The following is a 72,089-nucleotide window of genomic DNA, read 5'->3' on the forward strand; positions in this document are numbered from 1 at the left end:
ATCAAATTTAATTAACTTTCTTATATATGAATGTACCCATCCATATTTACTGTCTTTTTTTTTTTTTTTAAGAAATACCAAAAGTTATAGAGATAATGAGGAGTGATAGATATATTTTGAAATTTTTAAATTGAAATTATTATTTTTATTTATTAAAATATTCATCTATGGCTCGTAAATGTTCCGAAAAATATAATTATAAGGGTAAAATATTTTAGCATTAATGAGAATACTGATAAAAATTTAACCTAGTCATTTTCTTTTAATATATATATATGCAGTATTACTATTCATTAGTTAGTGGTTTACAACTAGCTGCACATTGGAAGATAGTTCATTTGAGATGTCTATTAGAGAGATCTTGGACTTAAAACTAAAAGAAACACTTTTTACATGACAAACCCGTGAGACCTGTGGTTTAAAGTAAACAATATGAGTTGGATCCAAAACCATTACACCATCTCATATTCTCATGCCTCTTCTTCCTTTCCCTTCTGTTAAAATTAGAATCTTATATGTCCAAATCAATTGCATTTAGCACATTTGAATATATGAAACTAAGTTCAACTCTAGCTATTCCGAATTCTCAAACACTAAACCTACATTTGGAAACATATGGAATGAAGAATTTAATTAAAATATAATGCAAAATTATACTAAACTTCTTCCAACAAATGTGAAGCATTACATGAGCATTGATGGGATGGAATAAATGCCTAGAGCACTTTCTCTCGAGGAAGCACAAAACACATCACATGGGAGAATGGCGGAGTGTACATAATGAATGGGGAGTCAGCAGTGACGTGCATGGGAAGGAATTAATTAAGCGGTACTACTATGCTGTACGTGATCCGGCAATCACAATTAGTTCCCTCATCATGCTGCACAAAAGGGACAACTGTGCTTTCGCACAGCAAGCGGGGACAAATTGGGTAATTCACATCATGGCCGGACAAGCAGGGACTATCCCTCCAAGAAACATAAAATAAGACCATTATGCTCAGCCCTCCCACCAAAAGGTGAATTAATTACCATTATTTAATTGCCCTAATTAATCACAAAGAAACTCATTAATCATCGTATCAATAAATTAAGCATATTTCTCACCGTATGATCTTGATCTTTCAAGGAGAATCTGCTTCTCCTATATCCAATATAGCTAGGAGAGAGAGAGAGAGAGAGAGAGAGAGAGAGAGAGAGAGAGAGAGAGAGAGAGAGAGAGAGAGAGAGAGAGAGAGAGAGAGAGCAGGAGTACTAGTGTACCAAATCAAATCCAATCATAAGAAATTAAGGTGAGCTAGGAAGAAATGCGTATAGAGGAGAAGCACCCACACCATGCACTGTTCTTCTCACCTTCTACTATTGTGTTTGGGTGAATTGAAGTTGAGTAAATTAGGGCTGCACTTACCCCTTCATAGAATAGCTCAACAATGATTTAAGTTGATAGAAGTTGCAAGCCATGTCAAAGGGCCATTAATTAATACAATATTTATCACTCTTCACTCAATAACTCATGATAAACATATATTTTTTTACAAATATTTTATATATATATTTTTTTATAAAATAAAAATTTTTAATTTATATTTTTTTTACTTGCCTCATAACTAATACGAACAAGGGAATTCTTTTATAATTTTCTTTTCCTTTCCTAATATTTCTCAAGTTCTAATCTGATTTACAGTTTGAAACATAGTTGCTAATCCATTTACAATTCAATTTTTCTTTTTTAATTTTAAAAAATAAAAATAAAAAGCAGAGAGAGGGAGATGCACTTGAAATAGCAAAACGTGTCCACCACAGAGGAAAAGGAAGACAACCCCCAATACAGAGAGTTGACAGTAATTAATGGTGAGAATTTAAACAAAAAAAAATTATGAAGACAAAAAATAATGCAGGATTTTTGCAATTACAAATCCTTTAATCTTTGCTTAAAATCAGGTACTTTATGGACCACTGAACAAAGGTGGTCTCACCCCAATCATAGTTCCGAGGTGTGCTGAAAAAGCTTCACACTTTGACCCATCAAAGGGCTGATAAGCCGAGGAACACCAGATTAAGGTGTGGGCATGCAACACCAGATAATATGCAGAATCCCCCCTTATAAGACTATATATGTGGGGTTCCTCCACCACTGCTGGTGCCTTAAATTAAGAAAAATTGCAGCAGCAGCAGCAGCAGCATACATCCTCATGAAAGGAACACTGAGATACTTGGCAGGCATTGCAGGCCCAAGTGGCTTTGGCTCAAATTCAACTGCAGAGCAGGTCACTCAACACTGTCCTTGCCCTTCTCCTGCCCACCTCACTGCTATCATCACTGGTAATTGCTCTCAAATCAAGAGAAGCTTAACTTCATCAATGGCAGAAAACAAAAGGAGAAAAAAAAGTTTGCTGTTTTCAGAAAACAGTATGAATTTTCTTTGAGTTTATGTCTTGATCACCATCATCTTCATCTTCTTCTTCTCTTTCATCATCACCACCATCATCTTCTTCTTCTTCTTCTTCTTCTTGCTGGGAGCTTCTTCATGAGCTCTGTTCAGAGTTGCATCACTGATTTTGGGTGTCATCTGTTTCAGATTGAAACAAATGCTTTCTGGGTTTTGTTGGGAATCAGAGAAAAAGTAGTCAAGGAAAAAAATATGCATCTTCTATTTTGTTATTTTACTTTGTCTGATCATGATCAGCTTTAAGGGAATTGTCTTAGAAGTATGTTGGTGAGATCTTTGTATAATAATATTGTTAAGAGTCACATGTGCATTGCTTAATTTGCTTCAGATAATTAATTTCTCATGCTTTCGTTGGGGAAAATATTTGTTCAGGATAATCTCAAGATCATATACTTTTGTATGATTCTCCTTTCAATCAGTATTCTAAGTTGTATTCTATTATAAGTGGTTCCTTTTGACTGTCCCAAGATATGGTTTTGTCTCTTTTGGATGGTTTAATTCAATTTCTCCCATTGGCTCGGACCAGATAACTTCTTTCTGGGCCATTCATCGCGAGAACAAATCATATCCTCTCTCGTGTGTAAAGTTTCATGCACCTAGGTATTTTATATATAAGTTCCATCATTTTTTTTTCCTTGAAGGGACAGTTTTGCATTTTTATAATATGCATATAGTCTGATCCATTTGCAACATTAAATTAAATTAAAAAAAGTTTTAAAAAAATATTTTTGGTTAATTTTTAAGGAGCGACTTCGGGAATCGGAGCCGAAACGGCGAGGGTGCTGGCAAAGAGAGGGGTGAGGGTTGTGATTCCAGCCAGGAACTTGAAGAAGGCGAGGGAGGTGAAAGAGAGAATTCAAAAGGAGAACCCAAAGGCAGAGATTATATTGTTGGAGGTTGACTTGAGCTCATTTGCTTCAATCAAGAGATTTTGTTCTGAGTTCTTGTCTCTAGGGCTGCCCCTCAACATTCTCATGTGAGTTTTGCACGTCCCTTCTCTTTTTAATTTGACTTTTGGTGTGTGTTTGTTTGGTGAGAAAAGTGCTGATGGTGGAAGATAATAAATCACTTTTGCAGAAATAATGCTGGAAAATTTTGCCAGAAGTTGGAGCTCTCTGAGGACAAAATTGAGATGACCTTTGCCACAAATTACTTGGGTAATTTACAAATTCTGGTGGCTAAATGTTTTTTTTTTTTTTTTTCTTTTTAAGTTAAAGAAAACAAAGCTTCAAACCAGAACAGCTTTTGACCCAGCATTGATCTAGTTCTACAGATCACCATGATCCTGTTTGGGCCATTTAGCTTTCAATTAAATTAAGGTGTAGCACCAATTTTGTGCTTTAAATTTGAATTTATATAATTTTAAACAAATTTTAATATAATTTTATATTACATATTGTCCAAATTCACGAAAATTCAAATATAAGACTTGAAATTAGTTGTATTCAGAGAGATAAGATAAAAATAATTTTATAGTGTAAAATTGTTTCTAGGTTAAGCTTGAGTAACTTAACCGGTGCAATGGAAAATTATTATTTATTTATTTATTTATTTATTTTTAAAAAGTTGCTTTAAATTTTTTACAAAGGCTAAACATTGCTTAAACAAAAATAAAAAAATAAAAAACATGAAAGCATCACGTGTTAACTTAAAAGTAATTTTTCCATAATAAATTTATTTGTTAAAAATTCACCCAAATGGGTCATAATTTAACCCACTTTCTTTCAACCTTAGAATGTGGCCTCTGTGATTGTTTGGAGCCGAACTTATGGCCCAATACAGGAATATTGGGCTGAGGCCATCTGGCTTGTACTGGGCCTAGCCCATTAGCCAAGCCCATATATCTTTTAGAAGTAAGCATAAAAAATAAAGAAAGAATAATTTTCATTCTTCTAATTAGTATTATTATTGGCAGGACATTTTCTATTGACAGAAATGTTAATTGAGAGGATGATAGAAACAGCTGCTCAAACTGGCATCCAAGGAAGAATTATTAATGTTGCTTCTGTGGTTCACAGTTGGGTGAAAAGAGATAGCTTTCGCTTCACCCAAATGATCAACCCTAAGAGGTAAATTACCTTTCTTTCTTAAATTTATCTGTGTTGTATTTTAGAGTATGAATTTGAAATTGTATACTAAAAAAATAATAATAATAATGCAAAATATATATTAAGTTTTTTCAATCAATACGTCATTTTAAAATATAAGACTCGAACTCTGCACTCCCACATAAAAAAGCATCATAATCATACGCAGTTCCTTAGCTCCAATTAGATATTGGAGAAGGATTCATATATATATATATTTGGCTTAAGAATTTCACTTGAATCAAAAGGCATGTGCAAGTAAGTCTTATTATTTTCTCGTAAGTCATAAGGGTGAAATTTGTGTTCATGAACCCGACAGTAAGAATAATGAATTTTAAAATAGCAAACATAGAAGTCAAAGGGGGGGGCTATTATTCTTTCATTTTTGATTCTTGGGATATATTTTATACTATTCTAATGGTTATAACGTACATAATAATTCGGGAATTGTGAGAATCCCTATGCATGTTTTAGTAATATGTTAGAGGGCCCTAAATAATAATGCTAAACTTGTGCTTCCTTCTAATAATTTGCTTAGGTCATTATAAGGGCAACTTCTTAGTTTTAGTTATTTATTTATTTATTGTATGCAGTTACAATGGTACGCGTGCTTATGCTCAATCAAAATTGGCTAATATATTGCACGTCAAGGAAATGGCTCGACACCTAAAGGTAGACTTCTTTTTTTTATGTGTGTGCAGCAATAATGATAGCCTTATCAATTTATTGGGATTCACAAAAAAAAGGGGTTTACTTAATGTCTTATTAGAAACTGAAAGTGCTGTTAATATGGCAGGCAAGAAATGCAAGAGTGAGTATCAACGCAGTGCACCCGGGCATAGTGAAGACTGGGATTATGAGGGATCATAAGTGCCTTCTAACAGGTGAGAAAGAACTCTTAGTTCACCAATGACATTAATGTGATGTTTGGTTGGTGGAATAATATGAGATGAGAATAAGAAAATGAAAGAAGAATATGCAGAATTCAAGTCATAAGGTTGATTTCATTTGAAGTTAATTAACAGAAAATGTATGTGCAGGCTGGACCCAAAAAAAGGAAAAATGGAAAAAAAAAAAAAAAAATGAAGTGATAGAATAAAAAAAAACAGTGAAATCTTAAAAGCAAAAACACATTCTAATTAGTTAGAGTAATATTTTGGTTTGACTTTTTTAGGAAGAAAATAATTAACCAGAAAACAACAAAATCTAATTATTGTGAATATAATGGTGCAGATTCTCTGTTTTTCATGGCATCCAAGTTCCTAAAATCAACCTCCCAGGTTTGTCCACACTTGCCTGTCTCTTTCATCCTCCTAAAGATTCATGTCTACATGAGAGAGAGAGAGAGAGAGAGAGAGAGAGATTTCAGAGTTGGTGCATTGAAGGTGAAAGTGGTTTCTTTTTATATACATAAATTTAAAGGAATGGAAATGTTGAATGGTGGTGCAGGGTGCATCAACCACATGCTATGCAGCCCTAAGCAAGCAAACAGAGGGAGTGAGTGGGAAATACTTTGCAGACTGTAATGAAAGCAGCTGCTCAAGCTTCGCCAGTGATGAATCCGAAGCTCACAAGCTATGGAAGCAGACCCGCGCAGTGATCCACAGACGCTTACATCAATCCCAACCCTGATACACACGTGCACATTAATCTACATTGTGTATACATATAAATATATAATATTCAATATGTGCATGTATATAAGTCTTCTTCTGCGAAAATTAAACTAAATTCCATACATGTAAATCATTTTGTATAGTTCTATTGGACCCCATGTATTTTTACACAGAATGGTATTCATATTTAGACAGTGATCATAAAAAGAATGAAACAATGATATATACAGTAATACAGAATGGGATAGGGCTCAGAAACATTACCATAATAATAAGGGTATTTGAGCATTGTCCCCTTGCAGTTATAGTCGTCTTCATAGTAAACTTGAGCAGATTTTGACAAACTGTGCCTTTGAATAGTTACAATGCTTGGACTTGGCAATCATTGCCTCTCCCGTTGTCACTCCCAGTTTACGTTTCTCTATTTGTGGAGCAATCTCACCTGCAGAAGTCAATAATTGATAACATTTTTATTTTAATCACACTCTGCCAATTTGCTATCAAGAAACTTTGGGATAACTTTTTCTTTCTTAATGATATGTTCGGCTTGCAATATAATGCCAAATTCAGACGAATTATGCAATACCCATAGGAGTATAACATCAATTTGAAGAACTGCATAGTCTTTGACCTTCTTGCAGAAGTAACAATCATAACAATTAGTGGACATTTGTTCACAAAAGGGAAGATATTTTAATTGGCATTACAAATGAGAAAATTCAATCTTGAACCTGCACACATTGGTCCAAACCAAGTACAATATGAATCTCACGCTTAATTAATTTGCCAATTGTACAACACAGGTTGAAATCAGATGATCAGATCAACGAGGAAAACACCAGCATTAATAATTTATGATTTTGGGAATATAACCCATTCGTTTTAATGCAATGATTCTTGTCCCAAAGTAAAAATACATTATCAAAGTCGCAGCATGGAGAGGATGCTGTCTAATGGAATTCATTGCTTGGTTCAGGATTTTCTTCAATCTGGTCGGATTAAGCTCTGCAACATTAAACAAACACGCTTTCGCCTTATATTTATACAGTCGGCATTCCCTCAGTCATGAAATATGACTAGCTGAACGGTTAGGGCACATAATGCAAGATTCAACTTAGTAGGCTCGAGGAGACTACTGCTTCAACTTGACCTACATTTCTTGGCCTGCCATATCACACGTGTTTCACAATGTTCAATTATGAGAATTTTGCATCAGCCAAAATTGTGCAATACACGCAACACAAAAAAGAATTAAACTCAATTTGCACCAGATAAGCATGCACACCGAGGATGCTACCAGAATAATGATATAAGAACTATAAGGATCCCCATTAATACCATTGACATGGCTTGAGGTGGAGACCATTTTTATTTTTGGGTAGATATTAGATAAAGAAGATATGCAATTAAAAGGGTACCAAGGAGGTGCCAACCCCCAAGTACAGAAGGATGAGTAAATACATAAGTACAAAATCTCAGTGATTCAAAATTCAACTCAAAAAGTGAAGCCTGTATAAAATTTAAATTATTAACAAAAAAAAAAAAACAGAACAAAACAAAACTGTGCAAAAGTTATCTTTCAACTTCTGTACAGTAGTAGAGGCAACCCCTTCGTTCAAGTCCAGAAAGAAATTACAGCATTAATACCAGATATTTCTTGGTTAATCCAACCCAAGGAATTGAAGAGTTCATGGAATATGAACAATACAGGATGGTTATGTCCTTATAGGCATATAGCTGCCAACCGCAGCCAACAGCGTGATGTTAGAGGTTGAGCAGAAGAAACTGCTGAGCTCCCCAGTCCAAACAAGTTTCATCTTGGCTACATACCATGACATCAAACCCTGCTATTATTTTTAAAGTAGATTGTGTGTGTGCATTCCTACAAATTTCTGATATTTCTTAAGCATTATTTCAGTAGCAAGGAGATCACAATTTTGGTACCTGAAAATAAAAGAGTCGGCAGATCTGGACAATCTCAGCCCTCCCAGGTTCAACCTGGACCACTGCTTCTACCCACTCTGGATGTAAGCAAAATGTAAATAACTGTTGGGCCGAAATGATCATTTGTGGTTTCAACTTTGAGCAATTTTCATTTCAGAAGTCATAGTATTCAGAATTTCAATTCAGCACTCAAATATCATGTTCCTATCAATGAAAATTATCAACACCATTAAGATTATGGGCTGTTGGGTATTGCGATTGTAGTTGGTGGTCTCTGCTGCTGTTTGAGGTTGTGATTTAAAAAAATTAAGGGGCATTCGGTATCATTGTCAAAAAACATGAAACAAAAACTTAAAACGAAAAATGGAATGAGAAACAAAAACTAAAAACTAGCAACCTGTTTAGTTAATATTTATAAAACTAATACGAACAAAAACGTAATTGAACAAATGTTCATTTTTGTCCTTGAATCAAAAAACAATTAAAAACAAACAAATTAAAAACATTCTATAAAATAGAAATATTATAATTAATGTACTTAGTTATTGTATTTCAAAACTCAAATTTTAGTGCTACAAGAACAATCTTAAAATTGAAAAATAGTAAAAATATTTTTAAATGATTTAACATATTTTTTTTCCAAAATTTTCTATAGATATTTTAATCCTAATTATATTTTTTATTCTCAGTCATTTTATGTTAATTTTAATTTAAAAAATTATAAAAAAGAATTATTTAATTCACAAAACTTAATTCTACATATTAGAGTATTTTGGCTTAGCCAAAACAATTGAAAACCATAAAATCTAATTTTCATAGAAAAAAAAAACTGACAATGAAATAGAAAATCAGCAAGGCATTAATCATCTCTAGTTTGTACTTACATTTGTTCTGGGCAAAATCCTGTAATTAAAGAAAACATGATGATCAAAGTTTGAACTCAAGAAAATCTTTTGACACCTAAGGCTTGTCTAGTATTGTTTCTCTTTTATATTTTTTTATTTTTGTTTCTGTATAGCGAAGAAATAAATAATGAAAATGCTTTTATTTATGTTGCTAGTTTTCTATCTCTATTGATGATTTTCCCAATTGTCTGTAAAGAATTGAAAACCAAATTTTATGGTTTACAATTGTTTTGGCAACCTATTGTTAAAACATTGTAATATCCAGAATTGGTTTTTTTGAATTAAATATTCATTTTATACATATTTTTAATTCAAATTAAAATAACATGAATTTAAAATACAATTAAAATAAAAAGGTATATAAATTTTAAAAAACATTAATTAATAATAAAAGCAATTTTCAAAATATTTTTACCATTTTTCTATTGTCTTGTACAATAAGAGTCTCCTAGCAAAGTAAATTTTGAAATATGATAATTAAAAAAAAAAAATATAATTATTGTATTTTTATTATAGTATTTTCAAATTCTAATTATTTTATTATTATTTTAATCATATTTTTTAATTTTTATTTGATTCAAAGACAAAAACAAGCATTTTTTTAATCAAGTTTTTAATTTGTTTTAGTTTTTACACATATTAACCAAATAGGTTGGTAGTTTTCAGCTTTTAGTTTTTGTTTTTGGTTCTTAATTTTCATTTCTAATTTTCACTTTTTTTTTTTTTTTTTTTTTTTACATTGATACCGAAAGGCCCCTAAACAAACTCTTGTCATAATTTGTTGCTTCACTATATATAAACAAAAACAGAAAACAAAATGATACCAAACAGACTAGATTTTGAAGCTTTTGCCAATAATTGATTTTTTATATTTTATTAGCTTTTGGAAATCACTAATTACAAAAGTTGGGCTGTTACCAAAGACTCAAAAGAAGTACAATTGAGCATTTGCTAACTACTCAGGATTACCAAACTCTTAAACTACAAAAATGCTAACTGCAATCTCCAAATGTATTTCAAAACATAAAACCAAGACACACACTAAGGCTAACACCTAATGGTGATGATGTAGTTACTGTGGGATTTAATGGATTGAAAGGAAGTCGAAGATCGGAAGGAAGACAGATAAAAAGATGCAACTGCAGGAAATGGTGTTGCCAGCAGCAGTAATTGCAGGGTGGTGACAGCAATTTGGACCCCTCAAGCCATGAGAATCTGATTCTCTCAATATTTTTCTCCACCAAAGTGAAATATTTTTGTTGGAAAACTGAACAGAAAAAGAGGGGGAAAAAAAGATGAATGGATGGAAGAAGAAAATGCATAGGGAAAGAGAAGAATACAATTAGCATTATTCAAAAATCACTAATGGTTTTCATTGATAGGAACATAATGTCTGAATTCTGAATGAATACTATATGAGTCTTGAAAAGAAAATTGCCTCAAAGATCAAGTCCCAAAAAAAATTATTTTGGTCTAAACGCTGTGATGGCCAACCAAGCATTTAACTATACAGCAGAAGTTCTAAAATTTTCCCTTGTGCATTGGAAGTTATTTAGAAAGAGAGAAGATGGGGAAAGAACAAAAGAACTACTGAAAAGCCTTGTGTCCCAATATACTTCAGTAATCAGCTCTACGGCCCCTTGCTTAAACCATAGGCCCATCTATATACAGGTTTGACTAAAATTTATGCTGGTTATGAGTTATGACTCTAACCGCAATGCACATGAAAAGAATAATTTCAATAAATAACAACAAATAGTTTATAAATAACAACAAATAGTTTATAAATAACAACAAATAGTTTACTGCAATTCTCTAAACTTGTATGCTTCTTCTCTAATGCCACCTAAAAACAGAATTCAGTGCATTCATATAAAATGGATCCATTAAGTAATATCTTAAACAAGGTGACTGGCAGACAGACATTGCAGATCTAGGAGAAAGAAATATAGGTTTACCATCCCTTCCATGATTTTTCTTGGATTGTCAAGCAGCTACTCCATCTTGAATTTGAAGCTCATTTTGCTTGGCTGGAGACGAACCTCTACTGTCAGTTGAAATAGAAGAAACTGGAGCAGATGTGCAGATCATGGAGTCACCTCGGTCATTAGATGAAATTTGTGGCAGAAATCCTGCACTTGTTGACAAACAGCATGAGTTGCACCTCATGAGATTCATTCAATCAGCCATTTCTTCTACATTTCAAAATTGTACATTAAGATTATGCTAGAAAGTAATGTATGTAAGCTGGTCATTCATTCTGGTGATGATATTCAAGCATGCAGGATGTGGGGGAGAAAGTTGTAAGAGAAGAGACTGTACCAGATGCTGCAGCTTCTTGAAACTTTGCTCTCATAATTCTGACAAACTCAAATAAGCCATTGGTTTTATTCAACTCATGGATCAACTCCTTTGTGTCATTCAAATGAGGATTGCAATCCAACACTGTTACAGAAATAACAATAACAATAACTTAACAACAATAATAACAATAAAAACGACAATAATAGAAAAAGAATGCATTAATATAAACAGAATATTTTCAACATAAAATGTGACCATATAAAAAATAACAAATAAAAGGATATTCACTTACAGGTGTAAGTATCGTTTTCATGGCGAATAGTGAAGTAGTACTCCTCAGTTGGATTTTTTAAATTTATGTTAGTGAATATGAATTTCACTCCTAAAGGAAGGAAACAAAAAAAGAAAACTCATAAATTTTATTTTTTTATCAGTCAAAAAAACTCTTTAAATCATTTGACTTAAAACATAAAGGTAACAATTGCTCAACAAAAAAGAGAACTTTAATTACCACATCCACCTTCGATTTGGAAGCCAAGAACCCTATTGTACCATGCAATGGCCTGTTGAATTGCTCCTCTATGCTCAACATCTTGTTTACTCTTTTCATTAGACATTGCCAAATCTTTTGTTATACAAAAAAAGACAAAAGTGCGCACACATCAAGATACAAATCAAGACAGTGAATCTTCAGTCATGCAATTTTCAAATCATCAAGAAATTTACCACATATCAAAAACCATGCAGGAATCAAAATCCTAGAATGTAGTATTGCACAAAAGATAAATAATATACAAAATACAACACATATGCCACAAGTCAAGAAAATACTACTTCTCAATGGATGCGCTTTCAAAGATTTTTGAGAACCATCCCAAAATCACGAAAAATAGACAGCTCTAACAAATGAAGTACGAATAATGCCAATCAATTTATAGAAGAGAGGAAAAATAAAATTGAAAGCATGCATAACACATTAAAACTCCTGTCGTAAAAAGGTAACAAGGCCAACAATGCAAGTGTTGATGGCCAACAAGGACAAAGCATATCAGTGCTGGAGCTTATTGCAAACATTAATGGAAGCAAGAGGGAGCTGAGAAAGACAAAAAGAACCATGGGAATGGAAGTTGAAGAAAGCAACCAATCCAACAAAGCACTGCTTGATTATGCGCCAAAACTGCATAATTGGACATCTTAACCCGGGCTTTACGGCTTATATTTTTAATTAAATGTCCAATTACGTCCAATATTTTAATAAAGTGCCAAATTTATCATTCTTGAGTTTTATTGCATAATTTATGAATTTTTGGTAATTTTTTGTCGCAGGAAAAGTCCCGGGAACCAAAACCGGCACTTGTTTGTAAATCGCGCATAACTTTTCCATCCGAGCTCCGATAGAGACAATTCAAATTTCTAGAGAAAGAGGAAAGGATTATATACAACTTCCATGTTTTGAGTTTCGAGCGAAATGAGCTCCAGGAAGGTCAAAATTGGCTGTGTTTGTAAAGAGAAAAAAAAATGAAAAATATATATATATTAAAACACTTGATTTGAGCCTGGTCGGGTCCTTCTCCACCTCGGTCTCGCATAGGGCAGCAACCCCCTCCCCTCTCTATTTAACTTTCTTTTCCTCCTTCTTTTTGGTGTGCCTCCGCGCACCCTCTGCACTCCCTCTTGTTCCCTTACCCTCTTTCTCTTTTCTTTTGTCTTCCTCTCTTTCTCTGTTCTTACTCCATCACTGCTGAGCAGCCCCAGCCCTGCTGCAACCATCTCTGCTCCAGCCCCTCCTCTGCTTCTCTGCACAGCCACAGGAAACCGAGACGCCCCACCCCAGCAGCCACCAGCACCAGCGGCACCACCCGAAGCTCACTAGCAGACCTCCTTCAGGCTCTCCAGTCTCGGCTTCTTCCAGCTCCAGCAGCACCCGATCCACGGCAGTCCTCCACTCCAGCAGAAAGCACAGCTCATGTTATCTCTCTTTCATCTTTTTTTTTTTTTTTTTTAATATCGTTATTTAACTAGTTGAATAGTAATTTAAGTTTTATTGAAGGTTGTTTGGAAAGTTTAAATTTTGAAAATTATTTAAATTGTTTTCTTATTATTGCATTTTAATTATTTATTTGAATTCTCAAGTAGTTTAGCAGTGAATTTTATTCGTAGTATTTAATTATTTTAAAGATCCGGTTTTTATTGTCTGTGCAAGTGTTTGATTGAGTTTTCATTCGTGCATATTTTAGTTATGTGTTTAAAGTTATCGTCTTTAGTCAACACATGTTTCGATACTTGTCTGATTAGACATAGGGTTCCCACTTTTTCGGCTATTGCAAGCATGAGTGGCTAAGTTCGGTAACTCAAGTTATGGGTCGATGTCGTTTGCTTTCCATGATTTATTAGTTCTCCTAAGAAATTATTGATAAACTTTTACTTGGTTGAAACCGAAAATTTAAGGCATCGTTGATATATCACTGGCGCTTATTTCTTGTTTTGTTGTTGACGTTAGGCACATCAAAACCTTGATTTAATCTAGGATTTTCATCAACAAATTTACATGACATTCGGTTGATGCTTAATGAGAGTTTATATTTTCTTCCGTTTGGATGTGGCAAATTTACTCAAGCTTTAGTAATAAAATTTCATCTTATTAATGCCTTGATTGGATTAACAAGAAGAGGAGTAAGGCCTAGGAAATTAGTAAATGGTGGAAGCAAACAGACATTGAACCCGTAATCCTAGTGTCGGGTAAATTGCTTTAGTTAATCTGTTTAGTTTGTTTGCGTTAGTAGGTTTACATTTTTGGAAAATTGATAAAACTTTAGTCGCATTTTAATAGTTTACTCAAGCATCTCCCACTTTGTTTACTGTTTTCAATATCATAAAAAGACCAAAAAGATTTTCAAACCACATTTTACAGCAACAGGATTTCACTAAACTTTCACAAATACTTTGATACTCAGTGGTCCCTGTAGAATATGATCCTGGACTCATCCTTGATACAACTTGACACTTCTACACTTGGAAGCATAACTCAGAACGAGTCAAGTTTTTGGCGCCGTTGCCGGGGATCAATTGGTGTCATCAAAGTGTTTCTCAGATTTCAGAGAGGATACTTATAGAGCTATGAATGTCTTCACAGCCTGGGTGATATCTATTTCCTCTCCTTTGACCTGTTTGCTTTTATTGTGTTTATATTGAATTTGTATGACTGGTTGGGCTAGAGATAACACATTTAGACTAGTCAGGACAAACTCATCCACCTCGTCATTGAGTGAATTTGTTTCACTTGAATCACCATCTGTCACACGTAGCATCATGGCTGAGAATGAACCTCACGATATGGAGAACCCTAATAGGACACTCAGAGAATATTTGCAACCTGTTAGGACCAACACCCCATCCTACATTATTCTACCTTTGAATGCAAATGCTTTTAATTTTAAACCTGGGATGATTCCATTGTTACCTCACTTTCATGGCATTGAATCTGAAAACCCATATTTGCATATTAAAGAGTTTGAAGAAGTGTGTTCTACATTCATGGATAGAACATGCACTGAGGAGGTAATAAGACTGAAATTGTTTCCATTTTCTTTAAAAGACAATGCAAAAATCTGATTCAATTCCTTAAGACCAAGATCCATTGGGACTTGGCAAGAAATGCAAACTAAGTTTTTAAATAATTTTTTTCCCATACAAAGAACTAATGCTTTGAAAAGACAAATCATGAATTTTTGCCAGAAGGATGTTGAAACATTTTATCAGTGTTGGGACGTTTCAAAGACCTCTTAAATGCATGTCCTCACCCTGGGTATGAGAATTGGAGGGTCATCGGTTTTTTCTACGAGGGGTTGCAACCAAAGATGAGGCAATTTGTAGAAACAATGTGCAATGGTGAGTTTTTCAATAAAGGGCCTGAAGAAGCTTTTGACTATTTTGATTATTTGGCTGAAAAGCCCAAGCTTGGGATGTCTCTAATGTGTATGATAGATCTGAAAAGCAAAAATGTATTAGTGGGGGTGGTAAGTATCAATTGAAAGAAGTTGATGATTTGAATGCTAGAATTGCATTGATGTCCAAAAGGTTAGATGCCATTGAGCTTGAGAAAGTAAACGAAATGCATGTTTTCCCTTCATCTTCTGAAAAATGCAGCATATGTGAGGATTCAAGGCATGCGACTGATGCATGTCCAACTATTCCTGCTCTTAAGGAAGTTTTGCTTAATCAATCTAACCCAGCGTATATGGTTTTTGAGATTTCTTCTGAACCTTATTCTAATACTTACGATGCAGGTTGGAGGAGTCATCCAAATTTCAGCTGGAAAAATGACCAAGTGGGGCCATCTCCACAGGAACAAAGTCAATACATTCCTTATGCAGCATCTGGCCAAGACTCAGGACCCTCTTACTTTGCAAATCAGCCTCCTCCAATGCAGAGAAGGGAAATGGAAGATCCCATACAGCAGCTAACTGTTAGCTTGCAACAGTTCATGGCAAGCCAAAATGTGACCAACTCTCAAACTTCTCAAGCCATCAACGAGATAAGCACCAATTTGACTTGGCTAAACACATTATTGAATGCTTTGGAGATAGATGACTCCAAATTTCAAGCCCAGCCAGATACTCAAGTGTAAATTGCAATCATGGAACCATCATCCACTATTGAAGCAAATGCCAATGATTGCAATGCCGAAGCAAATCTCAGCAGTGGTAAGGTGATTGGTGCACCAGATGAAGAAGTTGAGCAGAATGGTGAGAGTTTAACCTTCAAGGAACCAGGTACGAATTTTAATGTTGATGCTTCTGAAGAACCAAAGGTAACAGTTTTGAAAACTTTTCCTCAAAGGCCGGTTCTTAAAGAAGTATATTTCCTAGACACTATACTGGATAAGGACCCTTTCTTGTTAAAAACAAGAAAGACAATTTGAAAATATGTTGTCTGATATTGTGGAGAGCATTGATTTATTCAGAGATCATTTATGTGCGGATAACAAAAAAGACCCATTGTGGCGACTCAAATTTGGAGATCCTCCAGTTCAATTTATAAATCTGCACCCACCAGACGAAATTCCTCCCGAGCCTCCTCCAGACACACTATGATGCTTTGCTTTCCTTTGTTTCATTCTATCTTATTTTCAATTTATTGATAGGTACATTTTCCTTTAGTTCAGTTTTCCTTTTCCATTGTTTCTCCACCCAGGTACGCCCTACTTTTCCAATGCACAGTTTTTCTATTTCCCCTATACTTTCACATTGCGGACAATGTTTCATTTTAGTTGGGGGGGTGAGCATTTGCATGTGACACTGTGCACGTATACGTACTGGGTTTTATATTTTAAAAAAAAAACACACACAGAAAAAAACAAAAAAAAAAACCATCAAAAATCAAAAAGAAGGAAAGAAAGAAAGGAAGAGTAGTGAGGAATTACATTGAATTATGTCATGCTTAACACTAAGTCGTACCCTTCACATACCTGCATATAACCTAAGAACTACACACTTTAGTCATTTATGCGTAGTTTCTCTTTATATGACTTTGTAATTCCATGAAGAATTGATTGGTAGTACACTCATGTTAATCTGGCTATATAATTTCTTGTATTTACACGGTATCTCACGAGACTGAATAAACACATTCACGTGATTCACTGCACTTAGGGTTTCCTGTGAGCACTAAGAGAACACCCGTGGCGACTATGACACCTTGTGAGATATCCTTGAGCTATTTATCGTCCTTCTGAGTGTTAACATCAAATCAGAGTTCATGGAACTCAATTCTCTTCTTTTTAGATGATTCTTTGTATACTAGTATCTGTTTTTGACTTACTAGTCTAGAGGTGACATCTAGTGAGGAGATAGAAACCTAAGTCTTGTAACCTACTCAAGATGTGAAGGCTAAACCACCATTAGAGATAAACTTAATTCATGGACCACTATTCGAACTCAATTCCCGTTGATGGTATGAAGATAACAAACGAAATGTAATGATTGTCTTAATTGATCAAGAAAAGACAGAAAATGAAGAACGAGCAGAAGAAAGGATAAGAAATAGAAAAGCACATGAAATAAAATGCTGATGCCTGCTCCACTGAAATACCACACAAAAAATAAAAAAAAAAAGTCAATGACACGACACATGTTTTCCACGTATGAAGATTCTTCAACCGTTTAATGCCTCGGATGTATTCACGTCAAGTTTGTGAAAAAGTCGATCTAGGGTGATCTCAGTTGGATATGGCGAGTAGGTGAGAAGATGCTAGGGTGAAGGACTCGACACCTCATAGATAAGCTAGATCCCTTTCAGACTAGTCCACTCCATATACTTAGCGTTTGTTCCTTTCAGTATGTGGGATGTTTGATCGCGACACTCCTCCTCACATACGACGAGTGAACCCATTCCTTTTGAGTGCTTTTAAGGGTATACCAGTTAGGTCGAGTCAAAGCGACCGTTCTGTAGGTGTCCACTGGTATCTTAGGTATACTAAGTCACACACATCACATACACCTTGAGAGTTCACCTGTTTATACTCGAACTTATATGACTGTATTAACTCTGAAATGTGCCACTGATTAACCTCATGTGAGTAAATTGTTCTTAATTGACATATAAATGATGAAACTTGCATGAGTGACGTGCTTCGAAGTTGTGTGTATTGAATATGAACAAACTTGTGTGAAATTCAGTTATGTTCTTGTATGTGAAACGGTATACTTGTGTCGCATGTGCATTGATTTCATGATCACTAGAGTTTGTAGTTGTAGGCACCGCCCTAAGATTCATCCACATCATTTACTAGAGACTAGCAAAACGTTAGTTGGGGGGTGTGATTACGCGCCAAAACTGCATAATTGGGCATCTTAACCCGGGCTTTACGGCTTATATTTTTAATTAAATGTCCAATTACGTCCAATATTTTAATAAAGTGCCAAATTTATCATTCTTGAGTTTTATTTCATAATTTACGAATTTTTGGTAATTTTTTGTCGCAGGAAAAGTCCCGGGAAACAAAACCGGCACTTGTTTGTAAATCGCACATAACTTTTCCGTCCGAGCTCCTATAGAGACAATTCAAATTTCTAGAGAAAGAGGAAATGATTATATACAACTTCCGTGTTTTGAGTTTCGAGCGAAATGGGCCCCAGGAAGGTCAAAATTGGCTGTGTTCGTAAAGAGAAAAAAAATGAAAAATATATATATTAAAACACTTGATTTGAGCCGGGTCGGGTCCTTCTCCACCTCGGTCTCGCATAGGGCAGCAACCCCCTCCTCTCTCTATTTAACTTTCTTTTCCTCCTTCTTTTTGGTGTGCCTCCGCGCACCCTCTGCACTCCCTCTTGTTCCCTTACCCTCTTTCTCTTTTCTTTTGTCTTCCTCTCTTTCTCTGTTCTTACTCCATCACTGCCGAGCAGCCCCAGCCCTGCTGCAACCATCTCTGCTCCAGCCCCTCCTCTGCTTCTCTGCACAGCCATAGGAAACCGAGACGCCCCACACCAGCAGCCATCAGCACCAGCGGCACCACCCGAAGCTCACTAGCAGACCTCCTTCAGGCTCTCCAGTTTCGGCTTCTTCCAGCTCCAGCAACGCCCGATCCACGGCAGTCCTCCACTCCAGCAGAAAGCACAGCTCATGCTATCTCTCTTTCATCTTTTCTTCTTCTTTTTTTTTAATATTGTTATTTAACTAGTTGAATAGTAATTTAAGTTTTATTGAAGGTTGTTTGGAAAGTTTAAATTTTGAAAATTATTTAAATTGTTTTCTTATTATTACATTTTAATTATTTATTTGAATTCTCAAGTAGTTTAGCAGTGAATTTTATTCGTAGTATTTAATTATTTTAAAGATCCGGTTTTTATTGTCTGTGCAAGTGTTTGATTGAGTTTTCATTCGTGCATATTTTAGTTGTGTTTAAAGTTATCGTCTTTAGTCAATGCGTGTTTCGATACTTGCCTGATTAGACATAGGGTTCCCGCTTTTTCGGCTATTGCAAGCATGAGTGGCTAAGTTCGGTAAGTTGGGTTGTGGGTTGATGTTGTTTGCTTTCCATGGTTTATTAGTTCTCCTAAGAAATTATTGATAAACTTTTATTTGGTTGAAACCGAAAATTTAAGGTATCGTTGATAAATCGCTAGCTCTTATTTCTTGTTTTGTTGTTGACGTTAGGCACATCAAAACCTTGATTTAGTCTAAGATTTTCATCAACTAATTTATATGACATTCGGTTGATGCTTAATGAGAGTTTATATTTTCTTCCGTTTGGATGTGACAAATTTACTTGAGCTTTAGTAATAAAATTTCATCTTATTAATGCCTTGATTGGATTAACAAGAAGAGGAGTAAGGCCTAGGGAATTAGTAAACGGTGGAAGCAAACAGACATTGAACCCGTAATCCGAGTGTCTGGTAAATTGCTTTAGTTAATCTGTTTAGTTTGTTTGCATTAGTAGGTTTACATTTTTGAAAAATTGATAAAACTTTAGTCTCATTTTGATAGTTTACTCAAGCATCTCCCACTTTGTTTACTGTTTTCAAAATCATAAAATGACCAAAAAGATTTTCAAACCACATTTTACAGCAACAGAATTTCACTTAACTTTCACAAATACTTTGATACTCAGTGGTCCCTGTGGAATACGATCCTGGACTCATCCTTGGTACAACTTGATACTTATGCACTTGGAAGCATAACTCAGAACGAGTCACTGCTCATAATTAGAAAGGGAACTGAACCTATTGAGTATATCAAATATTCAGATGAGAGGGTTGAGAATGGAAGAGAATGGGAAACAAAACTCGATGGGAGCTTGAGAATCGCTCTACCAGTTGGTTCAAGTCCCAGCTATCAAGATAAAACAAATTGAAGTTGGACAATCCCTGGTAAAAGGCTAGTGGAATCTCCAAAAACCACTTTCAGAACTAGTTCTATTCCTCAAAACCACATTGGTTTGATGCTAGCATCCCTCTGCAATTCAAAGAAGAAAAACAATGATATTTGCAACCTAATGGTGGAAAAATCTCAAGCTACTTTCAAGTTTCAACCAATGCAAAATCCTTTGACGGAGCAAATACAAGCAGAATATTCACAACCTAAATAAAAAAGGGAAGAGGATTTTGACTTTAAAAGGGAGTAATTCCGCTTCACAAGATCAAAACTTTCTTAACTTTGTACCTTTTTTCACTTGGAATCCTTGGTTGTTGAACTTCCCCGTAAAATCCTTTTCAAAATTGTTGGAGACGTTAAACCTAAGGTTTTGAACATTTCCCAATCCTTGGTTTGTGTCATCCACTTGGATTGTGCCCTCTTTCGCACATGTAGTGCATTTTATTCACCAATAAAAAAATTTAATACCCAGTACATAAGGCTCCCATGCCATCCAAAGCACAATCAATAATACACCAATAATTAAAATAAAAATTAAAATAATGGCAGGCCGGAAACTCAATCAGAACGACAAAACAATTAGCACAAAATAAAAGTCCTTCATCCAATCACCAGGGATAATTGAAAATATCCAAATGTACATGATGCAAACTGTATCGGAGCTGGTTACTAGGAGGTCCTGGGTTCTAGTCTTGTTGCTTACTGTGTTGGTGTACAAAAAAATCATTGTGATCCCCATCATGGGTGTTATTTATCATTCGTTTATCTTTCCACGTGTTGTCAAGCTGCAAGTGCGGGGGAGTGTTAAAGGCTTGATATAAATTGTTGGCCCACAACCTAACAGCTTAAGCTTTTAGGCTAAAGTGGTAATCTAACACTAACCATCCCCATCCTCCTAGATATCATCTTTCATGATTATATTCATTATTTAATTGAATAATGTTTCCTGTGATAATTTGAGCTTCCTCCATGTTCACAATTCACCTTAATTGCCTTAACACACTCTATTGGCATATTCATTCTATCAAACCAGAGAGGCAAAACACTTTTTCGCCATATTAAATGACTGCAAATGGTTAAAATTAAATGTTCAATGCAAATGCAACATATGGATAAATAAGTGCTATGTATCTCATCTGGCAATGTCGTAAGGGCTGAGGTTTAAACCGGGTAAACAATTGGATTTGGGTTGACCCATGATAAACAGGTCACCAGACACCATACATTAAACCCAAACCAGTTTAAATAACTCAGGAAAGAAATTTTATGGTCCTATTTAAATAAATATTCCAATGAAAGATAGAGTAGTTGATTAGATTGTCCTTCGTTGTATCAAAGTTCCCCAAACACTCAAAAGTAGTATCATAAAGACGGTGAATAAATAAGGCTCAACTTGTGCAATGAAAAAAAATTACCATCACACTGTTGAGAAAGAATTGCTGCGTATTCATCCTTCCTAGCTCTTTGATCTTGCACTATACTTTTAAGCTCCTCATTTCTTGCTTTTGCCGATGAAATGGAGTCTAGTAAAGCCATCCGCTTCGCCTCTTTACGATTCTTGACTATAAAGGTAAAATGGAACAATACACTTTAATAAAGAACATGATGCTTCTTTTGATGCAAACAGAATTTATCTTTATATATATATACACACACACACACATATATGACTTACGAACTTTAATGTTCGACAAATATGTCTTTAATCAATTTGATAGTAATATGTTGGAGATATTGAAGTATGGGATTTAATACAGAAATTTTAACAAAATCAATTAAGGGCATGACAATAGAGATGCTTTCTATTAAAATCTCACCAATCTAGAACCAAAAGACTGCATCTAAGCTTTGTTGTCATTGACTCACTAAATCTCCCATTGGATATGAATCTATGACATATTCAAGTCAACTATGCTAAGTGATTTATTTTTTATAATATCTTGAATCATATTTTATGATAAATTATCATTTATGAAGCATAGATATGGGTGGTGGGATATGTTGTTACAAAAAATTCTCAAAAAATTGGAGATGCTATACAATGAGGATACATCCCTACATACCTACATGTATATATACAGACACATACAAATATAGACACACAGATATCACATACACTTACCACATTTTATCTGTAACATATATAAGTATGAAATATCAAAACGCTTAAATAGAAAATGAGACAAGATAGAAGTACAAGGATTTAAAGGATGTTATATTCTTTGCCATACATTGTGTTGATTTATGTAATTATTTAACACAATGTTTTAAAAGTCGAAGGCGTACGGCAAGGCGTTTCAACCCTTACGAGGCAAGGCGTAAGCCTTAAGGCATTAGGGCATAAGCCTTTTGAGAATTTATTTTTAATATAAAAACATGTTACATAAGTTATATATTTTAAAAATAATAAAGAAAAAATTATTAAAATCACAATTATAATGTCAAAAAGAAAAATTAGATATACTTTTGCAAAGAACTTGTTGACCATTCAAAAATTGCTAACTTGAATGTAAGACATAAGTTGTGACAAGATACAACTCTTAGTTATTTTGGAAAGGTTGAGGTTCAAAAGTTTAAAAATCAACTCTTATTATGACATTCCTTTTATATAAACATCAAGTTAAAATTTTCTAACCAACTCTAACTTGAGAATCACACATCCAAAATGTGTACGCCACAACTAAAAAGACGCAAAAGGCATGCCTTTTGTAAAAATGCATAAGCCTTAGCATGTAATGCATTAGCCTTTTCGGAATTTGGCATTTAAAATTAAGCCTCAAGGTGTTTTAGGCATGCACTGCCTTGAGGTGAGCCTCAATTGAGCCTTTTAAAACACTAATAACTGATTTAACAATTTACACATAAAATATTTCCACATAACAAGGATGTAAAAAAAATACTTATGGTTTGCCAACAAGTTAAAAAATATTTGGTTTATTTATAGAGTCAAACCATCTGCAAACAAGTATAATGGACACGTTTTGAACATGTCAAGATACATTTTAAGTATCTAACACATATCTTAGGGTTTCGATATCAGAAAAAGATGCAATCACCTCTACAGGTTGCATGCTTCGTAGTTTACATATCCTCACCTATCATGGCTTTCCTTACACAATAGAAACCCTAGGAATTTCGGTACATGCCTTGTCCTTGTAGTGAGGGGTATATCTAGTGCAATGGCAAAGTGTTGGGCTGTTAAGCACAACACATACAAATAAAGGGACAAGCAAGCAAAATCATGGAAACTTGTCAAATTAATCTCCATAGGGGTAGAGAGAATTGTAGCAGGGATGGCAATCACTCCCCCTGACTTTAAAATTTCACTTAACAGTCTGTATTTTTTTACTGGGGTATTTATAATTAATCCCTGCAAACTTTGAGTATTTTTTTTTTAATAAGAAAAAATGTATTAAAAGCTATCCAAAAGGGTAATAGCGGGGAGAACAAGAAGTTCTCCAAAGAACAAAAGTAGACAAAAGAAAACAAATAGAGCATTTACAATAATGCAGCCTTCCAATCCCTAAACACCCTCCCACCTCCCCCCCCAAAAAAAAAAAAAAAACACTCAAAGAAATGGACTCAAAATGAGGCCAGGTACACTGCTCCATGCCACAAGAAGCAAAGAGGGGTAGTACAATCCTTGAAAATTCTCACATTCCTCTCAATCCATATTCCATAGGGTCGACAAAATAGCAAAAACTGCATCGCACCAGAGAACTCCCTTTCTTCTCTTGCCAAAAGCCCAATATCTCGCCAATGGGAAATTGCCCACCGCCCATAGAGACACCCTAGCTTCACCAAAAAAAGAAAAGAAAGCACTTCAGAGATGAGATACAACCTTGGAATAAAGCAAGAGGTAAGCATTTGTCTCAAAGGACTCACAGCACACCACACACATGACACATGTCAGGGTAGAGGGCCTTCTAATCTGTAACAAATTGTATGTTAATCCCATGCAAAGTCACCGTCCACGTGAAAGTCCAAACCTTGAAAGGAACCTTAGCCTTCCAAATGATGTGGCCCCAAGTGAAAAAGACAGGGGAAGGAGATTTAAGGAGGTGAAGGATAAATATTTAGCAGGAAAAATGCCCGAAGAATCACCCTCCCAGACCCTCTCATCTCCCTCCATTGATTGAACAAACTAGTCCAAAGAGATATGTAAGATGGAAAGCTCATTAAGATCTCTTTCGTTCAGATTCCTGAAAAAATGAATATACCAAGAAGAAAGCCCCCCTGGAAGATTAAAAAGTGTTGATTGGTGCATTGTGAAGAGTGAAAATTTTGAACAGATGAAGCACCATCAGCTCCAAATAACTGTCACTCACCCAGACATCCTCCTAGAACTGAACCGTGTTGCCATTCCTAACTTTGAAATGGATGAGGACGAAGAAAGACAAGCAACTTGGATCACAAACTTCCATGGGCTTACATGAGAAACATTTTCACTTCCTCTAGGGCCCCACCCACTCTGATGAACCTCATACTTACTTTTAATCACCTTGTGCAATAAAGAGTTAACCTTGAGAATCCACAACCATTTCCCAATCAAAGAGATATTCTTAGAAACCACATTACCAAGCCCTAGACCTCCTTCCTATTTCAGCCTAATCATCTTCCAGCTAGCAAGATGACCTCTCTTTTTCTCCCCAAAACCCAACCAGAGAAAATGACACATCACCCTCTCAAGGGTCCTAGCAACACACTTGGGCATGCTAAAAAGAGAAAGTAAATAGGAACATTATAAAGGGCAGCATTAATGAGGGTGATACGACCTCCTAAATATAAATTGCACTCAGACCTAATTGCTTGTTTGGGTGTTTATGCAGTACTGACGTGGCTCTAGCCCCCTCCCCCTCCAAAACAAAAAAACAAAAAAAAACAAAACAAAAAAGGGAAATAAAAACACTAAACAAAGGAATATACAGAAAACTATTGTTCCAACAAGCATCCAACACCTTAGCCGTTAGAAGTACCTTCATGGTTGTCAGTCACATGGACATGGCACTTCACCATAAAACACCCCACTATGTAGGCCAGGTGACCATGCATTGCAGCTAAGTGGATTCAATTTGGTGCAATTCATTTAGAATTTCAACCCCTAAAATATGAAATTCTCAACTGATAAGAACTTTACACGATGCAGCAATTGTCCTTTAAAAAATACAATAGCTTCTTTTATTGTTTTCTTCTTCAGTTTATTGTGCTTTTTTTTTCCTTTTGGTTCTTAGGGTGATTGTTAAAATTGGGTATGATTCTGATCAATTTTTAAAGAGTTATTTGCATTTTTTGTACCACTTGTGGCGAAATTAACCGTGCACAACAGCTGTTTGATAAATTTTATGCAAATTTTGCTTCTTTTTTTTTAGTGCTATAATTATAGGTTATGCATGAGCTGGAATGGTTTTGGAAGCCTTTCAAGGTTTTGAGAAGATGATGGAAGTTGGAAAAATTAAACCCAATGAAGGGATAGAAATGGTTTGATATTTGGCATTGGAAACTTGAAATTGGGGATAAAAATTCGTAAGTGTGTAATGAAAGAAAGGGTTTCAGTAAAGGAGCAACACTATGCTTAGATCGATTTGTATGCAAAACTTGGGAATTTAAATGATGCAAAGATATTATTCGAAGAAATTCCAGGGCTTCTTTTAGAGCTAAATGTTTGTGAAGTAACATGAAAATTGAGGAAGTACCTAAGTATAGGGTATGAAGTAAACAAAAAAAAATCATAGTAGCTTGACTGACTAGCTTCTTACAGGTGTTCTTATACTACACAGTTCTTCTACATAATATTTACATATTTTATGGTTTTTTTACATTTTCAAATTTTATTTCCACAATTTCTCGAAAATATTCATATTTTCTTGTATTTTCCCATATTTTTTTTATTCCCAAACAGAAAATGAGCTCTTATACACTTTTTTAAGGTTAAATGGTAAAATATATGCATTCAGATGTTTGACAGATCAATTATTAAAGAATTCTAATCTATTCAAAATTAAAATTTAGAAATTAATTTCTAAAACCTGCAAACTTGTTCAAGACCTGATTAAATTTTCCGATTTTATAACTTAATTTACCAAAAAGCCCCTAAATAAACTTGAAGATCAGACATAAATAATGGACATTTTTTTTAAAACTAATGCGATTCTATTATATACTCATGAGCACATGTAAAATCTTCAAGTAGCTTAGCATCAAACACTTGATCACTATTGACATGCCAAGTAGTAAATACCCTGTCATGGGTTATCTGGGGGTGTTCGGTGAATTGGCAATTAATGTTACTAAGGAGGGAGCACATAAGTGCTGAGTTGTTTACTCAACATGGAAAGAGATGGACATGGTCGGGGCCATGGTCTTTGATAAGTTTCTAAAGCACCTGGTTTCAGTTGGCATGGTTGGATGGTTAACTCAGGTATATGTCAAGTGCCTCATGGGCATGGTGGCTGGTGCTTCCTTGTGTGTGGGATAAGTCATGGTTAAAGAGAAACCATGCATGACACAAGGTGTCAAGTCGCAGGCTATGTGCAGTGTCACTGAGAAAGGCTGCAGTGTTGACATGTTGACCAAACATATTTGTGGGGCTAACATACATTCTTCCTTGTGGGGCTAACATTCATGCTTGTCTGAAGGATAACTCGAGGGTTGACATGTAGCAATGTTCCTAACCTCATATTTGTAGACATAGTCAATTATGCCTTGATGGCAAATACTGGATGCGTCCAGCACAAACTAGGCAGTTGTCAATTGCTGACCCCAAATAGTTGAGGGTGTCAATTGTATAAATATGATATGTATGTGGCATGGGATACTAGAGGGAATTCTTCCATGGTATTCCTGCACATATCTTGAGAATGTAATCCTTGTCTTCGAATAAGAATAAGATTGGGAGGCATTGCCTTCTAATGCTGTTGCTTTGTGTACGTCATACTATTTTTATACACTTGCAAGATTAACCAATGAATTTGATTGTGTGTCAATGGCTTAACCAAGTGAGACTTGGTGCCATCCCAATGTCAAGGTGTGCTGTAAGAACTCATACACTATGACACTTAGCATAACTTCAAGAGACAAATCCACATGAACTTGAAAATCACAAAATATCGTAACCTTGCATTACAAATAGATTTTTGAAACATTGGCAGAAGCACCAAAAACAAAGCCATGAATAGACTCAAATTTGAAGAACAACCTTTATACTTGCAATAAATATCTAAATTAATTAACCATAAGCTTCAAATTCAATTCAATCTAGCAATACTACTATAAACTATGTATAGTATTATTGTCTAGGCATGATCTGGTCATTATCCATTGTCTAAAAGAAGTAAAGCACATCTGCAGCTTGTTAAAAGCAATGTGGCACTGTGAAACAAACAGTGAGATAAATGATGCATCATCTGAATTGAAGGATAGGAATATGCACCTCAGGATCTGTAAAATTATCAAATAGAAATGAGCACAGAAAGCCATTATAAAAATTTATAAAGCATCAGGAATAGTCATACCTGCTAGAGCTTTCACTAAATCAGTCTCCAACTCTCTTAGGTTAGCTTTAAGTTTACCTAGCTTCACTGGAAAATATACATATACATATCAATAAAATTAGACTTGAAATGTCTCAATAACATTTAATGACCACCACCGCATGGAACACAACAAGCCTATATAGAACATCATCTAATACAGTGTGGCACTAACTGAAGTGCTTTGGTGCTCTTAACATTTCAATTATAGAAAGATTGATTTCTCAACAGCCTGGCTGGTTTCTTAGGGTTAGTTTAGTATCATTTCTAGTTTCTATTTTTTATTTTCATTTCTGTAAAATGAAGAAACAAATTATGACAAACTTTTTTACATTGCTAGTTTTCTGTGCCTGTCATCAGTTTCCAATTGTCCTTTAAAAACCAAAACCAGAATCTATAATTTTCAGTTGTCCTTTGTAATTAATTAATTGACTTTTTTCATATACATCTTATTTGTTTAAATCTTTATTTTGAACGATAAAATGTTGATTGACTTTATTTCACCATTTTTGTGGTACTAATCTAGACCATCTAATCAGAGATAAATCGTATTGATAATGACACCTTAACCAATTTTTTCATTGATTAGTTTCAGAATTCTGAAGTTTTTTATGTCTTAATATGGGATTGGAATGAATTATTCCATGTGTTCTAATGGTTTTTAGCAATCTGTTGTCGCCAAAATATTTTAATATCTAAAATTAACTTTTGTGGATTAAATGAAAAATCATTCATTTCATACATAATTTTAATTAAAATAAAAATAAAATGACCATGTAAGTTATAAATATCATTAAAAAACAAAAATATCCATATATTTCTAAAATTTTTAAAAATAATAATAAAAGTTATTTAAAAACTATTTTGACTTTTTTTTTCAATTGTCATGTAATAAGATTGTTTTTGCAGCACTAAAAGTGAATTTTAAAATATAATAGTTAAGAAAAATAATTATAATAATTTCTGTTTTTATTATAATAAACTTGTATTCTTTTGTATTTCTATTATTTTAATCATATTTTTGAATGGCTGTATGATTCAAGGATGAAAATGAGCATTTATTAATCAAGTTTTTATTTAGTTCTGGAAATATTAACCTGGCTGTGGTTTCCATTTTTTTATTTTTGTTTCTGACTTTTAGCTTCAGTTTCTGATCTTCCTTATTCATAATTTTTTATAGTGATACCAAATGGCCTTTTAGAAAATGATGAGAAATAAAAGTAACATAAAAAAATGCATTCTTACCCAAACCAGAAAAACACGCTTCAATTAAGCTAAATTTTGTATTAGGCACATTAGAGAGGAGGATTTATTTTGCTATTAGGTGCCAAATGATCAAAATCCCAACACAAGACACTTCAATTTCTTTTCCTTTCCACGATTTTCTCACCGCCTAGACAGATGGTGAATGTGGCTTCCAAACCCCAAACCCATCGCATTCAACACGCTACCTTCGAACTCAACCCTAGTTCTACTCCAACTCGCAGACTCACTTTCAACAGAAAACAAACCCTAACGGGGCATAAACCAATAAAAAACAACAGAAAATCCCTCCTTTGACACACATAAAAAAGAATAGAAGCCCTAGTTCAGAAAGGACCTTGATTTTGGGCAGCGCCTTGTGCTGTGGACTTAATCGACTCCAGAGAATTTCGAAAAGCAACAATAGCGGAGTCCATATTCTGCTGCTTGATCGGAATCTCCCGGTCGCAGATCAACCGTAGTTCTGCCATTTTCGCCCGTGCAGGGTCCTCAACACTGCTCTGCATTGCGACGGAAAGAGTGAGAAGGTGAGAGAAGTGAGAAATTCTATTTGCCCGCCATTTCTGCTTTAAACAGCGTCTTAATGTGAAACTGGTAATGCTCACATCGCCGAAGTAGCACGGAAATTCGCATTATTTGCCAATGGTGTGTCGAAACGTGGAACAAGGGGTTGCGCTGAGCGGATGGTGTTCCCGGCCCGTTAACTTTGGGCTTTGAATCCTTTCGGCCCATTGGGAGCTTGGGCTGAGTCAATGCTTCAGCCTGGACGTCAGTTTTGTACTGAGATTTTCTCAGCAAGGGCGGTTAAGCCCACGGCCTATGCGTAGTAGCACTTCTTAAAATGTCGAGTCCCTTTAGTTGCAGAAAATATTTTATATAATTTTTTTAAAACAGTTGTAAAAAATAATTTATTTTTAAAAATATTATATAAATTAATATTTTAAATCATGAATTTTGTGTCTTAAATTTAAAGATGTTTATACTTCCAAAAAAATTTATATATAATTCACAAAATGATCTCGATTATCTCATGCACAAAGTAAGAGTTAGAAAATTAAAAAATAATCATAATTATTATTATAAAATATTTCTTAATTAAAAAATAATAATAATAATAATAATATGTGATTTTTGTAATTATTTAAAAAAAATTAGAAATGTAAAACAAAATAGTTTCAATGCGTAGAGCCAAAATTGTTTATTAAGACTCATTTATTTCATATAAATGTTATAAAAATTTTTAAAAATAAATTAATATTTTTTTTATTTTTAATAAAAACTAAAATATAAAATAAAAACAATTTTCTACAAACAAACCCTATATATCATGTGCGTATTTCTCAAGACACATTGACCCCACTCCATGTGATTGGTTCACTGATCTATCTAGAACACATCTTATCTTAAATACACACTCTAAATATATAACTTCCCACCTTCTTGATAAAACAAGACGTTCTTTAAATTTAGGCGAATTTAGAATTAATGCCCAATTTAAATTAAATCAAAGTTCAAATAGTTCCCTTTAATTCAATTACATAGTATAAATAATATGAGAAATTCAACAAGGTTTAGTTTACAAATAGAAAAATTAAATTAAAAGTTGAGTAATTTTGCTTGATATGTGACTCATATTGAGTGGAACACAAGCACCGAAAAAGTAAGGTGAAGTAAAGAACAAGGAAGTGGGCTATAGGAAGAAACCGTCGACAATTTGCTCGACGGTATGATCGACGGTTTGGCCTCAGTAAATAACCGTCGACGATTTCAATCCATACCATCGAGGGTTTGCTAAAATTGTCGGCGGGTTTGTTTGGTGCAGATCACAAATTTTGAATCGAGAGATCAGTAGATTGGAAGATTTCAGAGGATTTTCCTCCAAGAATTGCTATAGGAGTGTTTTAGATATATTCTAAGTCTTCTCTACGTATAGGGTAGATATAAAATCTATATTTGTAACCCTTACTGCAAGCTTGATAAATTGATAGTGAAAATCAACTGCTTACTCTCATGAATGTAGGCAAATTGTTGGACCACGTAAATTCTTGTGTCTTTGATTTTATTACTTTCATGTATTCTCATTGTGATTTCTTGTTTCGTATATTCTTCGTTGATTGCTTGCATTACTTGTTCTCAATTTGATTTGTCGATTTCCGCTGTGCATTGGCATTCAAGCCACTCTACACAACAAATAGGTATCAGAACCATGTTGCAATGACTAGGATTTCTTCTACAAAGTTCGAGATTGGTAAGTTTAATGGAACGAAAAATTTCATACTTCGACAGAGGAGGGTTATGGACATGTTGGTGCAGCAAGGTATAGCGAAGGCATTATACGAAAGGAAGCCAAAAGACATGGATGACACAAGTAGGAAGGAGTTGGAAGCGAAGGTTGCAGCTACTATCAGACTTTGTCTGGCTGATGACGTGATGTATCATGTCATGGATGAGGAATCGCTGGTGGCAGTATGACTAAAACTAGAGAGTCGGTATATGTCAAAGTTTTTATCGAACAAGTTGTATTTTAAGAAAAGACTCTATAGGCTTAAGACGGCAAAGGGTTAGGACCTAAATCAACACATCAATGTATTCAATCAAATCATCAACGATCTAAAGCGGGTTGATGTAAAGTTCAAGGATGAAGACAAGTCATTGTTGCTGTTGAATTCCCTACTTGCGTCTCCTACGTACGAGAATATGGTTACGACTCTGATAGAGGGGAAAGAAACCCTAGAGTTTGAGGATATCACGAGTGCATTGTTGGGGTTCCATCAGAGGATGAAGGTCAGCGATGAGAGTTCACAAGATGAAGGGCTCATGGTGAAAGATAATCAGAATCATGGGAGAGGCAAGTTCTGAAGAGGATCGAGTAATAATAAAACTTAGTTGCAGTCCATGAGTAGGAAGGACGTTCGGTGTTTTTAGTGTGGGAAAATTGGTCATATAAAATTGAAGTATCTGGAGTGGAAGAAAGGGAACACAAAAACTCAAGATGGTTTGTCAAAATCTGCAAATGTCGTGAAAGAATGAGACTTATGGAGCAGTGATGGTGATATGCTTTATGTTTTATTGGGTTCAGAACACCTCACGGATTCTTGGATCCTAGACTCGGGATGTTCTTATCACATGACACCTAACAAAGATTGGTTCACCACTTATAGATTGGTGAGTTTTGGTTCCGTTCTGATGGGAAATGATGCTATCTACAAAGTTTTCGGAATGAAAAATATCATAATCAAGATGTATGATGGTGTGGTAAAGACGTTATGTGATGTAAGGAATATACTTGATCTACGGAAGAATGTGATTTCATTGGGCACTTTTGATTGTAACAGGTATAGTTACAAATGCAAAAATGGGACAATGAAGGTGTGTAAAGGCGTCTTTGATGGTGATGAAGGGACAGAAGTTAGCGGAGAATATCTATGCACTGTTGGGTAACATAGTCGTAGGTGGAGTTGTAGTTGCAAATTCTGAGTCAGGTAATACTATTTTGTGTAAAACAACCATACACAAAACGAAGGGTATTCTTAACTGCATTTATTTGAATGTTTGGGGACCGGTGAGGGTAGCATCACGGGTTGGACATATGTACCTCGTGAGTCTATCACGAAAGGTCTAGGGGTACTTAAAGCGACACAAGTTGGAGATGTTTGCCAAGTTTAACTTATGGCTGAGGTGGAAAACCAGACCAGGAGAAAGATCCTTAGGTCACACATTGGAACTGAGTACACTGGTGTTCAAGGAGTTTTACGAGCAACATCTCAGGTTGTATACAAGGCTTGCAAGAAGCTTCTTGGTAAAGTTAATGAGTATAACATGTTTCTTGATTAACTGATTGACAAAGGTATCATTAGATGGGATAGTTGTAGGAGAGTTTTGGACAAATTATGCGGTAGACTTTTCTGATTTTAGAGAGTTTGGAGGTTTGGCCATGCACATTTTTAGTGAGGTGAGATCTAAGCTTGTTGTAAGGTATAGATGTTACATCTTTCTAGAGTATCAGAAAGGGGGTTCAATGGCAAATAAGGTGGCAATCAGTGGATATATGATTTTTTATGTTAAATTCATGGTTCAGTGTACTCAGGTAGATAAAGAGAAATAGGTGCCAGAAGTTGCAACAGCAATGAGCATGTGATGCAAATGGAGTTGGAGACTTGGGATGGAGATGACATTGTTCATAATGTAGGGAGTTATAGCTCAGGATACCAGCAGCATCACAATATAAACTGCAGCAGAAAGGAGATTGTGATGCAGGTTGAGTTACAAACTCAAGGCAGAGGTGACATCATTCATATTGTAGGAAGTTCTAGCTTAGGAGACCAGTAGGATCACAATGGGCCCAGACGCACTATCAGGCCACCACCTATATATGAATTGGATGATTTGATGTCTTGTGCATTTTATTACTACCAACAAGGTTCCTACTATTTTTCAAGATGCGGTGCACAGTAAAGGGAAAAATAGATAGATGAGTGTTATGGTGGAGGACTTGGAGTACCGCATAAGAATCCGATGTGGGAGTTGGTGGAGCTTCCAAAGGGGAAGAGGGCGATAAAATGTAAGTGGGTAATTATTCTATTTTTTTTATATGAATGACATGTTAGTTTATGGGAAGACTTTGACTGGGGTTAATCAATCAAAAAATCTATTGAGAAAAGAATTTGACATGAAGTTTTGGATGTGGCCAAGAAGATTTTTGGGTTAGAGATTCACAAGCATAAAGCTATAGGGAGATTGGGGCTATCTCAAGGTGGCTTTGTGGACATAACTATAGGGAGATTGTAAAGACCTGAAAATTTAAAAGGATTAAAATAATTTTAAAAAATAAATAAATAAAAATAAAATAACAGATAAATAAATAAAAGGAATGACATGGGAAAAAGAAGAAAAAAAAATAAATAAAAATTAATTAAATTAAATTAAGATAAATTAAATAATTAAATAATTAGTTATTAAATTAAATATTTTTACATTGGATTTAAAAAAAAAAACTAATTAGAATGATATATATAAGTAAGTTATTATAACATATATATATATATATATATATATATATATATCTGTAAAGTAAAAGAAGAAGAAAGAAGAAAAAAGAAAGAAGAAAGAAGAAGAAGAAAGAAGAAGGAAGAAGAAGAACAGCGCAACACGCCCCCCCCCCTTCTGAACTTCATTTCAGTAGCGCAGCCACCTTCGTCTCCGTCTCTCTCTCTCTCTCTCTCTCAATTTCTCGGCGAGTTTGCGACGGATCAGGAAACGGAAGGTACTGTTGGAATCCTGGTTCCGCTGCCGACATTTCTACTAGAGTAGATTTTTCATGGAAACGGTTTAGGCACTGCTCTTGGGAAAAGGTAATTTTTTCCCATTTTCTCAATTTCACTGTTAATATGCGATTAAATTGATGATCGGGTACACCATGTGGTCTTAGTCATCGTTGTCGTCATTTTGACGTAGGTAATTTTTCAATTGGGATTTTCTAAGCCCTACTCCAAAGCGAGAGTAGGATTTGGAAAATTTGGCTAAATTTAAGGGTATTATTATTTATTTAGGAATTATGGCCCTAGGAAATATTTAAATAATATTTTATTTAGGAATAATTTATTGGAATTCAGAATGTAATTTCAGGGTCTGGGTGAGCGCCGCAGGTATTTTTCGGAATCCCTGTTGGCGTAGTTTAAGAAACCAGGTAAGAGAGAAAATATATATTAAATCATAATTTTTATGAATTAAATGAAAAATAAATTGTGTTATTTGTACGTGTAATTTTTCAGTATGGGTAAAATGCCAGCCATTTTAATTATATTTTTTTTCGAATTTAGGGCTGTTTGTTAGACATTTATATGTGAAAATGAACTGATGAAAGTGGAAACATATTTTCAGAGTATTTATGTAAGAAATAAAAGGTATTTTTAGTATATAAACATTAAATGTTGGTTGGCTTATTTTACAGGCAGTGTATGAGTTTTATTACTAAATTGTGTGGCATAAGTAAAATAGAATTTTGTATGGAATTATGTTATATATACGAGATGCAAGATATACAGAAAATGAAATGAGCATTAAAATGATATATGAAATATGCTGCATGTGACTGTTAATACAATCATCGAAACAACCACGATTGAAAAGATGCCAACCATGGTTGAAAGGATGCCGAAGCTAACCAACCACAGCTGAAAAGATGCCGACCACGGTCGAAAGGATGTCGAAGCTAACCAATCACAACTGAAAAGATGCCGACCACGGCTGAAAGGATGCCGAAGCTAACCAACCACGACTGGAAAGATGCCGAGTATTTATGAATTAAAATAAAAATGAGTATAAAATGAAAATGAAATGAAAAGGGAAATGAATGGAATGGAAATGAAATGTGAAATGTGAACAATGTAGAATGGGAAAGAGTCACTTAAAGTGAAATGTAATGCAATGTTAAGCCATGAATATGAACAGATGTGTATGATTGAATAATGATAGAAAAGAATGATGTATTATGATATTAGAAGTATGTATATACGTATAACATGTTACGATTGGGCGAGGTGTACCTTTCGCCTGAGGGCTTGCTGAGTAAGGCGAGTGCACTAGTAGCTACAGATGTGGCAGTAGTCGCATAACGTACTAGGGCAGAGGGAACCTACTTGTATGGGCGGGTAAATTTCCCTATCCTTAGGGCCTTTGCCGGTAAACTTTTGTATGAACTGTGTGAGTACGAGATCAATTTAACACTTAAGGGCTTACTGAGTAAGGTGAGTGTCCTAGTATGCTTTAGATGCGACCTTTAGGTTGGCTAAATATGAGAGCAGATGAGTGCTACTTGTATGGGTGGGTAATCACCCCTATCCTCAGGTAATTTCGTGGGTTAAACATTTGCATGTGTTTGATTAGGTTTAGGAAATGATTTCAAAAATTATGTTAACGATTTTCAAATGTTAAATATTATATTGATTATAAACTCATGCTGGTCACACACTGCTTTAATATATTGTTTCCTCCCTTACTGAGATGTATCTCACCCGAATATGAATTCATTTTTTTTTAGGATTTCCTTAAGATCAGGCTTTGAGAGCTCGAGGTTTTTATAGCATTATTGGGAAATAGAAAAAGAAAATGGTATATTTCTATGTTAATTTTGGGGAATGTAAATATTTATGTTTTACGCCTTTATATTTTAAGGCTATTGAGTAAGGAATGATTATGAAAATACTGAATTGTTTTAGGAGTTATGTAGATTTATGGAAATGCAGGTGATTGATGATTTAATATGGATTATAGTTAGAATTAGTAAACTCTGGTATTATGTTATATGGAGATTATGATTATGTTTTCCGCTGTATATTTTATGGATTATGATTTATCAGGATATGATGAGGAATAACGCATTGGACCCTGGTTTAAGGGTTCGGGGCGTTATAGAGATTGTGTTGACTTTGTGAGTCCGATCTCTATTTTAATGCAGACGAAACACAGTGAACTTATGTGTGTATTTAGCATGTGCACAGGTCTACGATTGAGATCACACACAAGGGACAGGGAGCATAGAGGTGAAGACGGATAATACACATTACCCTGACGTACTTCATTGAGTGAAGAGCATGAAGACTGAAGACATTTATGTTTTTATCATAATTGCATTTAGTTTTCGGGTCTGTAATAATGAACTGTATTATTTGCTTGTCATGCATGATAGGGTATATGCTCAAAAACCTTAGACTGACCATAGGTCCCAAAATATTGCATGAAAAGGTACCCCATATCTTAGAAATAATAATCAAGTGAATAGGAGTGACTTCAAAAGGGAAGTAGAACTTAAAATGCATAATCTTTGTGTGTTCGGTCGACCGAACCTCCCCAGGGTCAATAATTGACCATTTGGTCTACCAATTTTGAAATGAACTTCAACGCTCTAGTCGACTGAACTAGCACGTGGGAAATCCCAACGCTCTGGTCAACCGAACCTCTAGTTATAATGTAGGAACCCGAACTCGAAAAATAAAAGAAAATAAATATAAAAGGAAGAAATAAAAGAAAATAAAAGAAAAAAGAAGGAATTGGGCAAGTCAAGGCCAAAAGCGACGATGGTTTTTCCAAGCTAAAGGAAAATTGGCCATGGTTTTGAGTCAACTGGACCAGTCAACCACAAAATCGGCGACGATTTTGTGGAAACAGGGGAAACCGATGTCGGTTTTCTCTTGGGCTACCCACCTATAAATAGAAGTGAGCTCATTTTTTTTAAGAAAACTCCAAAAACTCTCTTTTGGAGCTCTGCTAGAGTTTCGAGTTCTCTTAGCTAAAAGACTCCTACGGCCCTAGTGCTCCAGGATCAATCTCTCTTCTTTCGGCTTGTTGGATCTCGTAGTTTCACCGGTTCGAAAAGTTAGGGTTTGCGGTTTTTTGTCCATTTCGATTTCTGTTTTGAAAACAGGTAAGGGGATTATGTTAATGTAGTGTTTTAATGTTTTTGAACCGATGGAAATGTTTATGGAAGTATATTTATGTTTTCAGTTATTCTTTTTAAAACCAACCATTCGAAAAGGCTCGTTTTCAAACCTATGATATACGATATGATATTTTCAGTATAAATGAATGGTGGAAAGCTCGATTTGATCCTACAATCCATTTATACAGTGTTTTTCATGGTTGCCTATGGGCTATGTTTTAAATATGAAAAATTGTGTGGCAGGTGAATACTATTTTGAGAGTTATGGAAATACCATAATGGATATTGTTGTGTAATATTGAACTGTTTGCGAAATATACTAGAATTGTTTGAGAAATGTAGGGACTTTATAAGAGGGCTGAGGCCCGAGTTTGTATTATATGACACGAGGTCGAGGTTTATAAAATGACAGTGTTTTATTTAGTGGCTGAGAACCGAGTTGTAACAGAGGACCGAGGCTTAAGTTATATTATAAGGCGTGAGGCCGGGATTTATAAAATGATAGACTTGAAGTGAAATGAGTTTGAAAGTACAATTTTAATTTCTTAAATTGCATGATATGCTCTAAGAACCCTGTGAACCCAGTTGTTATGAGCACGATACTATTGTTAGAGAGAGAGTTTCACCAATTAACGGTGTGCACCGACACCGTACTGCGATAGTGGTGTTGGGTGGTCCTAACCGATTGACCCAAGTAGAGGTGTTACCTTCCTCGGATGTACGTACTTGGGAGTGGTAAGGCAATCGGACCTAAAAGCAAGTTGCGGAAGCCTGCAGACGTAGTTAGCAAGGAGTGACTTGGTCTAGGTTGATCCCCTAGGTTTTAGTCCAACCTTTGGGCAGCACAATCCTAACCACAAGGGTTTATACATGACATTTAGTTCCAGGAAGAGTCTTTTATGCATATCTGTATATTTATGTAAATGATGTAATTGTTTCCATTACTGTTTATTACTATGAGAAATGAGCAATGGGTATACATACTATTTTCAGTATAAAAGAGAGATGTTTGATTTTGTATACACAAAAACGCATGCTGACCACACACTGTCATTAACTTAACCTTCCTTATTGAGAGGTGTCTCACCCCGTTATACAACATATCTTTTCAGGGAATCACAGAGATTGAATTTAGCAGAACCAAGGGGTCAAGACTAGTATAGTTTCTTTTTGTGAGCGTCTGCAAGAACTCAAGTGTAAGACATTTATGTTGTAAGCCTCAGGGCTTGTATTATGGTTGTGTGGATCGAGTAAGTAGACTTATTAGTTTGAGATGTAATATGAGTATGGAAAGACCTTGATGTATGTTGATATTTAGACTCCTGTAATAGATCGTGGAGAATGTTTTATTTATTCCGCTGCATATTTTTATATGATGAGATGGTATTAGGTACACAGAAGTCACTAAAGTAGCACCCTAGGTCTGCGAGGGGTTCAAGGCTTTACATATAATATGACCTGGTCGACCGAACCTATGAATCTAGTCAACCGAAGTTGACCTGGTCGACCAAACCTCGAAGGTTCAAAATCGCCTCAAGAGTGGTCGATCAAAACCTCAGTTCAAAAATTTCATGGTCGACTGAACCTTAAAAATGGTCGACCGAAGCTCTCGGGTTGCACAATTTTTACCAAGGTTAAACTGGGTTATTTTTAATTAAAACTCAATTAATCTTTTTCCAAAATACCCAGCATGTCCCCAACAACTATAATTTTTCTTAAGTCTATAATTACCTCCTCATTTGTCATAATTAAGATATGATTAGAGTTTTAGATTAGCCAAAATTCTTTGAAAACTTTATTAGGATAAATTTTTCCTACTTCCATATTTTTCATACTCGTTGCCAAAATCTCTTTTACATACTCATCTAGCCTTTTATTTTGAGAGAGATTAGTGTTTCATATTCACCTTACAAGCGTTAACTCTCTCTCATTTCATTTGATTGTGTATTGATTTTTTTTAGAGTTGCTTTAGGTTTTTCCCATATTATTTCACTCACGAATATTGTATTGGGAAAAATTCTTACTTGACTTAAGATATTGCATCCTCATTGCAAGACTCATAAGCTTGCTTTGTGCTTTGACAAAACATTTTTAGCAAGCTTAAACCCTATTATCTATTGTGCTTTACATTTGAAAAATATTATTGTGATATTTGTTTAAGGGTTATAGAGACCTTTTAATTATTCACATTATAAGCACATTGTCTTGAAATCACAAGTCTTACTCTCACATACACACATTGACATACATACTATTGAGAGTTAACACATTAATTAACAAAATCTCACTTGACCTTAATATCCTATCTGTAGTGATTCTAAAAAAAAAAAAACTATTATTAAAAATTTTTAAATTAAATTAAATTTAAATAAATAAATTAAATAATTATTATTAATTAAATAATATAATATAATATAATATAATAATATTATAATAAAATATTAATATATATATATATATAAATATAAACCTTCTTGAAGCCTCAGCTTCAGGAAGAGAGTTCAGAAAGAAACAGAAGAGGTAGCACAAGACGTCTCCTCGTCTCCATCGCCCCTCTCTCCCACTTTCTTCAATTTCGTCTCCAATATTCGGCTGATCGGAAATCCGAAAATATTGTTGGGCTCTACTCGTCGCCACCAACACTTTTATTGGAGCGGATCTGTCGTGGGAGCGGCGTAGGCATTTCTCCTGGGATAAGGCCAATTCTTAAAGTTACCTCAATTTCTCTTAAACTATAAGCCCAATTAACAAATAGAAATGACCAGGAGATTCGTGGGGAGATTCTTTACAATCTAGTCGGAGCGGGCTTTTGAATTGGAGTTCCGGGGTACCAATCTTAAATCGGGGGTAAGTTTAATAATTTAGGCTTTATTATGCTATTTAGGGTATTCAGAGGCTAAGGGAATTTTAGGGAAAGTTGCTCTAGGGATTGTGATGAGTAATGTAGTGAAATTTGAATTTCAGGGTTTCGGGGGTTTTTGAACGCCTGGGGCATAGGCCGAGGTGTTATCAGACTTTTTTAGGACTCAGGTAAGGGCATTAAGTTAAGTAAGAAATTTTATGAAAACTTGAATCAATATAATTGTTATGTTTATATAAATTTATTTAATTATATATTTATTCATTTGGGAATTTAAAGGCTATTTTGAAAACCAACCGTTAGAAATGAATTTTACAAACCTATGATATATGGTATGGTATTTTTGAATAAAATGAATGGTGAAAAGCTAGTTTGTTTATATGGATATGTTAAAATATGAAAAATCATGTGGCAAATGATTTAATTTGTATAGATTCTTGTATATCTGGAATTGGGATTTTGAAATACTGAATTGTTTGAGAAGTACTAGAAATACTTGTGAAAATATTGGAATTGTTTATGAAATACAAGAGTTTGAACTAACGGCCAATGGTCGAGTATTATTTGATTGGCCAAGGACCAAGATTATTATTTGAAGGTCAAGGACCGAGTTTTAATTGACGGCTATATGTTGGATCGTATTTGTGGTCGGGGGCCAGGTTTTTGGAATAATAGGAAATATATGTGAATTGATATTTTAAATGGTGATTTCTATTATCTAAATTGCATGATATGCTTTAGGAACCCTGGGGACTAGTGTATAGTGAGCATGATATCATTGCTAGTTAGACCATGTGCACCCACACTGTCTGGATAGAAGTGTAGGGGGTTAGCCGACTGCTTGCGTGAGGTTGAAGTAAGGGCGTCGGACCTGCAACTTTACTGTGGATGCCTGTAGATGTGTTTGCAGAGGATGTTGTATTTGACTATGTTTGGGCTGATCACCCATGCTTAGTCCCTATTATCTAAATTGCATGATATACTTTAGGAACCCTAGGGACTAGTGTATAGTGAGCACGGTATCATTGCTAGTTAAACCATGTGCACCCACACTGTCTGGATAGAAGTGTAGGGGGTTAGCCGACTGCCTACGTGAGGTTGAAGTAAGGGTGTCAGACCTGCAACTTTGCTATGGATGCCTGCAGATATGTTTGCAGAGGATGTTGTATTTGACTATGTTTGGGCTGATCACCCAGGCTTAGTCCAGCCTTCGGGCCGCACAACCTGTGCCATGGGAGAAGTAAAGGGCGTGTTTGTCACAGGGAGTGTCTTATATGCATATCTGTTAATTTATGTGAATACGAATAATTAATAAGATAATTTCGAGGGGTTGCTTAGAAAGGCGAGTGCCCTAGTAGTAGTAATGGCATTAGAGCAGAGGGAAACTACTTGTATAGGCGGGTAATCTTCCCTATCCTCGGCTAATTGTGTGCGTGAGTGTAAAATAAGAATGTTTTCATAAATGTGTTTATCTACTTAGTGAACTGGTTATTTTCTGTACACTAAATGCATGTTGGCCACAAACTAACATTAACTTAGTCTTTCCCTTACAGAGTTGTACCTCACCCCTACTTTACAAATTACCTTTTCAGGGAATCCTAAAGATCGGGTCTAGCAGGCTAGAGGACCCAAGCTAGTGGTGTAAATTTTATGTAGGTAGTGTGTCGATAGATATTTTATTTTTGTTTAGTTTTATGGGATGTAATTATGTGAAAATGGATATATTTATGTATAAAGATAGTTAGAACTCTGGTAATGTAATTTGAAAATTTTCTATTTTATTTCCGCTGTGTATGTGTGTTTTTTATATGATTAACAAGGTATTAGGTACACAGACATCACTAAAGTAGCATTCCGAGCCCACGTGGCAGGTCGGGGTCGTTACACTATCATATGTGAGTGCATTAATTGATTGAGCATAGTGGTACATATCTGCTTAGTGTAAGAAACGTATTTGTTTGTACGAAAAATTTTATTATCTATTGTATTCCCAACGTGTGGTCAGAAGAGGGAGACTAGCCCTGTGAATAGTTCCAGATTGGCTTTAACCTGGTTAGGAAAGTTAGGTGCACCATTCTGGTAAGGTGTTGTAATCGGTGTCGCTCTACTCGTGAAGTAAGCCCTTAGTGAAATTTTCTTGATTGTGAGCTTAAGGCAAGGACGTAGGCAGTATTGGCCAAACCTCGATAACATTTCTTGTGCCCTAATTTTAATTTCTGCAATTTAAATTTCAACACTTGAATGTTTTCGTTCAATTCTTGATTAAGTTTATGATTGTGTATAGAAAGACCCTAGACTTGTGTAATACTGTTGCTGGAATTTGAATTGACTTATGAAGAAAATTTTAAGTACCCAATTCACCCCCCCTCTTGGGAATACACCAATTCCAACAGATTGTGGTTATCTTAGGGTGGTTTTATGAAGAAAGTGTTGGAGAGGTTCAACATAGTTAATGTAAAACCGATCACCGGTACACCATTGGCAAATTAATGTAAACTATCAACTGCTCAGTACCTAAGAACGGACAATGATGTTCAAGACATGTCAAAGGTCTCCTACGCTAGTACATTGAGGTGTCTCGGCAAGCAATAGAGTGATCCGTCAATTGTGAGATTCGTGAATACAAACTACGCAGGAGACTTGAATGACAGAAGGTCTACAACAGTGTATGCGTTTACTGTTGAAGGAAGGCCTATTTTTGGAAGTTCGGAGTGTAGACACCCCGATTTTAACCAGGTCGTTCAGGGAAGACCCAACACACTAAAAAGTCAATTTGTATCCCGACAATGGGAGGATCCTATTGAGTCCCATTTTATTTCAATATTGAGTCTCGATTATCCTTAATTTTGAGTCCCGGATATTTTTAAACCGAGTCCCGCATATTTTTAAATTGAGTCCCAGATATTTTTAAATAGAGTTTCAGATATTTTTAGATTAAGTCCTAGTATTTTTAAATTAAGTGTCGGATAATTTTAATTGGATTCTCATTTTATTTGGAGTCCCAGTTATTTTATTTTTTGAGTCTCGATTATTTTTTTTTGGGTTGCGGTTATTTTTTTTTATAAAAAAGTCGAGTCTCTTTTATTTTTCAGTCGTTAAATTGAGTTCGGGTCCTTTTATTTCTGTGAAATCGAGTTCTTTTTCTTCTCGGGTCTATCCTTAGTTGATTGGAGGAATGAAATTAAAATAGAGAGGCTTTTCTTGCTTGGGCCATGCAACCAATTAAAGCTTTGTTTTTTTGGCCTTGAACAGTTGTCGCGATGTAGCAGCAGCAGGTTTGTCGATGCTGCGTGGTCGACTTGATGAAGTCAATTGAACAACGATTTCCTTATCTGATCGAATTGAAATTTTACCATGTTGTTCTTGATTCACTAATTTTAATTTTCATCGTTTGGATTTTTATTTAGATCTTTGATGCTTCTATTTTTATTTCTTGGACAGCCAACTTACCGCAGTAATAATAGGTTCGCCGGTGCAACCCGATCAACTTGATGAAGCCAATTGAACTACGATTTCTCATCAGATCGAGCAAAAATTTTACCAGGATGTTTCTAACCCTTTGTTATTAATTTTTATTGGTTGGATTAATTTTTTTAGCTTTACAACTTTATTTGTATTTCTTGGACAGCCGACTCACCGCAGCAGTGGCAGGTTCACCAATACTTGCACAGTCCGCGTGATGTAGAAGATCGGATGGCGATTACTCGTCTGATGAAACTGAAATTTTTGCAGGTGTTGTGTTAACATGTCTTTTATCAGGTAGGTGCTTTCTCTCGGGTGTGTATTATATTTTGTTTGCTTTCTTTTATATTTTTTGTTTTGTTATTATGATGTTTATATTATATTGTTTATGTTTATTGTGATGTTAATCTTTGTTATGTTATTATAATTTTGTGTTTATATTTATTCTGATGTTTATATTATTATATTTTTATTTATTATTATGTTATTTTTAGGTATATGTTTATCATCACGTTGATATCACTATTATGATTCTTGTTCGGGGCGTTACAATATATATATATATATATATATTATTTTTTTGTGTGATTAATTTCTTTGCACGTATATATCACAAATTCACAAAAGGGAGTAATTTTAAAGATTTATTAAATTTAACTGGTGGGATAATTTTTGATTAATTAGGTATCGTTTGTAAGAATGGGCGCGTAGGGGGTGCTCATACCTTCCCCTCGCATAACTGAACTCTCGATCTCGATTTTGGTAACGCAGACCGATTCTACCCTTAATTGGGTAGTAATTAAGTGTTCTAAGCACACTAAAAGGTTAGTGGCGGCTCCATTCCCATTTTTCCCGAAAATCAAAATACAATTTTTATTTCGCACCCCGGGGTACCCGTGCTTCGAGACATCACGACACAGAGTGCAGTCTCTGGTTACAATTTCAACAACTGAGTCAGAATACATGACAATGACTAAGGCTGTCAAGAAAGCATTATGGTTTACATAATTAGTCAAGGAGCTGAGTGTTCAGTTAGGTGGAGTTCTTATTACCATAGACAAGTTCAAGCGTTGCTTGGACTTGGTTAACGTCTCTAGGTGTTAAACGGGAGGCGGTCCCAATCTACTATCCCTGGTGGATCAGCGGGTTATGCTTTCATATTTCTCCTAAGCGGTGAATATTTGCCAAGGTGGAGATTGTTGGATATGTGACTCATATTGATTGGAACGTATGTACTAGGAAAGCATAGTGAAGCAAAGAACAAGGAAGGGGGCTACAAAAGAAACCGTCGATTGTTTGGTCGACAATTTGGCTTTGGTAGATAATCGTCTACGGTTTCAGTTCATACCGTCGATGATTTTATTCAGTGCAGATCACATATTTTGAATTGGGAGATCAGTAGATTGGGAGATTTCGGAAAATTTTCATTCAGGGATTACTACAGTCTAAGTCTTCTGTATGCATAGAGTTACTATAAAAACTATATTTGTAATCCTTGATGTAAGCTTAACAAATTGATAGTGGAAATCAACCACTTGCTCCATGGACGTAGGCACATTGCTGAACCATGCAAATTCTTGTGTCTTTGATTTTATTGTTTTCCTTTATTGTCATTGTGATTGCTTATTTCATATATTCACCATTGGTTATTTGCATTACTTGTTTCGAATTTGATTTGTTGCTGCGCATTGACATTCAGGCCACTCTGCACAACAAGTTTGAATTGAATGAATCTTGAAGGAAAGAAATTCCCTAAAATTGAAATTTTAATATTAGAATTTCAGTGGCAATAAATATAAACAATAACTGCAATATTAAAACAAATTAATAAGTAATTAATGCAATATTCTAACAATTTAATAAATTCTTAGCCACAGGATTGCTATAACTATAAATATAAATTAAAAATTAGGCTAAAAAAAAAAAAAAAACATTAACTCGCTTGTACTAAAAGCATTCTTCAGAGAACCCATTTAAATTAACAACCTACATAACCACATGGACGTGGTTATATGTAGGCTAGAGCCTCACTCAATTAATAAATTTCTTTATATTATATATGTAACAGGCTTAAAATGGTAGGTCATTTTGGGACTGCACACACTCCATGGACTTGCTGGTGCATTAGGTCTAAGTTCAAAAAATTAAAATTTGGGAGAATATTTCAAGATTAAAACAAAAAATATAGAAAAGGAAATCTTTTATAGTGAAAGATTGAATTTTTGTTTTGATTCAAACTCTAATGCTAAGTGTCACGATCCCATATTGGATGTGTACTAGGGAGATCTTGGGTTTATAAGAATGGTTTGAATTCTAACTATGTGAGTCGCCTTTTATAGGACAAATCCATGAGGCTAGTGGGTCTAAGTAGACAACACCTCACTGGACTTGGGTGCAGGACCGTTATAGTAAGCCTAAATTGGTATTATAATAATTTATGAGTGTTAACCTCTTCTAATCGCAGATCCTAAATTTGCCACTAATTAACATCCTTTAATTATTTAAATTAGCATAACATTTTACTATCATTAAGATCAATACAACCTTGAGATTAACAATGTGAACACGGTAAAGAAAACTATTTTTGGGCACAAGTTATTGCTACCATCTAATGTCATATTATCCATAATATTGATATACAACTACCTTTTTACGAAAACTATACTTCATACGTTACATGTCAATATTTTAGATAAAATGATTAAAGGTCACCTTATTAGCTTACTAGCCTATGCTTTCAATATATGTTAACGCTAATACTTTGCCCAACTTGAAAACAATAGCTTTGGAATTATTTTCCCCTTTCATATTGTTTTGCAGCAAAGTAACAACTCTCTATAATAAGCATGATGGGCTTGATAAAAAATTGTTTCGCAAATGCTATTTGTCTTTTCTCCCCCTCATAAAATGTGAATTAGCTCTATATTTGGGTTGCAAAATGTGAACTAAGAAAGAAAACCTATTCGACACTTTAGCCTAAGCCTAGCTTTGAATAGAGTATTTCAAACCCAAAAAGACATGGCCCTTTTAAAAATTAAAAGAAAGTAAAAGTTAGATATACTGCAATTGCAACGTAGGCCTAATAATGCGTTAGTGAGGAAGAGCGAGCTACTTATTGTGAGGAATAGTTTAAAAAGAAGAGGTAGATGTAAAATAAATTGAAATGAAATAGTAACTAAGGATTTAAAAATTCTGAATTTGTCGAAAGAAATAGTTCATGATCACGTAAATTTGTGAAAAAGAGTTCATGTAGTCGACTCCAGCTAGCGAATTTAAGACTTAATTTATTATTAGGAGGAGTTTACAGCTAGAACCTTAAATTTATAGTCATAATTTTATTCAAAATCATACAAATTTAAATAAAAAATCTATGATCTGAAAGCCAACCTATTCTCTGCAATCCACCCAACTTATTATATATGTACACTGGGTTGCCCGGGATATTCCTGGCATGCCCAACTTAGAACCTGTTTGGTTCACCACTTCAACCATCCCACTAACTCTTAAGTGTCGACAATGACAAGCAATGCAGTGACTGATATCAGTTCTCTGTTCATGCATGAACCTTTGTGGGGTAGAATAGGTAGAAAGGGTAAACCAGAAGAAGCTAGAGACATCAAAGTTGATATATATATATATATATATATATATACATATATATATTATAAACTCTCTTTTGTCACACTCTAAAACTGCAACAGTACTCTCTTTAGTGCCGAAAGAAGAAAAGCTAGTTAGGGCCATTATCCTTGAAATGTGGGAAGAACATTACAGTAGACAAGCGAGTGCTATAGGAAGTATTAGTTTGATCTGCAAATGAAGGCAAAGGTGAAAAGAGGAAAACCACAGGAAAACAGAAACCCCACAGGAGGAGAAAAAAAAGCATAGAGGGGAAAGCTAACCAGCAAGCAAACAATGCTTTTTAATTTTTTATTTGATATGAATGCCTGCCTTTAATTTAGTGTTTAAAAACAAAAGTTTTGATTTAATATATGCACACAAACAAAAAAAGTGTGCTATTTCATTGTATAGTGACCTGTGCTGCTTTTCATTGGGATTGTTGCTTATACTTCTCAATATTTGCATAGAGAGAGAGAGAGAGAGAGAGAGAGAGAGAGAGAGGTTTTCTATTCTCCCCTTTGTTTGGTGAGTGGGATTGTGAGAGAAATGTAAAGAGATCTCTGGATTTTGATTCGTGATACCAATAGTCCACTATTGCAATACTAGTCGTTTGGATGAGGAATTTTATTTGAAAATCTTTAAGGGAAGGAAAGGAAAGGGAAGGGGAAACTTATTTTTCATAGTATTTTTTTTATATTAAATATTATTGAAACTAATTTTTTAATAGGACTCAAAATCTAAAAAAATCAAATATTATTGATGAGTAGAATCAAAATTTTGTTCATAATTTTTTTGTATTTTTTACTTTTCTTGATAACCAAACATAAAAATATGAATTTCTTGATAGTTTCATTTCCTTTTCTTAATATTTTTCAAGTTCTGAATGGAGTTTAAGGGTCCGTTTGAATCAAGGATTCTGATGAGGGAAAGAAAAACAAAGGAAAATAGGAAGGAAATTTATTGTCCGTTATATTTTTTTCTAAAGATCAAATGATACTAAAAATAAAAAGTTGTTTTAATATAATAAAAAATTTTAAAAAATCAAATGTTAATGATGGCTTAAAATTAAAATCTTATACATTGATTATGTTCACTTCACTCATATATTCACATTGCCCTCAGATGCTGGTGTACCAAGTTTTTTGCAAATGCAGATATTCCTAAAACCCTTTTTTTTAACTTCTATTTTCTCATCCCCTCCTACATTTTTATGTGTCAACAAAAGAAAAAAAAATTTTAAATTGTTTTCTCAGTTTAAACTTATTTCCAGTACTCTGTTGTTTTGATCATTCTCTTGATCTCTTCCTTTAGGCCCCTAAAGAAAGATAAATAAAAAATGAAATAAAATTTATGTTCTTTGCATTTTCTTTTGTATCAAATACCATTCAAAATGAATTTCCCTCCAATATGATTGAAAATTAAGCAAATCCAAGATGCCAATGGTGTGTAGAACTAAAATTACTATATATTTCTTTCTCACTTTCTTTGTAACTGAACATGAAAAAGTGGATTTAGTCATATTTCCTTTTCTTTTTCATAACGTTTTCTTGATCGAGCAAGACCTTAGTATGTGGGATATGTTAGGGATCTAGGAACAATAATCACACACACAAGCAAAATAAGTACACAAAATAAGAACACCAAATTTACGTCGTTTGGTCTAATTTGACCTATGTCCACGGAGCACACCGTATATGCTATAATCTGGGAGAAAAACAAGAGGAGGAGACACACACTCAACTCAACTCTTCTCATACTTTTCTCTTTTTCACCTTCAACACTCTCACGCTCCTCGCTCACTCACTTCACTATATTCACATTCACATACAATTGCTTCAGTATATAGTTATATTGAATGGATAGGAAAGGAAGTTAGTAATTGAGATATTTAATGGGTTATTTTGGCACGCGGGCATTATCATTCCAGCACATGAAAGCTGGCTCCTCTGCGGCACATTTTCATCTACAACTCATCCTCTTCAAGGCCATTTAATTTTCCATTTCCATTTAATTTGTTTTCATTTTCTCCGTTTCCATTTCAGCTTAACAGAATATTCTAATGCATAATCGAAGCGTAGGATGTTTAAAGGGATTAATGCTATAATAGTGAAATTGTATTGTAAGACAAATTTGGGGTTTAGCTTTTTGTAATCAAAATGGTGTAAATGGTAAACAGCCCTTACAAGACTTATTTAATATTTATAGCCCACAAAAACAAAAGATAATTTGTTCATAAAATAAGAGCAACACTAGATTTTTGAAATCCTAACATAAAGAAAGTATCCTATTTATAAAGACTAGGGGGAAGGGGTGGAGGTGGAACAGAACAATCATATGAATATGATAATGACAAACACTGTTTGTGAACCTAATGCCTCTTACCTATTGCCATTAATGGATTAAATCTGACATAGAGATCCCCCCAAGAATATTTTTTTACTAACTTTCTCTGATGGGAACATTCAATTATGAGAAAACAATTGCAGTGGAGTTTGATTGGTCAATATTCATAGAACTAAAGTTATATTAAACTAAGATTCCCTCCTCAACTACCAAAATTGCTCCATCCATTTTATAAAAATTCACAAGATTTTCCTATCGTACCAAATATTTTTTCCTTTCAAATATGCATTCTGTCCAAATAGTGTTTCAGCAATCAAAGAAAAGCTGAGAAAATCTTTTCAGAGGCTGTTGATTAGGCATCATTCAAAAATGTTCTATGAGAAAATGTAAAACTAAGAGGATGCATGCAGAGAATAAGAATTCTTAACATGATTTTGGGGCATGCCAGCTTTTATTTTCTTTCATTTTTTTTTCTTGGGTGTCTATATATATATATATATATATATTTGTTTTTGCTGCCTAAAATCTTAGTGATGTTCTTGGGTCAAATTTACATAAACAAAGTTATGCCTAGTTGGGGTTCTTCTACAACTTCTGTGTACCTTCTCCATTGACCACACTAAAAAAATCACATAGTGGCTAAGATCGCGTTTGGTTTCAAAATGTAATGGGGTGGGAATAGAATGAAATGGGAAAATTCATCGAAGAAAATGCAAAAATCTAAGTGACCATATTTTGAGAATCCCACTTGTTAGTTTGTCCGACATTGAAAAATTTGAGTTGATGTTGGGTGCTTATATATATGGTTGGGTCTAAGACCCAATAAACTTAAACTTTTGGATAAAGTTGGTGTTCAATCATGTGTATCGTTTTTTCTAACGTGCTAACGGTTGGAGGACCAAGTGTGTGACCGAGACCAATAAGGATCATCTAGGCCTAGGATGGATCCAAATAGGGTCAAGACAAACTAAATTCTTTTCCATTCCTACAAACCACACAATTAGTAAAAGTTGGGTTAAACATGGTTACTTTTGAGTCGCATAAGTTTATGATATGATGTGAATAATGTTGTGATGGACACCCCACTTGTGCCAAACACCAATACTATAACTAATGTTATTGAATATTTATAAAAAAAACTAAAGTAATGCAGAAACTAATAATAAAAAACAGTAAAAAAAAACAAGACAAGAATTTAGTGAGGTTTGGTACAGAATTACCTACGTCCTCGGGCGCCGATGATCAATCCACTACTTCTTGATAAAGTACAACTTTGAGGTATATTTTACAAATGGAGAGTTGAGTTCTTTATACAGCTTCAGCCTCTAAGTCCAAAAAACACTTTTCACCAATGTGGGACAAACAAAGAAAAAATTTAAAACAACTTTTTCTACCAATGTGAAATTATTCTACCAATGTGGGACAAAAAACAACAAGTCTCCACCTTGACGATAAATTCAACAAATTTTTCAATCACCAACATTTTCTGGAGTTCTACATCATCGTTGCCTTCCAAAAATATTCATACTTGCAGGATATTGATCAAGTCCAAACAATGTTTGAATTAGATTGTTGTTACAATCTTGGTCAACATTGTGACGCCCCGATTTTCATACCATTTTTTTTCATTAAATAAAAAATAATGCTAAAAAATACCCAAATATTGGCCACGTTAAAAACTCTTATACCACTTAAAAATAACCTGACCCGAAATGGGATACCGGGTAATCGGTCAAACTTATAAACATCCCTATCAGCAGAAGTCAATACATACAAATAATCCAGAATACAAATAACCAGATTACTGCACATCCATATATATATATATATATATATATATATATATATATATATATATTCACATGTCTAACACATTCTCAAAAATCAACCATAAACTCTAGGGGAATTATCCATCCCAAGCTCAAAACACTTACCTAGTCTATCAGGGTATCCGCTCCCCTGTATCTCGGAGCTCTATCCCCTAGTCTGTCACGGTTCCCTAAAATATTTAGATAACTCGGTGAGACACATCTTAGTAAGATGAAATAAATTATTTATAGTGTGTGGCAGTATGAGTTTCGTTATATCATAATATACATTTACATTTTAGTTATAATACCATATGAGAAAATACACCAATTATTCTTATAGTCATATAGGTATAAAACACAAGCTTTTATAAGCTTTATTTCCATTTTTTTTTTCATCTCACTCACATATAACCCAAATTTATTGACGAAAGTTCTCGAGGATATGGGAGATTACACGCCCATACATATAGCTCCCCTTTGTTCTGATATCGTTTGTAACCCTGCCCGATTAACTCGAGTACAACTACAACTGATACTTATTAGGGCACTCACCTTACTCAATAAGCCCTTAGGCAGAGAGTTTTACTTCGCTTTTTTATTTTTATTTTTATCTATGTTATTAAACTCATACTCTTTCTTTTCACTTTTAATTTCATTTCATCATCTAGCACATGAGTGTCCTCGGTAACCAATACATTCGCGCCTATAACTCATGGCTGCCCTGAGGATATTCTCCACGCCATGCTTTACCCCATGGTCGAGGTTATGCTACCTTGAAGATATTCTCCATGCCATGCTTCCTCCCATAGTCGAGGTTGTGCGGCCCCAAGGCTGGATCTAACCGCGATTAGCCTATCCGGTTAGATCAAAATAAGAAATCCATCCATATGTCTGTAGTACGATTGGCTTGCCATAACGTTGGTCCGGACCTAGGGGGTAAAACTACCCTTCTTACTGGCTCAATCTGAAGTGACCTGCTATTTATTCAACATTTTTTTTCTAAATATAATAAATGTCATCTGTCAGAAATACTGAAAATAACATCCCAGGCTCAAAGAGCACCAAGGAAATTCTATTTGTCAAACATATCTAAGCAGCGGTACACAAAACTGGGAGCTGCTATATACAGCACAATATAATATACCAGAAAACTATACTGCTATGCAACATATTTACAATACAAAATACCTAGTGACGTCACTACAATCTGAATACTATCCCAAAAATATTGTTATCTCAAAAATACCTACCCTTCCCACAAGGGCAACTCAAGTCAATCTCTACTCGCGAGCCTGATCTGCTCGCCTAACTGGATCTCTTGAAAAATAGTAAGTCACTAGGATGAGACAACGCTCAGTAAGTGAAAATATGCTATTACTAGTGTGTGGCGGCTGAGTTAAATAGTTAAAATACTAAAATAATGCTGTAATATAAGAAAAATGATAAACTGTACAGAATATATTTGTCTATCATGTAATCTTTAAAGTATGACTATGTATCTGAGTTTACTATCTAAAGGTACTGCTAGTATAATAGTATAATTTGCTGCTATGTGATATATCTGTACATAGGAACTTCTGCTATACCCAGGGATCTGTATATCATGATATATCCTCTCATGATAGGGTTGTGCGGCCCATAGGCTGGACTTACTCTGGTCGGCCCTCCAAGTAAGTCAATCTCTATCATCCACCACTCTGTAATGATCTATGTAGATCCTAGCCCACTGCAATCACTCCGGGCTATCTCAAACCTCAATCATCGTCTAACCGGCTACCTCAACCCAGGTTGCTGGGGAGACTGCAAATCTCTCCTAGCATGGTTAGACGGAATCCATATGCTATCTGAGTCACGTGGTTGCACGTGTCTGAAACTAGCAACGGTACCGTGCTCTGCTGTAATTATATCTGTCTGTAATTTCCACAGGGATCTAATATCGTGTAATACTGTATACATAAATAAATATATACTCATCTTGCTGCTTTTAACATGATTTCAAAAACAACCACAACACTATATTTTTGAGCTATATTATCTGTATGCTCTGTATATAATATCTGTATGCTCTGTATATAATATATGTGTGCTCTGTATATAATATCTGTGTGCTCTGTATATAATATCTGTGTGCTCTGTATATAATATCTGTATGCTCTGTATATAATATTTGTATACTCTGTATATAATATATGTATACTCTGTATATCTGCTGTAGCATCTTGATGCTATCACTGTATAATCTGTCTGAGTGTTATGGTCTAGAAATCATGTTTTTCTCTGAAAATACTATAAGTCTCATTCATTTCTAATATTCTGAAATATCTGAATATTTGTATATCTGAAATACTGTAAAATCGATATATTTAGGGTACTGAAATAACTCATGCCACACATTTGAATAAATGTAGTCTCATGCTCAACTTCTGTAATTTCTACTATAAAAATAATATTCATAATTCTCTGGAAAGTAATCTGATATACATGCTTGAAACACTCATTTATAATCTTCTGTATACATAATAAAAATTGCTAGCATAGCATATTTTCCTTACCTTAACTCTGAAAAGCCCCTTTTAAATTATGGCCCTATACTCGCAGGGTTCCTAACTCAATATCCTGAAAACAATATCCCCTAGAACAAAACATCAGTATTTTCTTACCTACAACATTTCTCATAACTACAAGGAAGACATAATCTAAATAAAATACCTTACCCTAGATTTGTGATGAATTTCAAATCAACTATCCCCACGATCTGCTCCGGCAGGCTTGTAGAGAACTTCGCCAGGAGCGTCGTGGTGGCCTTGGATCTTCAATCCGGCGAGAAATGGGGCCAAGATCAAAGAGAGAAGGGGAGGGAGTCATAGGAGAGAGAAAAAGGAGGGTTTTGCGCTAGAATTTGATAAAAAATCTGAGTTTCAGCTATTTATAGGGCGGGATTCATTGACGAGACATGTCACCTCATCGACGAGTCCTTCAATAATTTCATCGACAAACTTCCTCTCTCGTCGACGAATTTCAGACTGTCCCAAAAACCCTCTCGGTATCTTCTTATCGACGAAACTTGTCTTCGTCAACGAGGTTCCCATATGCGCTCGTCTACAAATTCCCTGTGTTCGTCGACGAGGCCCTGTGTAAAAATTTCGGGTTGTTACATTCTCCTCTCCTTATAAAATTTCATCCTCGAAATTTACTATTTGTATCTCCATTTATCATTCCATAAATGAAAAGGGTCTACTTATTTTATTACTTGCTCTCACTTATGGCGGAGGAATACCGTGGTTACGTACTATGTTCTATATATTTCGTACTGTAAAAGAATACTATCTATATACTATACTTTACCTGATTACCTCTATACCTCTTGGAACAACTGCGGGTATCTCTGTCTGATCTACTCCTCGAGTTCCCAAGAAGCTTCCTCTATAGCATGATTCTTGCACAAAACTTTTACTAACTAAATTTCTTTTGTACGTAATTCTTGTGTCTTTTTGTCTAATATCTATACTGGTGCTTCTTCATAAGCTAATGAATCCTTAAGCTCTATCTTTGCATAGCTAATGATGTGGGATGGGTCTGGGACGTATTTCCTTAACATAGCAACACGAAACACATCGTGTATTCTGAATAAGACCGCCGACAAAGCTAGCCTGTAGACAACTGACCCTATTCTTTCTATTATCTCAAAAGGGCCAATATACCTAGGGCTCAACTTGCCTTTCTTCCCGAATCTCATAATCCCTCTCATGGGAGCTACTTTCAAAAATACTCGATCCCCCACTTTAAATTCTAACTTTCGGCGGCGAGTGTCTGCATAACTTTTCTGTCGATTCTGGGTGGTACTGATTCTTTCTTTAATTAGTCGGACCTTGTCACAAGCTTGCTGAACGATCTCTGGACCCAAAACTCACCTCTCTCCTACCTCATCCCCGAAAAGAGGAGAACGACATCTCCTACCATACAGTGCCTCATATGGAGCCATACCGATACTAGAATGGTAGCTATTATTATAGGCAAATTCAACTAGTGGTAGAAACTGAGTCCAGCTACCCCCAAAATCTAGCACGCACTCATGAAGCATATCTTCTAAGGTTTGAATTGTCTTCTCAGTCTAACCATCTGTTCGGGGATGGAAAGCTGTACTAAATGCTAAATGCTAACTGTGTACCCATAGCCTCTTGAAAGCTTTTCCAAAATAGTGAAGTAAACCGAGGATCCCGGTCTGAAACTATCGATACTGGTACACCATGGATGCTATCTCCTGAACATATATCTCTACCAGTCTATCCATGGAATAGATGACTTTAATGGGGATAAAATGGGCAGTCTTCGTCAAACGATCAACAACTACCCAAATTGCATTCAATCTCTGCCATACTGGTGGTAACCCCATAACAAAATCCATAGAAACGTGGTCCCACTTCCACTCTGGAATAAACAATGGCTGCAACTGTCCTGCTGGTCTCTGGTGCTCAGCCTTAACCTACTGGCACATCAAGCACTGCTAGACAAACTCGGCTATCTCTCTCTTCATTCCACTCCACCAAAAGTACTCTCGCAGATCCATGTACATTTTAGTACTGCTAGGATGGACTGTGTATAGTGATCTGTGAATCTCCTCCAATATAGTTCTCCTGATTACGGTATCAACGGGAACACATAGCCTAGTACGGAAACACAGGGATCCATCATATGATATGCTGAACTCCTCTCCCTGACCATCCTTCACTCTAGCCATCACCTCTGCCAACTCTACATCATCTCCCTGAGCTGCTTTAATTTTCTCATATAGGGTAGGCTGTATAACTAGGCTAGCAACAAAACCCCGAGGACTATCCTCTACTAACTCTATGCTAAGTCTCTCTAAATCCATCAGGATTGAGTGTTGAATTTCCATGGCTCCTAGTGCTGGTCTCACTGATTTTCTGCTCAGTGCATCTGCTACTACATTTGCTTTTCCTTGGTGGTAATTAATAGTATAGTCATAATTTTTAATAAGCTCTAGCCAACTTCTTTGTATCATATTCAATTCTCTCTAAGTGAAGAAATATTTCAGACTCTTGTGATCTGTAAAAATTTCGCATTTCCCACCATACAGATAATGCCTCTATATTTTAAGAGCGTACACCACTGCAGCTAACTCCAAATTATGCACAGGGTAATTCTTCTTATATTCTTTAAGCTGTCTAGAAGCATATGCAAGAACCTTGCCGTGTTGCATCAATACGCACCCAAGCCCTTTCAGGGATGCATCACTATATATTACAACCCATCCTCTCCTAATGGAATAGCCAAAACTGGGGCTGTAACCAATCTCTGTTTCAACTCCTAAAAGCTCCGCTCACAGTCGTCAGTCCATTCAAACCTTACATTTTTCCTCGTAAGTCGCGTCAACGGACCTGATAAATTAGAAAATCCCTCTACGAAGCATCGGTAATAGCCTGCCAATCCCAGAAAACTCTGAACCTTTTGAACATTTCCAGGCCTCACCCAATTAACCACTGCCTCTATCTTACTCGGATCAACAGATACACCCGCCTCAAAAATCACATGGCCAAGAAAAGAAACCTGTTTCAGCCAGAATTCACATTTCTTGAACTTCGCATATAACTTTCTCTCTCTTAATGTCTGCAATACCAGCCTCAAATGATGCTCATGCTCCTCAAAACTCCTCGAGTAGACCAGTATATCATTAATAAATACAGCTACGAACTGGTCTAAGTACTGATGGAACACTCGATTCATTAAATCCATAAATATCGCTGGTGTGTTAGTCAACCCAAATGGCATCACCAAGAATTCGTAATGCCCATATCTCATACGAAATGCCGTTTTTGAGATGTCCTTTACCCTTACTTTCACCTGATGGTAACCCGACGGCTCGGTCGATTTTAGAATAAACCTGGGTCCCTTGGAGCTGATCAAATAAATCGTCGATCCTGGGAAGAGGATATTTATTCTTAACTGTTAATTTATTTATTTCTCGATAATCTATACACATCCTCATGGTCCTATCTTTCTTTTTCACAAATAAGACTAGTACTCCCCAGGGCGACACATTGGGCCTAATGAATCCTTTATCCAGTAATTCTTACAATTGATCCTTCAGTTCTTTTAATTCAGCTAGGGCCATCTGATAAGGAGCTTTAGATACTGGCGCTGACCTTGGTAGAAGATCCACAGTAAACTCAACTTTACGGTCGGGTGGCAAACTAGGTAATTCCTCTAGGAATACATCTGAGAAATCTTTAACTACAGGGACATCAAGTTGTTTCAGTTCTTATTTTGGCGATTCCTTAATGTAAGCAACAAATCCCTGGCAGCCTTCTTGGATCAATTTTCTCACCTGAACAGCTGACGCAAGCTGTGGCGAAGAACGTACCCACGAACCAAGAAATCTATATTCTGGCTCGCCTGGGGTTCTGAAAATCACTTCTTTCAAATGACAGTCAATACTAGCATGATTATCTGCTAACCAATCCATACCCAAAATGATGTCAAACCCCTGTATATCTAATATCACCAAATCAGCTGGCAATATCTTTCCCTGAATAGTTACTGGAAATCTCCTAAGTATCCTTCTACATCTCACCACTGACTTAGTCGGCGTGGCAACAACCAACCCAATATCTAGCAACTGTGCCTTATACCCTGTTAACTTAGCATACACCGTAGAAACAAAAGAGTGGATGGAACTTGTATCAAATAAAACAATAGCTATAAATGAAAAAGCAGTAAGGGTACCTGTAACTACGTCTCCAGCTGCATCGGCGTCACCCGGCGTCAACGCGTACACTCTTGCCGGTGCCGTATTCATATGCTGTCCTCCACAGGGCGCCTGATAACTACCCCGGTATGGTCTAGGAGCTGGTGCCTGAGCTTTCAATCCCTGACACGACCAAGATCTGTGCCCAGGTATCCCACAATGGTAGCAAACGTCCTCACCCATCCTGCATTCAGCTGGACATCTGCGGCCACATCTAGGACAGGTAGGAGCAGCCCGTCCACCCTAAAAACCACCACGGCCCTTCATCCGTCCCTGACCACCTCCATAACGATCTCCTCTCCATGGTCCTCGACTAGAGCTTGCCTGTAAATCCTGAGGCATAAACCTCTTCCTCTGACCCTGAGCTGCAGCGCTCTTCTGCATACCACTCTCAATAATAGCAGCTCTATCCACCACCTCGGCAAACGTCTGAGCTTGAAAATCGATAACTTGCTCAAATAAACTCTACTTCAATCCCTCTTCAAACTTTTTGGCCTTTTTCTCTTCTTCTGGTGCTAAATGTGGGGTGAAACAGTATAACTCAAGAAATCATGCAGCATACTGTGTCATTGTCATCAACCCCTGAGTTAGATGCAGAAACTCTGCTACCTTTGTGCTCTGAACAATAACAAGGAAATATCGCTCGAAGAATAATTCCTTGAACCGACTCCACGACATTGGCACTGGATCTGGCCTCTGCTCCTTAATCATACGTGTTGATCTCCACCAGGGCTTTGCCTCTCCTATCAGTTTAAACGTCGCAAATGCCACTTTCTGCTCGTTTGTATATGCCAGTACTGCTAAGATCTCCTCGACATCCTGAACCCAATTCTCAGCCATAATGGGTCAGGTCCTTTAGCAAAAGAAGGAGGTCTCATCTGGGTAAACTGCTCGATCGTGCAACCACGCTCTCCTCCACTCCTTGTCATCTCAATCATCACCTTCTGAGTGACGCTGCGCAGTACAACATCTACTATACAGATTTGTACCACTGCTACCCGGATCCATCCTTGAAAATACACAAAACACTATTTTAAAATCCTATACAGATCTACTTTACTCCATCCAACTAAAACCTTAAATTTAATGTCAACTATTTCCCTTGTTCCTACCCCAAAAATCAAATCCTGCGACCCAAACACACGACTTGTCGATAGTTTACTATGATTTTCCTGAAATCGTCACCCCAGGAAAAACACAGAACCCATCACGATAATCCGGTATTCAGAACACAGAACAAATCCTCAAATTCTTTTCCTATTTTCTGGTTTTGTACCTGCTGCATTCTAAAGTCTACAGAACCTAGCAACCTAGGCTCTGATACTAAACTGAAACGACTTGCAATTTATTCATCATTTTTTTTTCTAAATATAATAAATGTCATCTGTCAGAAATACTGAAAATAACATCTCAGGCTCAAAGAGCACTGAGGGAACTCTGTCTGTCATACATATCTAAGCAGCGATACACAAATTTGGGAACTGCTATATACAACACAATATAATATACTAGAAAACTATACTGCTCTGCAACATATTTACAATACAAAATACCCAGTGACGTCACTACAATCTGAAGACTATCCCAAAAATACCGTTATCTCAAAAATACCTACCCTTCCCACAAGGGTAGCTCAAGTCAATCTCTACTCGCGAGCCTGATCTGCTCGCCTAACTGGATCTCTTGAAAAATGGTAAGTCACTAGGATGAGACAACGCTCAGTAAGTGAAAATATGCTATTACTAGTGTGTGGTGGCTGAGTTAAATAGTTAAAATATTGAAATAATGCTGTAATATGAGAAAACTGATAAAATGTATAAAATATATTTATCTATCATGTAATCTTTAAAGTATGACTGTTTATCTGAGTTTACTATCTGAAGGTACTGCTAGTATAATAGTATAATTTTCTGCTATGTGATATATCTATACATAGGAACTTCTGCTATACCCTGGGATCTGTATATCATAATATATCCCCTCATGATAGGGTTGTGCGGCCCATAGGCTGGACTTACTTTGGTCGGCCCTCCAGGTAAGCCAATCTCTATCATCCACCACTCTATAATGATCTATGTAGATCCTGGCCCACTGCAATCACTCCGGGCTATGTCAAACCTCTATCATCGTCTAACCAGCTACCTCAACCCAGGATGCTGGGAAGACTGCAAATCTCTCCTAGCACAGTTAGACGGAATCCATATGCTATCTGAGTCATGTGGTTGCACGTGTCTGAAACTAGCAATGGTACCGTGCTCTGTTGTAATTATATCTGTCTGTAATTTCCACAGGGATCTAATATCGTGTAATACTGTATACATAAATAAATATATACTCATCTAGTTGCTTTTAACATGATTTCAAAAACAACCACAACACTATATTTCTGAGTTATATTATCTGTATGCTCCGTATATAATATCTGTATGCTCTGTATATAATATCTATGTGCTCTGTATATAATATCTATGTGCTCTGTATATAATATCTGTGTGCTCTATATATAATATCTGTGTGCTCTGTATATAATATCTGTGTGCTCCGTATATAATATCTGTGTGCTCTGTATATAATATCTGTATGCTCTGTATATAATATTTGTATACTCTGTATATAATATATGTATACTCTGTATATCTGCTGTAGCATCTTGATGCTATCACTGTATAATCTGTCTGAGTGTTATGGTCTAGAAATCATGTTTTTGTCTGAAAATACTGTAAGCCTCATTTATTTCTAATATTCTGAAATATCTGAATATCTGTATATCTGAAATACTATAAAATCTATATACGAGGGTACTGTAATAACTTATGCCACACATTTGAATAAATGTAGTCTCATGCTCAACTTCTATAATTTATGCTATAAAAATAATATTCATAATTCTCTGAAAAGTAATTTGATATACATGCTTGAAACACTCATTCATAATCTTATGTATACATAATAAAATTGCTAGCATAGCATATTTCCCTTACCTTAACTCTGAAAAGCCCTTATTAAATTCTGGACCTATACCCGCAGGGTTCTTAACTCAACATCCTAAAAACAATATCCCCCAGAACAAAACATTAGTATTTTCTTACCTACAAGGAAGATATAATCTAAATAAAATACCTTACCCTAGATTTGGGATGAATTTCAAATCAACTTTCCCCACGATCTGCTCAGGCAGGCTTGCAGAGAACTTCGTCAGGAGCGTCATGGTAGCCTCGGATCTTCAATTTGGCGAGAAATGGGGCCAAGATTGAAGAAAGAAGGGGAGGGAGTTGTAGAAGAGAGAAAGAGGAGGGTTTTACGCTGGAATTTGATAAAAAATCCAAGTTTCAGCTATTTATAGGGTAGGATTCGTTGACGAGACATGTCACCACGTCGATGAGTCCTTCAATAATTTTGACGACAAACTTCCTCTCTTATCGACGAATTTCAAACTGTCCCAAAAACCCTTCTCGGTATCTCCTCGTCGACGAAACTTGTCTTCGTCGACGAGGTCCCCTTATGCGCTCGTCGACGAATTCCCTCTGTTCGTCGAGGAGGCCCTGTGTAAAAATCCTGGGTTGTTACACAATCAACTACCCACATCGCACTCATCACAAGACCGTGGGGTTGCACTAACAGCTCACTAGCAATGGCACCGTGCACAATATCAACCATCGTCCATCAGGATTCTCATTCAATATTTCATTGTTCATATTTCACATTCACATTTCAGTATTCATATTGCAGCATTCACATAGCAATATTCACATTTTCAATATTCACATTTCAATATTCACATTGCAGAATTCTCATTGCAATTTTCACATTTTCAGTATTCCCATTTCAGTATTCACATTGCAAAATTCTCATTGCAATTTTCACGTTTCCAGTATTCACATTTCAACTTCCACATTACAGTATTCACATTTTCATATTCATATTCCATCTCATAATAACATATATAAGTCTCATTTCATGTTATTCAACATTTCTCAGTAAAGCATTTCCATATTTCATATTTCATCATTTCTCAGAAGGTACTCTTCAGTACATATCACTTTTCAATGTTTCTCAGTAAAAACAATTCTCATATCTTTACAGTTCAGTATATAAGCATCACTGGGTTTCTCTTATATTCATTACTGCACAAAACATTTCCATATATGTTTTTATCATATTCTCATTATTCCCTGTGCAAATTACACAACCCAGTTTCAAACATGTTTTTAGTATAAATCATACACACAATTTTGTCTAATATTTATATCATAATATCCGTAGGTAAAATATCATATTTCTCTTTTCATATATTCACTCAACCAGTAGTTTTAGAAAATACTGTTATAATTTATTCCCTTTACTTAGCTTACTGAGAGGTCCGTTAACACCTTAAACCCTACGCTCCACGGCATTCATAGCTCAAAAGTCTAAAAATCACATTTCCCCAAATTAGTCATCTTAACTCTTAGAACAATTTTCGTTTAATACTTCCTAGGTTTCGAATACTCCAAATAGCCTATTAAACATTAAAACACTTCACTTACCCTGATTTTGGGATTGTGCCTCGAAACTCCAAATTGAAAATCTACTCCAGCTAAGTTGTAGAGAATCTTCCCACAAACCTCGTGGCGGTTCCCGATTGTCAATCTGGGGTATAACAAAGTTAGAATCAAAGAGAGAGAGAGAGAGAGAGAAAAAACTGTAGGTTTAGAGAGAGAGAGAGAGAGAGTGATAGAAGAGAGAAAATACATGAAAAAATGAGGGTTTATATATTTATAGGTCGGTGTTTATTGACGAGTTCAAGTGATTCGTCGATGAACCCATGAAGGCACTTCATCGACGAGGAGGCTAGTTCGTTGACGAACTTGAAATTTCCTGAAATTCCTAGACTCTCTGTATCTTCTCATTGTTGAGACACGTTGTAACGACCTGCTTAACTTATAATATAATTAAACACATATCGGAAAGCCAACCCTAACCCGTGGGTAACGGGGACACACACCTGTCATACACAGCGGAAACCTAAGCAGCAGTAAATATAAATTACATCCATCAAACTATATAATACATAATACCAAAGTTGTCTACAATCCACCATAACACTGCATTTACATACAATTCCCAAAATATCAAAATATAACTAGGATCTCACAACACAAATCTCCTGATCCTAATCCAAAAACTTACCCTCCTAGCGGGGCAACAACTACTGCTTCAGCGGCGACCTCAGTCCGCCAGTCTATCCGGGTTTCCTGAAAATTTATTTAAACTGGGGGTGAGACACCTATCAGTAAGGCAAAATAAACTAAATACAGCCGTGTGGCAACATGAATATTTAATGCTATAGTAGATATACAGTACATTTCACATACTGGAGAATACTGAACATAACATGGTTGAGTAAACATATAATTTCATAATTCTAATAAATCATACTGTTCATGACAAGTCTGATATAACTAATAATACTGTAATTTACCCAGCATGTATAGCTAGTTGATGTCATATAATATCCCCCATGACGGGTTGTATAGCCTGAAGGCGGGACCCGATAATGGCTAGTCGACCACTGCCGAGTCAAAAATGTCTATAAGTATGATGGGCCCGCCACACCTTGGTCCGGGCTGCCAGGTGGACGTCTACAACTCTACACTAAAAGTCACATCGACTATCCATCTCCCACCCCCTCTACTTGTAGGGGCGGTTAGCACAAGTTTGAACTGTAATAATCTGATCTGTATAGTTACAGTACCGTGCTCCTAAAACTGAACTAAACTATCATCCGGGTTCTGATAACATATAATACATGATAATATATTGTTCAACGTAAATATATTGATAGCATTTTCTGTAATAACATACATACATGCGGCCTTGTGCCGTTTACTTTCATATCTGCGGCCTTGCACCGAAATCATTCATAAATACGGCCTTGTGCCAAAATCATACATAAATACACAGCCTTGCACCGACTATCAATCACGGCCTTGTGCCGAACATTTCATACATATCAATTTGAATAAATAATTTTTTTGTCATGTATTTTAAAATTATAATGTACTGCATTATTTTATAATCTCTGAAAATCACTGAAATATACTATATTTGCAAAATTACCTTGACATCATATAATTTGCGTAAAAATAATATTCATGTCACACAATGCTGAATAAAACCATACATTCTATACAGAAATCATATTTTCTGGAATTTTATACTAAAAACATACATTCTAGTGTAACAACTTTATTTTCCCAAATATACATTTTCTCAATGATACTCACATACAATACATGCTTTTTGAACATAAATCTACTAATAATTTCATAATAATTTTCATAAAAAAATCACTACTTTAGTTTATTCCTTTACCTGACTTATGAAAACCCCCCTAAAATATACTAATCCTGCACCCGCAGGGTTCCCCGTTCAATGCCCTGAAATCAACATCTCTTAGAACTAAACTTTAGTATTTCTTCATATACAACATTTCCTATAACTATGAAAAGACCAAATTTCGAATAAAAAGTCTTACCTTGAATTTGGGATGAATTTCAAGGTAGCCCCATCGATGATCCACTCTAGTAGATTTGCAGAGAACTTTCCCATGAGTGTCGTGATGACTTCAGATCGTCGAACCAGCGAGAATCCGGCCCAAAATCTTAGAAAGAAGGGAGGAGGGAGGAATTGAGGAGAGAGAGAGAGAGAGAGAGATAGAGGAATTTTCACAAGATTTTCGGCCAAAAAATGAGGGTTAGGCCTATTTATACACTAGCCTTCGTTGACGAGGTCAAGAAGGAGATTCGTCGATGAATGCTTACTCCTCATCGACGAAATTCAGAACTACGATAAACCCCTAGGTATCTTCTCATCGACGAGACACGTCCCCGTCGATGAGCCCCTCATGTGCTTTGGTCAACGAATCCCCTGTGTTCGTCGACGAGACCCTATTTACTTTTCTTTCCTCCTTCTTTTATTAAATTACAATAATTATTCGGGTCTCTACACATGTGTACTTCGTCGACGAGTTCTATAGGGACGTTCATCGACGAAGGGTCTGAGTTCGTCGACGAATCCCTACTGTTCTCCCTTTTAAATTTTTTTCTTTTTCTTATTCTTTTCAACTCTCTTTCTTTTCTTTTCTTTATTACTTTCATTAATTTAATTTTTCGGATCTCTACGTTCTCCCCTCCTTATAAATTTTCGTCCTCAAAATTGCTACTCCTCACATTTTCATCCTTACAGAAAACATCACAATTTTATTAATTACCCTCACTTATGGCGGAGGAATACCATGGTTACATTTACGATATTGGGAGATTACAATAACCCAAATAAAACTCTCCCAAAATCACCCATAAACAAAATCAAACACTACCTATCCTATATTACACTATTTAAATCAAAATACATACCTTTACTTTTACTCTGATTGACTCAGCTTTAAACTCCACTGAAGAGATGTGGATATTTTTGGTGCATCTGTTCCTCTAATTCCCAAGAAGTTTCCTCTACTGCATGACTGCGTCATAACACTTTTACTAGTGGAATCTTCTTTGTATGTAGCTCTTGTTCCTTCTAGTCTAAAATTTGCATTAACATCTCTTCATAAGATAAAGCATCTTCAAGCTCCAGTGCCTCATAACTAATTATATGGGAGGGATCTGGGACGTATTTTCTCAATATAGAAACATGAGATACATTGTGGATTCTAAACAGAAATGGTGGTAAAGCTAACCTATAGGCAATTGGATCCACTCTTTTTAGAATCTCGAATGGTCCAATATACCTAGGGCTCAGCTTACCCTTCCTCCTAAATCTCATAACTCCTTTCAGTGGTGCCACCTTCAGAAACACATGATTCCCTACATCAAACTCTAACTTTCGTTGGCGAGTATCTCCATAACTCTTCTGCCGACTCTATGTTGTTCTGATTCTGTCTCTGATGAGTCTAACTTTATCATGAGTCTGTTGTATCAGCTCTGGCCCCAATATTTATCTTTACCCAATCTCATCCCAATATAATGGGGATTGGAACCTCCTGTCATATAGCGCCTCATATGGTGTCATCCCAATGCTGGCCTGATAGCTGTTATTATATGTAAATTCAGCCAATGGCAAAAACTTTATCCAACTACTTTCAAAATCCAGCACACAAGCTTGTAGCATATTCTCCAATATCTGTATTGTCCTCTTTGTCTAGCCATCTATCTGGGGATGAAATGCTGTGCTTAATGACAACTGAGAACCCATGACCTCCTGCAAAATCCTTCAAAACTGAGATGTAAACCGTGGGTCTTGGTCCGATACTATGGACATTGGCATGCCATGCATTTTAACTATCTCTTGTATAGACAACTCTACTAGTCTTTTTAAGGAGTAATTAACTCTGATAGGCAGATAATTGGTACTTTTTGTAAGTCAATCTACAACTACCCAAATGGCATCCTATCCATGTAATTCTGGCGGTAATCCTGTAATAAAATCCATCGCTATACGTTCTCAATTCCACTCAAGGATGTAGAGTGGCTGCAATGATCCCGCCGGTCTTTGATGCTCAGCTTTTACCTGCTGGCATGTTAAATACTGATTCACAAACTCAATGATCTCTCTTTTCATACTGCTCCACCAAAAAGACTCCTAAAGATCCCTATACATTTTAGTGCTACCAGGGTGTACAATATACATGGATCGGTGCGCTTCCTCTAGAATCACTTTCTTAATCTCAGGGTCAGCAGGTATACATAACCTAGTACGAAACCTCAAGGCTCCATTATCTGAGATACTAAAATCTACCTCTTGACCATCTTGTACTTTTCCCATAAGCTCTACTAACTCTGCATCACCCCTCCGAGTCGCTTTAATTCTTTCCTGTAGGGTTGACTGTAATACCAAATTGGTAATAAATGCCTGATGATTGCCCTCTACGAGTTTCACACCAAGCTCTTCTAAATCCATCTGAATTGGATGCTGCATCACCACTGCAGATATTGATGAACCTACTGATTTTTGGCTCAAAGCATCAGCTACGACATTAGCCTTTCTCGGGTGGTAACTGATGGTGCAGTCATAATCTTTAATCAACTCCAGCCATCTCCTTTGCGTTATGTTTAGTTCTTTCTACGTGAAGAAGTATTTCATACTCTTGTGATTGGTAAAAATCTCACACTTACCCCCATAGAGATAATGTCTCCAAATTTTTAGCGCGTAGACCACCGCTGCTAACTCCAGATCATGGGTAGGGTAATTTTTCTCATATTCTTTCAATTGTCGAGAGGCATATGCTATAACTCTCCCTTGCTGCATTAGCACACATCCGATTCCTTTATGTGATGCATCATTATAAATATCAAAACCCTCTTCTCGTGAAGGAATCGTCAACACAAGTTGTAACGCCCCAAAAATAATTATTATAGGAGGATGTAGTGATTTCAAAAAAAAAAAATTAATTGACTAATTAAATAAAAATTAATTAAATAATTAATTTATTAAATAATAATTATTGAATAAATAATATAATATAATATATTAATATATATATATATATATATTCACATATAAATCTCCTGAAGCTTCAAGCTTCAGGAGAATCGAAATTTCATTCAATTCATGCCCCCCTATATCTCTCAAGTCTCTTTCTGCACTCTCTCTGTCTCTTTCATGCCTCCCCTCTCTCTTACCTCGATTTTCTCAAAAAAAATTCGACCGATCGAAAAATGGAAGATACCACTGGCTAGAGTGGATTTGTCGTACGAGCAATGTAGGCACCACTCCTGGGGTAAGGTATACTTCCTCTCTTTCCTCACTTTCTCCTTAAATCTTCAACTAAATCGACGATTAGGTACCACCATAGGGTCCTAGTCTCGATCGTTGTCATTTTGGTCGGAGCAAATTTTCAATTTGGGGGTGCTAAGCACCACTCCAAATCGAGAGTGAGATTTAGGGAATTAAGAAAATTGGTTATTTTAGGAGTTTAATTGTTTATGAAAACAAAGGTGTAGTCCCAAAGGAGTTTAATTCTTTTAAATCTTTTTAGGAATTCTTAACTTGTTGTTGATTCTTCAAACTTTCGGCAAAAACTAATTTCTTTATTTAATCCACAACCACACAAACATTCAATCATTCAAGTAATCAATCAACTAAACAATTTGAAAGCAAACAACCAAACCAAGATTGAAGTATACAACACTTTAGTAATGTAAGAACTTAGGATGGTTGTTTGTTTATATAAGTCCTGTGGACATAAATTTGAACCACGCCCTATAGTGAATGTGAAATCGTTCCTTCAATGCAAACCTCAACTTAATTTCCAAAAAACTCAGAATTTAAATAAACTCTTTAGTTAATTTGTCTTTGGGTGTTAACCAAACAACGTACTTCATTTTGAGGTTTCCGAAAAGTTTTGATCAACCAATGTACTCTCTTTCAGTTTTCGCAATCCCAAATCAAAATTAAACTTTAAGTTTATTTGACTTCCAAATTACATAGTTTGTATAATTAAGAAAATTAAATCATCTATGCAATTTATATGTGTTGAAAATAAAGAGCAAGGGAAACAGAGAGTGAGACCACGACTTTTACGAGGCTTGGCTTATACCTAGCCTGCGTCCTCGCCTTTGGCAAACCCCCAAAGGATTCCACTAAATCAGTTCCTTCCTGGGCGGAACAAAACCTTTACAAGCGATACCCCACGCTCAAACACTCCTTCACTAGGCTAGAGCCCGCCTCTCCAAGCGATACCCCACGCTTAGTCCAACAATGATCCAAACACCTCGGAACATCCAATAATTACAAGAAAACATAAAATAATAGCTGCGTACAAGAACACTCTCAAATAGAACAGAGTAGTACACTTTCAGCACAATATACTTCAAAATAAATAATAATATGGAATTTTAACTTGAAGCTCAAAGGAGTATATCACCGATTAATTCTTTCAATGATTGAAAGATTTATAATTTGATTGCTCAATTTCGGTGGAAGAAGATCAGCAAAAAGTCAGTTAGAAATTCTTGCACAATATGTGAGCTTGAGAGCCTTTGAACGATGAGAACAGTTGAGTGAGTATTGAATGCTGAATTTGATTCTTGGTAGTTAAATCAATGATCTTGAGGCTTATTTATAGATTTGAAAAAATATGTAACTTGATCCCCAAGTGACTTGAAGTATTCCCCAAGTTTTCACAAAGTTTGAGCCCCAAGCAATCTCATTTAAAAAATTTGACCGTTATAAAAATTTAAAATCTGCCACATGGCAGTAGACTGGAACTTTTAGTCAGTTGTATGCCTAGTTATTTTAAAGGGGCAGTAGGGTGGCAGTCACCTGGTGGAGCACTGGCAGTCTACTGGTGGGACACAACCAATCTACTGGTGGAACACAGTCAAGCTGCTATCAATTTCGAGTACCATTAGGATTTTTTGTCATAACTTTTTATATGTAACTCCAAATTTGACGAATTTGGTGTCAAAAGAAAGTTAAGAAAAAAATACTACAACTTTAATGTTGAACACTTTTTAAAATAAAGAGTTTTTGATAGAGAAAAATGTACCTCAATGTGGATGTAGAAAAATTAACAACATTTGGAAAATCCTCTTTTTGGTGCTTTTCATTCCAAAAATGATTCTAACCTTTTTGAAATAATTTTTGACCTTATAAAAATATTTTCCAAGTATGTTAAAAGATATCTAGTTTCAAGAAATTAACCTAAGAGTTTAACGCATCCATATTGAAATTATTTGAAGTACTTACATGAAATTTCCTATATACTCTTTCAGAATTTCAATTCTTGAATTCCTTAAGGTCTTTATACTTGCTTCATTTTTCTTTGAGCTTTCATCAAGTTCTATTTAATCCTCATGCTCTCATGATCTTCAAGCTTTATCTTTGAATCCATTTTTGAATCCATGCCTTAAGCTTCATATTGATCATCCTTATTTGAAATATAAGTTTTCATGAATCCTTCTGAACACTTGACCTTGCATTCATCACTGAATCCTGAAATGATATCACTTAACCAAATAGGTTAAGTTCCACTTGTTTGTTAGCATCAAAATAGGATTTAATCTTTAAGGTTTCATCTTTCAAAGTGATATTGAACCCTTTAGATTCCAAGGCACCCAATGAAATCAGATTTTTATTTAGACTTGGAACATACCTAATGTAACTCCCCAAACCTGAAACTAGGGTCTGGAGAGTTATTTAAAATAAATCTCTGATACCACTCTGTCACACCTCGAACCCGCCAAGTGGGGCCCAAGGTGTGATGTAATCCAATCACCTTTGTCTACCATAACCTCAATTACCCAGCAAAAAAATAAATAAACATCCTCAATTATATACCAGAGTTCCATATAAACATCCAAAAAATTTCCCAACATCCAGTATCCATATATATACATATCAGAAAACTAAAAACATAAACCCAAAAATACATCCAAGACTTGTACCCTCTTAAAAAAATGTTATGCCAACAAACCCAGTCTTGAGCTCGCTAAGCTCGATCATGCGAACGTCTTGAAAAAGATAAATTGTATAACGGGTGAGACACATCTCAGTAAGACGGAATAAATTAATGCCAGTGTATGACTATCATGAATTTAGTGTATACAAAATATCATCAGTTATTAATTAACCACAATTATAAAATTATTCTTAGACCATACCCACCCACATACATAATTATTTATAAGCAAAAGTTTCCAAGGATAGGGGAGATTACACGCCCATACATGTAGCTCCTCTCTCATCTAATATGTTATGCAACCTAGTATGGTTACAACTGATACCTATCAGGGCACTCGCCTTTCTCAGCAAGCCCTCAGATAGAGAGTTTACTTCGCCCCAAATACATATACTACTACTACGACTACTACTACTACTACTACTACACATACACACATATACACACAATTATTTATAAGCGAAAGTTCTCAATGATAGGGGAGATTACACGCCCATACATGTAGCTCCCCTATGCTCTAATACATTATGCAACCTGGTATGGCTACAACTGATACCTATTAGGGCACTTGCCTTTCTCAGCAAGCCCTTGAGCGGAGAGTTTACTTCGCCCCAAATACATATAATAATACTATACACACACACACACACAATTATTTATAAGCGAAATTTTCTGAGTATAGGGGAGATTACACTCCCATACATGTAGCTCCCCTCAGCTCTAATACGTTATGTAACTTGGTATAGCTACAACTAATACCTATCAGGGCACTCGCCTTTCTCTGCAAGCCCTCGGGTGGAGAGTTTACTTCACCCCAAACACATATAAAACTACTGTATTTAATACATTTAATACTTTACTTTGTATGCTGTTATCTCTGTAAAACCCAACTCTTCATAACCTCTGTTTTCAAAAGCTTTGTTCTCCTATAACATGCTCTATTATCACATTTCACATCCTCTGTCTTTATATATTCTGTATTCACATACACTGTTCTATTATACTCTGGTAAAATCTACAAATATAAATTGAAAACTCACTACCAGATGGATAAAAATTGACATGCTTCCCCCTATGACGGGTTGTGCGGCCTGTAGGCTAGACATAACCCTAGTCGGCCTACCAGAGTTAAATCAATTCCCAACTCTTTAGTATGCTAGTCTGATTGGCTTTCCCATGTTGGTCTAGGCTCCAAGAGAACTCTACCCTTCACAACTCAATCGACTATTCAGTACCAACACTCTTTCTAAGACCTGTGGTTGCATTAAGCTCTCTATAACTCTCGCAACGGTACAGTAAGTACTATGGTCCACCGGAGTTCTCAAACCATACATTGCAATTTAACATTAATCTTTTGCTCTGATTAAACAATTCCAAAT

The 72,089-nt window shown here is 35.6% G+C and overlaps 2 protein-coding genes across 5 annotated transcripts; one reads left to right on the forward strand and one right to left on the reverse strand.

The window, feature by feature from the left end:
- The first annotated feature begins 2,030 nt into the window (after positions 1–2,030).
- On the forward strand, positions 2,031–6,359 carry LOC131146628 (short-chain dehydrogenase TIC 32 B, chloroplastic). 2 transcript variants are annotated; one of them, XM_058096338.1, is made up of 8 exons: positions 2,031–2,322; positions 3,194–3,425; positions 3,527–3,606; positions 4,365–4,518; positions 5,130–5,208; positions 5,333–5,420; positions 5,770–5,816; positions 5,986–6,359. In XM_058096338.1, the coding sequence occupies exons 1-8, from the start codon at positions 2,070–2,072 to the stop codon at positions 6,166–6,168; spliced, it is 1,116 nt and encodes a 371-aa protein (XP_057952321.1). In that variant the 5' UTR covers positions 2,031–2,069; the 3' UTR covers positions 6,169–6,359. The 2 variants fall into 2 exon arrangements, with proteins under 2 accessions (XP_057952321.1, XP_057952320.1); XM_058096337.1 differs by having other exon boundaries at positions 5,770–6,359.
- LOC131146630 (kinetochore protein SPC25 homolog) lies at positions 5,900–29,600 on the reverse strand. 3 transcript variants are annotated; one of them, XR_009134421.1, is made up of 9 exons: positions 29,306–29,573; positions 27,688–27,753; positions 21,592–21,738; positions 11,817–11,930; positions 11,598–11,687; positions 11,324–11,446; positions 10,960–11,133; positions 6,417–6,594; positions 5,900–6,164 (listed from the first exon to the last, which is right to left on the reverse strand). XR_009134421.1 is itself a non-coding variant. In XM_058096339.1 (8 exons), exons 1-7 carry the CDS (start codon positions 29,472–29,474, stop codon positions 10,988–10,990), a joined length of 855 nt encoding a protein of 284 aa, XP_057952322.1. In that variant the 5' UTR covers positions 29,475–29,600; the 3' UTR covers positions 6,908–7,316; positions 10,960–10,987. The 3 variants fall into 3 exon arrangements, 1 of the variants encoding a protein (XP_057952322.1); XR_009134420.1 differs by lacking the exons at positions 5,900–6,164; positions 6,417–6,594 and adding exons at positions 6,908–7,316; positions 8,097–8,173; XM_058096339.1 differs by lacking the exons at positions 5,900–6,164; positions 6,417–6,594 and adding an exon at positions 6,908–7,316 and having other exon boundaries at positions 29,306–29,600.
- Positions 29,601–72,089: the final 42,489 nt, after the last annotated feature.

Source organism: Malania oleifera, chromosome 13 (genome assembly GCF_029873635.1).
Source record: "Malania oleifera isolate guangnan ecotype guangnan chromosome 13, ASM2987363v1, whole genome shotgun sequence".
Taxonomy (NCBI): domain Eukaryota; kingdom Viridiplantae; phylum Streptophyta; class Magnoliopsida; order Santalales; family Ximeniaceae; genus Malania; species Malania oleifera.

Excerpts from the sequence above, each read along its gene's own strand:
- LOC131146628 (XM_058096337.1), top strand. The coding sequence starts at position 2,070 with ATGCAACACCAGATAATATGCAGAATCCCCCCTTATAAGACTATATAT. Across the intron at positions 2,323-3,193 it reads CCTCACTGCTATCATCACTG|GAGCGACTTCGGGAATCGGA; the intron begins GTAATTGCTCTC and ends TTAATTTTTAAG. Across the intron at positions 5,209-5,332 it reads AAATGGCTCGACACCTAAAG|GCAAGAAATGCAAGAGTGAG; the intron begins GTAGACTTCTTT and ends TTAATATGGCAG.
- LOC131146630 (XM_058096339.1), bottom strand. The coding sequence starts at position 29,474 with ATGCAGAGCAGTGTTGAGGACCCTGCACGGGCGAAAATGGCAGAACTA. Across the intron at positions 27,754-29,305 it reads AGGCGCTGCCCAAAATCAAG|TGAAGCTAGGTAAACTTAAA; the intron begins GTCCTTTCTGAA and ends TATATTTTCCAG. Across the intron at positions 11,134-11,323 it reads TCAAGAAGCTGCAGCATCTG|GATTTCTGCCACAAATTTCA; the intron begins GTACAGTCTCTT and ends CAACAAGTGCAG.